General features: G+C 51.5%; 2 protein-coding genes across 3 annotated transcripts; both read left to right on the forward strand.

The window, feature by feature from the left end:
* EPHA10 (EPH receptor A10) lies at positions 1061–35529 on the forward strand. 2 transcript variants are annotated; one of them, XM_021375480.1, is made up of 17 exons: positions 1061–1172; positions 1595–1659; positions 2518–3187; positions 14556–14711; positions 15243–15581; positions 20564–20685; positions 22236–22398; positions 23365–23473; positions 23770–23825; positions 24470–24595; positions 26108–26293; positions 28192–28253; positions 28368–28571; positions 29616–29765; positions 29892–30070; positions 30152–30313; positions 30850–35529. In XM_021375480.1, the coding sequence occupies exons 1-17, from the start codon at positions 1061–1063 to the stop codon at positions 30962–30964; spliced, it is 2976 nt and encodes a 991-aa protein (XP_021231155.1). In that variant the 3' UTR covers positions 30965–35529. The 2 variants fall into 2 exon arrangements, with proteins under 2 accessions (XP_021231155.1, XP_021231156.1); XM_021375481.1 differs by having other exon boundaries at positions 28192–28571.
* Positions 54838–56712, forward strand: C22H1orf109 (chromosome 22 C1orf109 homolog). The gene is made up of 4 exons (XM_021375538.1): positions 54838–55147; positions 55215–55394; positions 55473–55591; positions 56195–56712. Exons 1-4 carry the CDS (start codon positions 54840–54842, stop codon positions 56248–56250), a joined length of 663 nt encoding a protein of 220 aa, XP_021231213.1. The 5' UTR covers positions 54838–54839; the 3' UTR covers positions 56251–56712.

The following is a 69563-nucleotide window of genomic DNA, read 5'->3' on the forward strand; positions in this document are numbered from 1 at the left end:
GATGGGAGGCTGACAGGTGTTCAGCCTGTTGAGATTTTGCAGGGACCTGCAACACCTACAGTTAGCAGGAACTGAAGCACGCCGCCTTCCTCCCCGGCGCGGGCAGCTGCAAGCTGCACACCCATGGCTGTGCTTTCTTGGTGCTTCTTTTTGACCAGTCTGAAATGTACGGCATCTTCAGGACCTTGCGCTGGGGCTGAGAATCTAATTCTAGCCTGGAGAGGCAGAGCAGGGGCTTGCTGGGAACATGGCCCTCCCAGGCATGGCTCACAGTTGGTGTAGTAACGAGACCTGCAGGTGTTTGTGCAGAGCACAGACCTTGCACATTCAGGAACAGCACGGGACTCTGGTGCTGGGGCTGGAGGTCAGCATGGAGGGACCTGCTGGACACCTCTCGTTTCTTCTGCAGGTTGCAGGGGGCAGAGGCTGTGCAGCCACCCCATCATGGCAGGACAGTGGCAATATTGAGATGTGGACCCTGTTTATTCCCAGTCTGTCTAGCTAGGCTGCAGGAGAGTGCATTGCTGCCCACTGAGGCCCTCTGCCTTCCCCTGCCCCCACGGTTGTACAGCTCTGGGGTTGCCCATTGTGCGGTGTAGAGCGAGGCTGACCCCACAGCCCTCCTGCACCACTGAGTAATGGGAACACAACAGTAGGGGGCAAACATCTTCTAGTGGGAAAGCCTGCAGCACAGTTCATTAGGACTGCGACCAGAGGCATCTCAGCTTCACCAACAGCCAAGCAGTCCTTTGGCTAACATTAGAGGACAATCCCTGCCCTTTCGCAGTGGGGCCAGGCAGCCCACAGCCCTTCCAAGCACCTTCGGCCGCCCCGGACCCATTCCGGCCCTCTGAACCCCTCGAGGCGCAGCCGCGCCGTCAGTCGGCTTCAGAGTGAACGCGGATCGCCCCGCCCCCTCTCTCCCCGCCCCTCCTCCCCATTGGCTGTGAGGAGCTCTCGGCCCCGCCCCCTCGGCGGGGGTTGGTGGAGGGGGGGAGCTGGGCGGGGCGCGGCGGTCGGAGCGCGGCGGCGGCGCGGGGCGCGCGGAGTCGGCGGCGCCATGGAGACGGCGCGCGGCGGCGGCGGCGGCTTCCCCCGGGCACTGCCGCTGCTGCTGCTCCCCTTGCTGCTGCCCGTGCTGCCGGGGCTGCCCCGCGCCGCCGCCGAGCAGGGTGAGCCCGTCCCCGGTAGCGGCTGTCGGGTTGAGCGCTTCGCCGCCGGTGCGGTGCCGGTCCGTGGGTTCTCCTTCCCTCCCGGTGCAGCCCGCGGGGATCCGCCGTGAGCCCGTTAGAAGAAGCGGGACGGGGCTGGAGGAGAAGCGGACTGGGATGGAGGGCACGGGGGGGAGCGGGTGCCGGTGCGGGGCACAGTGCGGGCAGGGCACGGCTCGCCGGGTTTCTGCTTGCTGCCGGCGAGCAACTCCTGCAACTGGGAACGTGGGGAGACGCGCCGTCCTGCCGCACGAAATGGGCTGTTCTGTGCGAAAAGAGTGACTTCAAAGCCGGGACGCGTTATTTAAAGGAAATTCGGGGTGGGAGCTTTGTGGGGTCCGTCGCGCGGCTGCGGGCTCGTTAACGTGTCGTCCTCCCCGCAGTCGTCCTGCTGGACTCGAAGGAATCCCAAGCGGAGCTGGGCTGGACCTCGCACCCGGCCAACGGGGTAAGGGCGGCCCCGGGTGCTGGGCACTGCGTGGGGCTTTGCATGGGAAGCCCCGGTTGTGTGGGGCTGTGAGAGCCAGGAGCCGTGCCCTGGTCCTGGGGGGTGGTGTGGCAAAGGGGGATGCCTCCCCAAAATGCACCTCGTGCTCCTATAAAGCAAATTGTCAGGAATCTGGGTGGCATAGGGGTGAGCTCCGGTCCCTTCCCTGCAGCAGGGGCTGCTTGCTGGCTGCTGTTGGCAGCAGCAAAGTCAAAGTTGTGTACCTCGCTGCTTCAGGTTTGTTTTCTGGAAGGGAAACAGAGTGTTTAGAGGGGAAAGCGAAGCATCCTGGAATTGCCTGCCTTCCCCAGCTGTCAGTCTGCAGGAGGAACACTGTTTTGGGTGCATTTGGCAATCTGATATAAATACACCTCCAGAAAGAATTTGCTTTGGGAAGCGTCAGGTCATCCTTAAGGCTTGAATCGTCAGCTTGCTCAGAACCTGTGCTGGTGGCTTTGGGGAAAACTATTGCACTTGCAGGCAAAGGACTCATCCTGTCCCAGCTCCAACTTCTCTGAGCAGAGAAGCTGCTGCTGGTTGAGATATTGTCACCGCACGGCAGCTCCGTGTGTCCTGAACCATCTGTGCCTTCTGTGGGTGGCTGGCACTGGGAGCTCCAGTATGGGGTGGTTCCACAGCCCTGTGACCACAGCGTGTGGTTTGGGTGGCTGAGGGATGCTCAGTGCCTGCGCTGTGATGCTCCGTAGGTGGAGAGGCAGCTGGGGGAGGCATTTATAGCAGTGGCCGCATTCTGCTCGGGCTCCGGCTCTTGCTGCCCACAGTTCCTGAGCTCTCCCAGCTTCTGTGTTCTTTCCACAGTGGGAGGAGATCAGCGGCGTGGACGAGGAGTACAAGCCCATCCGCACCTACCAGGTGTGCAACGTCATGGAGCCCAACCAGAACAACTGGCTGCAGACGGGCTGGATCGCCCGGCGCGACGGCCAGCGGATCTTCATCGAGCTGAAGTTCACCCTGCGGGACTGCAACAGCATCCCAGGTGTGACGGGCACCTGCAAGGAGACCTTCAACCTGTACTACGCTGAGTCCGACGCCGACCTGGGCCACAGCATCCGCGAGAGCAAGCACACCAAGATCGACACCATCGCCGCCGACGAGAGCTTCACGCAGGGGGACCTGGGCGAGAGGAAGATGAAGCTGAACACGGAGCTGCGGGAGATCGGGCATCTGAGCAAACGAGGCTTCCACCTGGGCTTCCAGGACGTGGGCGCCTGCGTGGCCCTGGTCTCCGTGCGGGTTTATTACAAGAAATGCCTCGCCACCGTGCAGAACCTGGCGGTTTTTCCGGACACGGTGGCGGAGACGGCTTTCGCCACGTTGGTGGAGGTGAAGGGCACGTGCGTCGAGCATGCCCGGGTGGACGTGGATAACCCCCCCCGGATGCACTGCAGTGCCGAGGGAGAGTGGCTGGTGCCCGTCGGGAAGTGCCTCTGCAGCCCCGGCTTCGAGGAGAGGGACGGGAGGTGCAGAGGTAACGGGGCCGCTCGCATCCTTTTGGCTGTGGGAGTGCTGGGCGGACGTGCCAGAGCTCCGAGTACCACCAGCGTTTTCCCCCCCCAGCTTTATTTGGAGCTGGAAAATTACTCCCTGCCGTTAATATCCCCATCGCCGTGCGTTAGACGCGAGTTAATGATTTGGTGACTTTACAGCTCTCAAGGTTGCTTTTAGTGACAGCTGTAAAAATGGATATAACCCCGACCTTCCCTGGGGTCTCCTTAATGAACCCAGTGCTGGGACTATTTTGGAGCAGGAGCGGTGATGGCTGTGGGAGTGGGGGATGCTTGGGAGCCTGCGGGAGGCAAACGCGGGCATCCGCCTGAGCATCCCTGATGTGTCCCTGGGGAGTGCCATGGGCTCGTGTGAGCGGAGCAGCTTGAGCTGTGCTGGTGGGAATGGGTTTTGGTGCGGAGGAAGCTCTTGTTTCGTGCCTTGGGTAGCATCGGAGCTGCTCTGGGCGGTGCTCGGTCTGCAGCGTGGAGCCTGCAGCTTTCACAGCAGCGTAGCCAGCGGTTGCTGGAAAGTGGGCAAAGAAGTGCCGAGGCCAGGGGCTGCCAGGGCCCAGGTGCTTCAGCTCTGCAAGAGGAGAGCGAGGCTTTCCAGGCGGAGCAGGTCTGCTTCTATGGGGTTGCTTGGGGCTTTACGGATGTGAATGGTTCTGACTCGTCCCCTGAACCCAGGGAGGTTTTTGCGGTGCCCCAGGGGTGACTCTTCGTGCACTTCCCTCCTCTAAAAGACCTTATTAAAACTATCAGGTTGAAATCTCGGCATTGTTCGCTGCTTCAGTGGCTGCGTGGCAGCTCACCATGCTTTCCCCATCTGTTTGGAGTGGGAATTTACATAGTGAATCCCAGAAGGCTTTTGCTAATGTTTCAGGTTTCTGTGTGTTGAGTTTAAATAATTCATATTCTCTAAGGAAAAATATCTGAAGTAATTTAATGGGCGTAATTAAGTTTTTCCCCCCTCTCACAGAAAGCAGGTCATTAGTCACTCTCAGCGGAGCAGCGTCTGATGTCTGGTCAAATATCAGAAAACAGTGTTAAGAGTTGAAAGTTTTCGTGTGTATGTGTCTTATTTTCTTCTTCTTTTTTTTTTAAGCTCTGCATTAACGTAGCACTGAGTGAATCCCTTTAGAAGATCTCTGATGAAAGCTTTTCCGGGCTGCAGAACTTGCTGCGCAAGGACAGGAGCCCTTGAGCTGGAAGTGGATAAAAGTGGGGGCTGTCTGGGGATGCTCCGTGCCCAAAGTGCAGCCAGGATGTCAGGCACCAGCCTGGTGCAGCCCCTCGTAGCCCGTCCCATGCTTGGCAATGGGATGGCAGAAGTGATGCTGGAGTTTCCCCCACCACCTCAGGACAGGTGCCCTGCTCTGCTCCTGCAGGGAAGTTCAGAGCTTTAGAGGTGAGGGGAAGGCAGGGCGTCCCTGCCAGGGAAATGAGCTTTATTTCCTGCTGAATGCGGGTTTGAGTTGAATCACAAAGCCTCCTTTGCGCTGGTGATTTAGGTGCTGAAATCACCCTGCTGCCGCGAGAACATTTGTATCCTCGCTCCGAAATTAGGGGAGATGAGAAAAGACTAATAGGATTTACGGCACCGCTAATTAGTCCTGTGATAAAGCCAAGCCTTTTTGCTGTCCATCTTCCCACATCGCACCGTTTCTCTGAAAGAAATCCCAGAGCACCCGACAGCTTTCCTGGGCTTGCACATTTCTGATGAATCATTTTGGTGATCATTGAAACGCAGCCATCTCTGGGGTGGAAGTGAGCAGCTTTAGCATCTGCTTAACATCTTCTTGCAAATAAGAGGAGAGGTTCTGTCACTGTAAATACATTTAAACTGCTTTTCGTGTCTGATATATACCTCCAGCCAGCTGCTGGCCTGCGCTTACCCTGATCTTAAAGCCCATTTCCAGCAGATGCACGGTGGGCGGGTGGAAGGTGCTGCAGCACTGTGGACCATCACCCGTCCATCCCTATCTTGTTCTCAGTTGATTTCTCAGCACTGATGTCTTTTTGCCCTTAATTTTGCCAGGTGTGAGCTGCAGCACCCCTCCCCCCCCCTTCCAACTCCATTCACTTTGCAGCGTAATGCAATAGCTTCTGTGCAAATGAAACTGCGATGCGGGGGATCTGCCTGACGTTTCCTGTGAAGTTGTCTTTTGTGCTTCATCTTCCCCATCCAATCCCTTGTCATATCTGCAAGGAGAGTTTCGACAAAGCCCAAGGTTAATATTTACCAGCCGGTTTTGTTGCAAATGAGACAACTTCAACCAGACGTTGAATTAATATGACGGAGATCCGTTTCCAAAAATAGCTGTCAGCCACTCTTCTTTGACAGAACCGTAAATTTGTGCTGTAGTTAAGTCTCATCCATTTGTTTCCCTCTGCTTTTGACAGGAGCTGTGGGAGCTGGCGCGGGGCTGCTGGGGCAGCAGTGCTGCTGTCACCTGCATGTGGCTCGGTGGCGGTGACGATCCGGTCGGGCGGTTGTGTCCCTTCTGTGCAGGGATGGTTTATTGCTGGCACCAATTTGAGGGAGAAAATGGTTTCTAGTGCTTTGCCTGGATTTTTAGAATAGATTCCCAAGTGAGTTTGGTGGGGGTGGAAGGGTTTGCCACCACCACCCCCCCCCACACACACCCACCGGTGCAGCACACAGGGGCTGTCTTGGTGTGTCCTTCCCTGGTGGTGTGCAGGGGGATGTGGGGGGCTTTACAAAGCGAGCAGCTGGCTCTGTGGTCTTGAAATGCAGGGGTGAGGCGAGGGGTCAGCAGCTGTTGGAAGAACACGGTCTTTGCTGATGGTAGCTGCTAGTGGTACAAAACCGAACTCACGCTGGATGCTGTGCAGTTTGGCAATAAGTGAGCTCTGCTCGGGTTCATCAGGATCTGCCCATCGGGGTGTCCTGGTGGGTCCACCAGCAGAGCAGTGCCTCTGCCCTAACACCAGGTCCTTCCAGAGCCAGTTTCAATGAGAATGGAACTTATTTTGAAAAAATCAAGGCTGCAGTAGAAGTCCTCGGTTTTTGTTTTCCAAAGGGGAGCGCTGCAATAGAGGAAGTGTTTGCTGGTCTAAAAAAGCAGCCTTTCCCCTCACGTCCCACCAGACCTCCCCTCTGCTCCTCGTGCTGCTGAGGGTGGAGGAGCACCAGCTCTGCCTTCGGCCCTGTTTGCTGTGCACACATCTCCTGGGACTGCCACAAATTGCTTTTCCAGCACTCCAGTCTCTCCCCTTCTTTGAGAGAAGGGATTGAAACCATCCAGTCCCAGTGCCCAATGCAGAATGGGGATGCTGGGAGAGGGGCTGCGCCGAAGGCAAAAATAAGAATCAATGACCCTGAGAGCCACTGCAGCATCTTTCTCGTGATGGCAGTGCACTGGAATATTGCTACTACTCAGCTGTTCACTGCCCTTCTCTGGAAGCTGCAGTGTCAGTGCATCCTTTTCCTGGTTGACATATGTGTTCTGCCCCCCAGATGTGGTGCATCTGTGTGCGTGACTGGTGGCTGTAGCAAGATCCCTTCCTCTGTGGCATGTGCCCCCATCAGAACATCATGTCTTTACAGCATCTTTAGTTGAGAAATAAATAGTGAGAGCGGGAATTAAGGAAATTTAGAATAAAAAGTGGCAACGTTCTCTGGGTTATTACAAAGATACCTCCTGAAGCCCAAGGTCTGCTTTTCCATTTAAGTACAAAGAAGATGGATCCAAATGCACAGCGCTTGGGGCTTCTGATTTGTTTCATCTTTTATACATTAGCTTACAAACCTGTATGCGCTCCTGGAGTTTATTTTATCTACTGACTGATGCCAGGGTATTATGCATAATAAATTTATTTTTTCTCCTGGGACTCTGCACCGAGCACTAGGCTTTCCTTTCATCCTCGGAGCATCCTGTGCTGCCTGTGGGATGCTCAGCTCTAGGGCTGGAGCCGGGCATGCCAGAGCGGTGTGAAATGAGGACAGCACATTGAGAGGGGCTGGGAGCGGGGGGAGTGAACCCACGCTGCTGCCGGAGGAGTAATTAGTGAGGAAATTTGGATTTGGGCTTCCTCTCTGAGTTATTGGCTTTCTCCTCCGGGGGATTGCGCTCTTGCAGTGTGTGGCTGGAGCACCTTTGTGACCTGAGCAAAGCGACCGTTTTTAAGGTGCCAGGAGCGTGGTGCTGAATGAATTCTGAGTTTCTGCCCATCAGCAGCCCCAGGGGAACCCGTGGTGCCTTCTGGTAGATGCTGCTCTCCCTAAGTCCTGCAGACAGACCACCCATCTAAAATATGCTTTCTCTTTGGTCTCTTTTTGGAGTGATGATCAAGCTCAGCGATATTTATTATTCTGGATTGCATGTTATATTGCTGTATTATAGTGTGTCTGAAATAATTATGGCTGTGGAAATTGTGGCAGAGCCAGACACAAATTACTCTATGACACTTAATTTTAGACCAAACTACTCAGAAAATTGCAAGCATCACAGTTGGCTTGCAGCATTCTCATCAGGCCTAAGGTTGTAGAGACCTGGCTGCTGGATGGACACGGTGGCTATTCTGCTGAAATACAAAGGGAAACCCACCTCACCCCCAGCTCAGGGGGCATTGCAGGGACTCATGCACTCAGCAGGAGTGGGGTGAGCTGGAGGTGCAGGTCGGCCAGCCCTAGGTATGGGAAGAATTGGCTGGCTGCACTGGGGAGCTGGAAGGGACAGCAGTAAGTGGCAGTTGGCTCCATGGATGTGCCCGTGTTAGCATGTCCTTGAGGAAAATTCCTGCATAAACAGCAATGAGTTTCTGTTCAGTTCTGTGGCACTGAATTCAAGTGAATGTATTCTTGGTACTGAATGAATTTTGATATTTCAGGGCTGCCTTGCTAAATATACTTGGGTATTTAATTTTCCTCCAGACTAAATCACCGAATTTAATTTCAGCTATTAAGAGCTCATTGTTGGAGATGCACAAAGATCTACCCTCTGGACACGGGTTTTCATTTCAGTACTTCTCCAGTTATTTAGCGAGGACTAAAATTATAGAGTAGCGTTGTCCTAAAGGTTTCAAGGATGCTGGAAACGACTGTAGGCTGTTCAAAAGTATTACTAAAAAAAATGGTTATTAAAAAAAAAAAAAGAGTTTTCAGGAGAAAAACTGCCTTTGAATTCTCCTTTGGCTGGCACGGCCTGAGATGCCCATCCTGGTGGGCAGGCATGGAGCCCAGAGGAGCAGAGACCCGATCCGGTGCCGCATTGATCTCTCCCTCTCGCTGACTTTGTCCCGTGGAGATTGCACAAGGTCTCTTTCCTTTCCTCACAGCAGGGCTCGGTAACGGCGTCGCTCGCTGCCTGCAAAGTATTGATTACAGCTTTTGCAATAAGACAAGGCAAGATTGCAAACCCAGCGTGCACGGGAAACCGGGAGCCTCTCTATTACCCGAGGACATTTGTTGACAAGGCTCTTTCACCAGCTCAATATACTCCCGAAACTTTACTCTGATGTTGTGTTTTGCACAAGGTGCCCTGTCTGGTTTGGGGCCGCTTGTCCTCGTCTGCCTGTGCTCGGTGGCAGCTGGCCTTCCAGGGCACCAGCACGGTGCTGAGCTTTCTGATGGGAAGAAAAAGCAATTGCGGAGCTCTGAGGAACGAGGCAGTGCTTGGAGAAAGCAGGTCTGAGCTAGGAGAAGTTCTGAAGTCTGTGTCTGGGGCTTAATTTAATTACATGCTATATGAAGAGAGTATTTTTTGTTTGTTTGCTTTAAGCCTGCTGCTTGATAATTTCATTAGCTGCACCCGCAGTCGTGTGTGTTGTGAAATGGCGAGTAACGACGCTCTCTTCTCCACGCTGTTAGTGATGGGATGGAGTTCCGCGCCGTGTCTTCTCGGGAACCTCTTCCAAGCTGAGCAGCCCTGCTCTTCTGGGGCCCCATTCCTTTCTTCTGGTGAAACATGAGGGTTTTAGGGTTCCCCGGTTGGAGATCTGCTGCCAGATGTCACAACAGGCAACAGGAGGCTCCCTGGGGCAGGCAGGGAGCAAGGTGCAGACAGGCATCATCCCGCATCTTGCACCCACCCTGCCCACACAGGCAGCTGACAGATCATCTGATAAAGAAAAGAGGAGAAATGATGTGCTTACCTGAGCAGAAAACCCAGCTCCATGGAGGCTGAACTCAGGCTGCTGCCTGCTGCCCCTTCACCCTCTTGGAGAAGGTTCCCTGTGTCCCTTCTTTGGAACTGGGCGGCCAATATGAGAGCCTGAGGTCAGCCCCAGGGATGGGAACTGTGCTAACACCAAGTGCATCTCCACCGCTGTTTCAATGAAATGTTTGGGGCGTAATAACCAGTGACTTGCTTCGCTTGATAATGACATTAAGATGAATGGAAGCTGGATGCGCATGCCTGGTCCGAGGGGTCAGCATTGCTGTAGCTGCTGTGGGAGGCGGCGGTGTGAGCACTTCTGTGCTTTATCCCACTGCTGATCACAGAAAGCAAGGCAGCAGGGACTGACATGGTGCAGACTGGGATTGTGCTGGGCTGGTGGCCCGTGCTGGAAGCAGAGGGCTCGTGGTGCTCGGAAGGGCTCCTTCATCCCTTGATGTGCATCAGTCACAGGGACAGACGTGTTTCTTCTCAGTGCTCCTGGAAACAATGTCTGCGTGCACCCTGGTGAAGGTGTGCAGGGAATGGGGGATGCAGAGGGGCTCTGGAGCCCGACGCTGTGATCCACACGCAGCCCCTCCGTTTGGCCGCCCGCCGGCTGCGTGTTCCAGCGGAGAAAATTAAGGCGCATTAAAAGAGAATGGACTTTGTCAAATACAATTTCATGACCAAAAAAAAAAAAAAATTGGAAAGGAATTGATTTTGGAAGACAACCGAGTTGTAGTGTTAATTACAAATGACTGTATAGGCGTTTTGGGTGAATCTGCAGGCGTTATTGATTCCTGCTGGCAAGCACACGGCTCTTCCGTTGTCTGCAGGAATTCAGCAGCATGGATAAGTTCAGTTGTGCCCGTGCACACAGCGTCCTCCCTGTTTTCCCTTTGTTCTTCGAGATCCATGAGGTGTGCGGATCACCAAGCTGGCGGGAGACAGTTGGGTTAGGAAAACCAAAAGGCAGAACTCACCAAAGATGGGGTGCTGGGAGGGAGGAAAGGGCAGAAGCACACTGCCAGACTGCAAAGGAACTTTTCTCATGGTCTGGCACAGCTCATTGTGACTGGAGGGGCAAAGCCACAGGCAGACAGGTGCCCACGTGTTTCCCAGTGATGGAGGCAGGCAGGAGGTGTTTGATGGGCTTTGATTTCGGCATCGATGCTACCTGGAAGCTGTGTGGGTTAAGTAGCTTTATTCCTAAATCTGTGATACAGTGCAATTTCCACCTCGTATTTAATCTTCCATCTGTGCTCATCCTCTCAATATTTTATGCTAAGCTTGAGTATTTGCTTAGGTCTCAGCCCCATCCTCTCTGCAAAATGATGAGCGCTGTTTAATTAGGCACCGATAAGCTGCAGGAAATGGATTTTTGGCTTCCTCGGGCCCTGCTGACTGGCTGGGGCAATGTCAGTGAACATCTCCTCGCTTGGATTTGTCTGTTCAAACCCCACCCGTCCCATCTTCCCTGCTTGAGTGTGGTCAGTGTTGCCGTGCTTCAGAAAGAAAACAAAGGTTAAGTGAATTGTTTGAGGTAATCAGCTGTTACAGCGATGGATGTCAACATCACACAGGCTGCTGGCCAGCTGGTAAATAGAGCTGGGGTGATTAATAACTTCGTTTTACTGCTGCATGCAAAATCCTGGCCGTGCTTCACTTGGAAAGAAATGCAATCAACTCCAAAGCTGCAGAGCTGCAGTGAGTTGTCCCGCTTGGTGCACTTAGCGGGTCGCCTCTAATCACTGCTCATCAATTAACAAGATAAAGCTGCTCAGACGCCGATGCCCCGCTGCCGATAAATCAGGGTTTCAGCCAGGGATCCCTTGCTATTTTTTAAGGTGAAAGCTCTATGCCCAGCTTGCTGCTGCCTGGGGAATGCTGAGGTCTGTGCTGGTGACAGAGTGGCTTTTGCAGACCCTGGGGCCGTGGGGCAGGATCTGGGCTGTAGCAGGAGGAGCAGCAGCAGCAGCGTGGGGCTGCAAGGTGGATGCTGCTGGGGAAGGGGGAATTAAAGCTGTCCTGTGACGGCTTAATCTGCAACCATGCCTTTTTTGTGCCTCTCTGCATCCTTAATTGCTCCTATCTCCCTATGGCTAAGGTTGGGTATGGGAGAGGATGCTGCTTTTTGCTTTCCGTAGAGTCACCTGTTTGTGCCTGACAGTGGTAGCAGATGTGCCTGCAGGAGAAACCCACGGGGCTAGTTCTGCTGCTAGCATGGTTGTGTGCGCATTGTGGTGACAAGGAGGGAGTGTGTCCTCTTGGAGAAGTGAATGAGGAGCACCTGGTGCACGGGGAGCATCTCACATGGGCAGCAACGATGGAAACGGAGAGAGGCAATGAATTTGTCTGACCCACCCAGCTTCTTCTCCTCCAGGATGAGGGGTTATTGGACTCTATCATTTAATAATTAAGTTGTGGTAGCACCTGAGAGGCAGTTGGGTACCGAGCAGAGAATTTCATTCTATAAATGGATGGCCTGATTGTTGGAGAGCTGTTATGTACCCTCTGCAAAGATGAGCGCTGCATAGTAGCAGAGGTACCTAAAAACCAGCTGGAGACCAAGGAAAACTCTTGTGGGACGAGGTGGAGGAGAAGGGGAGTTGGTCTGAGAAACTGAGGTGCAGCTCTGATGCATTAGATGTTGTGGGGTGCTCTCCTCCTGGAGCATGAGCATAGGGCAACCAAGGGACAAAATTAAAAATAACATGTAGAAAGCCACGAGGCTGCAGCACTCCTGCTACTGGCTGTGATCTCAGTGAAGAATTAGGCAACATCTAAACGTTGTTTTGTCAACTTCCTTCTCCTGGCTATTAGAGACGGGGAGGAGCTGCCTGAAAGATGCTTCTAATTGAAAACGCTCAATTTCCTACCACGAGATGTCAAATTTATGTGACTGCCGGGCTCGCCTTTAGCTCCGGGGGATGACAGCAGTATATTCCCTGGTTTTACTGCTCGAGTCCCATCAAGTTTGTAAACAAGATTGATTTTTCTGTTCTGCTTGACAGAGGCTACGAGCAGGAACCCGGTGCCAGCGTTAGGGCTTTGATGCTGTAATGAGAAGCTTCCCCCCGTGGAGTGGGATGTGCTGTGCTCTGGGCTGGGATGGCTGAGCAGGAGCAGAGCCTGCGGGAGCTCAGGGTATGCCTGCGAGCACTGTGTGCCAATGGCAGGACTTCTGCCCTGCACTGTGGGCAGTACTAAAGGAAATGCAAGCTAAATACGTGGCCACACGTGTGGGTGTAACAGTAGACTTGCTTTGGTTTCTCAAATACAAATGGGAAGCTGGAAGTTTTGGAAGGAATTTGTACACCCGCTAGTTTTTGTGTGTTATCTAGCACTCAAAGTAGGGCAAGACGTCTATTGTGCATTATGGCGCACTGCCTCAGTGTTGCTCTTTTGCCTGTTTGCCAAGCCCGTGCTTTTAAAGGTCATTGTTATCTGGACCTGGAGGTGTGCTGGGAACTGGGAGAGGCAAAGGCAAAGCTGCAGACTCTCCAGTCCCCCTGGTTTTTAAGACTTTTCTTTTTTGATTCTCCATTTTGACCACTATTCATCTTTACTATAGAAAAGCAACATTGAGTCCACATCTATTGCTCAGAGAGGCTGTGGATGCCCCATCCCTGGAGGCGTTCAAGACCAGGTTGGTTGGAGCCCTGGGCAACCTGGTCTAGCAGCAAATCTGGAGGTTGGTGGCCCTGCCTGTGACAGGGGGGTTGGAACTTGGTGATCCTTGGGGTCCCTTCCAACCCAAGCCATGCTATGATTCTAGGATTGGCAAATGCTGATTTTCATTCCAGATACCAGGAAGCCCCGTACTTGGGCACAACTGGAACAGGCTTTCTGCTCCGCTTGTAACTGCGTGACAGAGACCTTTTGTGGAAAGGAGCAAAGCTTTCAGGTGGCTCTTGAAAGGCTGCTTTTGTTACATAAGAAAAAGGAGAAATCTCCCTGTGCTGCTGCTCTGCCAGCAGCTGGCTGTCCGTGAAATAATGTCCCCTGTAAATGTTCACCCATTTTCAGCATCCCATGCGTGTCTTCTCCGCCCCGGTGCTGTGCCTGGTGCTTTGTCCCTCAGATCACAGCCGGAGCTGCCAGTTTTGTGTCATGCGAAGAACTAATGAACCGGAGTGCACTGGAATAATCTTCGTTAAAAGGAACAGTCTCAGCAGCCAACTCCTTAAAAGTGATGAGAGAGGGGACTGCGCTCAGGGAGCTGTTTGTGTGGGGACTTCACAAGGCTGCATGCTCAGGGAGCTGATGAAGGGGCAGCAGCCCCACATCAAGAGGACAAAGCCAAGCAGAATGCATTTGTTTGCAGGCTGCTGCTTTTTCAGAGATGCTGCTTTAGGGCCAAAGTGAAGCTATTGCAAACTGCTCTGTGGGGTTTTGCAGCCTGTTTTTTGTTGTTTTTTTTGTAAAGTAATTGTCTTTCATGCAGAACTCGCTCCTGGGTGTCCTGCTGGGGGTGGTAGGTTTGTATACTGTGCTGACTGTGGTCAGGATCAAGCAATTCTTCGACCAGCATGTGAACCACTTTCTTGTTTGAATATCAAAGATGCTTTCCAAAGGGTAAAGGCAGCCTGTGTGTGGCCTGTAAAAGCAAATTGCTGCTGCTGCTGTTTGACTTCAGTACATACCTCAGTGCCTGCAGTGACTGCCGTCAATCTGCACTGATGGAGTCACAGCTGCCAGCACATGGCCTCGTGCACAGCTTTGTGCAGGAGGCTCTGGTGGCCAACGAGTTCTTGAGCCTCTCGATGTGCAGCATCCCTCCCCTTCTTGGGTTTGGTGCTAAGTGTTGCTGTGGCTCCCACATCCTTTTGCTCTGCTCACCTGGCTCTGACCACTAAGCCATGTGCTTTCTGTATCCCACATCTTTCTGCACCTGCCTCCTCCTCCAAATCCCTCTGTAGCTTCTAGCATCTCTCCAGCTGATGTCCTGCCAACAGACATCATTCTTTCAGTGCCTCTGTAGGCCACTGAAAGGGTCCCACAGCCCTGGGGGCCAGCACCAAGTGACAGCATCAAAATGTCCATTCTGGATCAAACTCAATGGTCATCTCCCTTGGTGCCAGGATCCCAGCAAGGAGCTTGGAGGGTGATGTCCTCTGGCCAGCAGCAGGCAGAGGAAGCCCAGGGAACAGGATGGTGCAGTCACCAGCTGTGGCCCCGTTCAGTTTGCGCTGTTCTTTCAATAACTCCCTTTCTCTCTTTCCAGCATGCCTTCCAGGATTTTACAAGCTCTCCCTCCGCCTTCCTCTCTGCTCTCCTTGCCCTGAGCACAGCTTCACCCATGAGGAAGCCTCCACCTTCTGCTCCTGCCAGAAGAACTACTCCAGGTCCCCATCAGACCCTCTGTCTGCCTCCTGCACGCGTATGTCTTATGGAAACACTGGCTTTGTGGCACCACGGAGGGCTGGGCCCAGGGAGGACGATGGGCTCTCCTTGTTCCATGGGGGTGTGAGGTTCAATACACCCCACGTGTGGTCATGCATGCAGGCACTCACTGGTAAAACTAGGGCAGTTAGTTGTTCAATAGTTTGCAGATTTTAATTAGTTGGCCTCTAGTTAATTGGATTGGACCTCAGCTCCTCCAGTGATGGATGGGGTAGAAGTGCCTGCATGGCAGTGAGAAGTTCAGGCATGGGTGGGATGGCAGGGAGGGGTGCTGTGGGTGCCCCTCACACCTTGTGTGAGCTGTGGCTGGCTGCATATGGGAAGTTCCTCCAAAGAGGAGCCCACTGTGCAGTCCTGCATCCCGTGTCCCCATCCTGTGAGCTGCCATGGGGCTGCTGCCTGAGCGCGGGCCTTGTTCCACCACCACCAGCATCCCTACCAATGTCCCCAAGCCCTATCAGTGAAAACCCCAGGCACCTCAGGCACACGGCTACCCTTCTCCTCCTAGGCCCGCCATCTGCCCCGAGGGACCTGGTGTACAGCCTGCGGCGTTCCTCGCTGGTGCTGCGCTGGAGTGCTCCTGCCGACGCGGGCGGCCGCAATGACCTGACCTACAGCCTTTGGTGCGGCCGCTGCCCGGCACTGCGAGGTGACTGCGAGCAGTGTGGCAGCAGCGTGGGCTTCGTGCCGCAGCAGACGGGACTGGTGGAGCGCACCGTCACGCTGGTCAACCTGCTGCCCCACGCCAACTACACCATCCGCGTGGTGGCCCTCAATGGCGTCTCAGCCGTCAGCCCGCTGGCAGGACAGCCCTACGCTGAGGTCAACGTCTCCACTGGGCTCGCAGGTACGGGCGGAGTGGGGATGTGGTGTGTGCTGTGGGCTCTTGGCTCATCTGTGGCACCCGCTGCTCTCTCTGGTCCCAAAGCCACTCAGTGGCTGGGGACAACCTGGGCTGGGAGAGAGTCACAGCTTCTTTGAGCAGCTGTAGGTTGGGTTTGCAGCTCATGGAAAGTGCCTTCAAAGAGATGAGCTTATCAAGCCATTTATAAAAGGACTCCTCAAATACTGGTTACCCTTTAGAAACAAAAACTATTTTCTCTCTTTTCTATGCTGATCCACAGAACAGTTTTTGACTGGAAGTGTCTATTGTAGAGTAGAATCATAGAATACATTCACAGAATGGCGTGCATTGGGATGGACTTTAAAGCCCATCTCGTTCCAAGCCCTGTCCTGGGCTGGCTGTGCAGGGTCCCATCCATAACCTTGGGCACCCCCAGGGATGGGGCACCACAGCTCTCAGCCCTGTGAGCATCCTTGTGGCCTTCTCTGGACCCACTCCAACAGCACCACTCTAGGTTTGAGCTCCTTTAGCACGAGGGGAAGCTGCTGTCCGTGGTCCTGGGGCTGCTCTCTGTTCAGCTGTTGGCTGTGCAGTGCTGCCTTGTTGTGTCCTTGTCTGCTCCTCTGCGGCTACGTTATTAATTTGCATGAAAACCCTTTGCCAAGCCACGGTTAATGGAGACAGATGATCCTCACGTACCTCTTGGCAGGAATTGGCCAACAATTTCATCTGAAAGGATTAAACTTTGATCTTGTTATAAATAATTTTCCCACCACTTGATCAAATGGTTTTGCCCGCGTTGTTGCTCTCTCTCTCCTGTGCTAATTTCTGTGAATCCGCTCGGTGGATGCTGTGCCACAGACCACCCTCAGCAGAGGTGTCACTCCCTATTAGGGCTGTGGCTGTTTAAGGAGGGGTTTAGTGTTGGGAAGAGCCGTCCCAGAGCTCAGGTTGGTCCTGAGCCAGCAGCACATGTGCTGGGGAGGGTGGGAGCTTAATGACATCTGATAACAGGAGGTTCCTGCAGAGGTTCCCATGTGGGTGGTGGGGCAGAGCCTGAGGCAGGAGGTCCCTGTGCTCTATAGGGATCACAGCAACAAGTCCACAATGCCAGCCTGTGCCGAATCTGTAAGTCTGATCAATGCAACTTTTCATCTGGGTAAGTGGGAATCTCACCCCCTTACTCCACGCTGTGTACTCCTGAAGGAATTGAAGTACGCATAAAGAATATGGCATAATTAATCTTGTAATCTGCAAAAAATCAATGCCTCTTGTCGAGCTGTCAAGCCTCCGGATGCAGATGGTGGCTCAGATTTAGCTGAGCAGCTGAGGTTCAGGAAGCTGCCTGAAACCCTTGAGTGTTTTGCTTCTGAAGGTGTCCCTGCCCAGGCTGGAGCTGCTCCCTGTGTCCTGGAGCCCCTTTGTTCAAACCCATCGGGTGGGGCCAGAGATAAGCAGAGAGCAAGACCACAGGGATGCCTGGAGCAGAGGCAGCTCCTTTCATGGCTGCGATACGATGGTCTTGGGGATGTCTTTGGCAGCATCAGGAAAGCTCTGGCTGGAGATATGCAGATTCAGAGGAAAAATTAAACAAAGAAACAGGACCCTGTTTAGCTGTCAGATCCCAACTCCTCTAAATATAGCTCTAAGTTCATCTTTCACACTGCCCTTCCCCTTCAGCATTCACAAGAGGGAATTAGCAGTTGCTCATTGTATTTGTGAGGAAAAAGAGAAGATGCTATTTAGTCTGCAGGAGGCAAAATTAATACCGTGTTTTTTCTAATCTGGCCCCAGCATGGGACTAAACAAAAGTGTTTGAGGAGCAAACCGAGCTGTTTACCTGCAGGAACAGATCAACATCAGCTATGTAAATGTACAGTGTGGGACAATGTCATTTATATTCCTGGCAGGGATTGGCTCCTGTCTTAAAGGGCTTTTAAATCTGTTGCAGATTAATAATGCAGCCGGTGCCAGAATGCATTCTGCTCTCTGAGACTGGGAAGTGTTTCTTGCTGAATGAGGTGCTTTGAAGCAGCTGCTCTGTGCACATTGCTGCTGCTGCTCCCTTGGCTTTCCCCCACTTTGCTGCCTGCAGCAGTGGCATTGGAGCCATGCAGCAGCTTGAGCACGGGCTGCCTTGGAAGCTCTCTGCTCTGTGAGACTCTCTGTGCTTTGCCATGTGCTTGGGCTGTCCCAGCTGCCTGGGCATCTCAGATGCTGGGTCTGCAGCTCATGGTGCAGCCGGCAGCTCTCTGCTGCCAGTTCATAGGAATTAACAGGTGCGAATTGCTGCTTCTGCTCTGCTGGGTGACCCCATGGTCGGTTGGGCTTTGCCTTGGCTCTATCACAGCAGCTGATTGCGCTAATCAGGGCCCTGGTGTGACTGATTGCACCGTGGGGTGGAGGAGAAAAGTGGTTTGCAGCAGAGCAGAGCTGCTCCCCATCAGCTGTCTGTGGGGGCTGCAGCATCTTCCTGTGTCTCTGTGCTCCTTGAGCTCTGCCCAGGTGGAGATCTCCCACTCCTGTGCTTTGACTCCAACTCTCCTCACTGGTTCTGTCTCTGGGCATCACCTCCACTCGTGCTGCAGCTGTGGGTTTGGCAGCGCTCATTGCCTGAGCCCAATCTGCCTGCTCCTCACGGGGAGCAATGCTAAATTACTGAGTAATTAATGGGTACAGAATGGACACTTAAACCGAGGAATTCAAGCTCATTTCTTAGTACAAGGATCGGTCAATGGGCTGCAAACCCATTGTCCATCTGTCCTCGGAGCATCCATGTTCCCTCTGGATGCTTGCTTGGACGCCCGGGGCTGCCCAGGGCACAGCACCTTTGTGCCATCACCACTGCCCCACCAGTTAATGGAGAGAAGTACACCCACACGCAATGGAGTGGAGTTTATAAAACCAGGCAGAGTGCTGAATAATTTAAAGTTTGCTTTTTCAGAATAGAGACAATGTTAGGGAAGCTTAAAATATTGATGGGAAACAGAGTTGTGTTTTTTTTTCTTCTTCTTCTTTTCCCACAGTGTGAAATGCTTTATAGTCTGTGTGATTTCCTTTAATCCCTTTTAAGCATGGTGAAGGCTGGTGCTCGTTTTGCTGGCATGCTCCACGCATGCTGCTCTCCAGCGAGGCACTTGGTGGGTATGATTTCTCCTGATGGCTTTGTTAACAGTCAGGAGCGCTTGTTCAAGTTTTCTCAGTCTGTTTGCTAGATTCAGAGGTACAGGCAGACATCTGTGCAATATCTTATTGATGGGAATCATATAACACAGCAAGGAGCACTTGGCTCCGTTTACAGGAGCAAAGCCCAGGCTGGCCTTGGGAGCGTGCTCCTGCAGGGCTGCTGCCAACCTTCTTGTCTTGCTTTGTGCCCCGACTTCCTTATGCATGAGCAATTCGATGTGCCCTTAAAGGTCAGCTCTGGGGCTCCTGTGTATTTACTCAGAGGGTTATTTTTTAAAACATCAACCCACATTTAGGCAGTGGGGTTGAGCAGTGTGCAGGGGCTGAGCCCGGTGCCCTGGGAGTGCCCGGCTGCAAATTGCGTCCTCGTGCTCTCAGAAGAAGCCGAGAAGACTTGGAATCAAGGAGCAAATCATCATGCATAAAACATCAGCAGGACGTTTTTCTGCAGCAGAGATTAATGAGCTAAGTCATAAATACAAAATTTCACAGATACTTAAGTTTACTTTCCAGGGACTTGTTCCTCTCTGCAGGAGTCCTGGTGGAGCAGTCGGGGCTCAGCGCATGTCCTGGTTTGATGGAGAAGAAGCACGGGCTGGGAGCAGCCAATTCCCTGCACAGCTTTCCCTGTGCTGCCATGGGCTGCAGGTGCAGGTGCTGATTCAGTCGCTGCAGAACTTTTGCTGCGGCGTGTTGCTTGGCCCGGGGAGGTTGGGCTTTCTGATCAATCCAGTACGAGGAGCTCCAGCAGAAGCATTTTTCACATTGTTTTTTCCCTACTGAAACATTTAGTGTCTGTCTTGAAGAGCGTCAGAACCACCGCCATCGTAGCATCTCCCACCTCCTCCCTGCTGCTGCCCAGCGAGTGGTGGGTGCTGCCTGTGGGCTGAGCATCGCAGCAAAGCTGCTCCTGGCTCAGGGGGAGCATCGCTTCCTTGGTGAGCTCCTGTGATGCTGCAGATGCTCTGGCAGCTCCAGCTGCATGCTTGCTAGCTCGATCGTTGGGATGAGCTGCAGCCATAAGAAGGGAATCGGGGCAGGAGATGGCATGGTGAAGGTAGGACAGGCTGCCAAGTGCGTCCTGCACAGGGAGGTGAGCTAACCAGGAGCTGAAATGCCAAGGAGGACGATGCATCGTGCAGCGCGTGCTGACCAGAAACAACCAGGCAGCTTCTCGAGTGCTGGCAGCAGGCAGGACGGGCAGCTCTGCCCGATTCCCAGTATTCGGATGGGACAGGATGGTGACCGGGACTGGGGGCTCGGTGTATCCTGCAGCCCTGCTGTGCCAGCTGTGCTCCTGCACCTCCCACACACCATTAGCAGCAGGAGCAGAGCACCAAACCCCAGCTGCACCCTGACCTCTGCAGCACCACAGCAGAGTGTGCAATCAGGGCTTTCTGCTTCTTTTAGGACAGAGCCTTGCTAGCTGACCAGATCACAAAGCAGTTTTATTTTGGATGATCACCAGCTTGGAGTTTGCCCTGTTTCAGTCCTGATTCAGAGAGAGGAAACCACAAACTGCACAAGATGAATGTTCTTCAGCCATTCAGATTATTAAAAGCTTTTACTTTGGCATCAGGGGACAAAAGCAGAAACAAAGTGACCACGAATGTGAGGACAGTGGTAAATCATGCTCTCCTAGCTATTAATGTGGCTGTTGGTAACTGCAGTGCCCCAGGCTCACTGGCAGTGTTGCCGTGTCCCCATGCGGGCAGGCTCTGCTGTGGGGTGCCTGCTGGGGGCTTAAAGGGTTGCTCTGCCTCAGCCATCACCCTTTGCTTTCCCCTCTGCCCTTCCAGTGCCAACTCCTGTCACTGGCATCCGCACCGATAAAATTGAACAGAAGAGCATCTCCTTGTCGTGGCAGGAGCCGGGCTTCCCGACCAACAGCACCGAGTACGAGGTCAAGTACTACGAGAAGGTATGGCTCTGGGGGTGGGACCAGCACCCGTGTGGCTCTGCTCCTCAGTACCCCATGGCTCAACCAGTGGACGGATGGTGGCACAGTGAGGGTTTTACTGGCACCTGAGAGCGGCAGAAGCGCCTAAAGCAGGTGACAGTAAAGGCTTTTCCTCCCCAACAGCCTTATGAAATCTGCTTATGTAAGTTTTAGGGAATTTGGGTTATTTGGAGGGTTTATTTTAATTAGTGTTTTTTCTTTTTTTTTTTTGTTCCCATCTGTTCAGCAAAATTTCTTCCAGTCCTAACGTTGACATCTCCCTGGGAGAAGGAGTAAAGCCAATAATTTCCATTCATTCATTCTTTGGGTGGCTTTTTTTTCAAGAATAGTAGAAATCTGAGGTTTGGGTGCTTGCCATCACGCAGCTAGACAGGAACTATAAACCATGCAGTGCTTCCTGATCTGGGATGAGGTGATAGCTACGTTCATAGCCTGCTCTCTTGGGAAGTTTTGGGCCAGTGGTCTTTGCTGGTTTAGGACCAAGTGCCACAGGCCCCAGAACTCAGTGAGCTGTGAGTGGCCTCACGCACTGGAGGGCCCACCAGCAAACATTTCTATGACAGCCTCTTAATTCAAAAAATAGCTGTTATTTGACAGACACAGCGGGATGAGAATTTTGGAAGAGATACCAGTAGGCAGAGAGCAGAGACAAAGCTCTAAATCAAAATAAATGCATTTTATGACACAGTTCCGCAAATTACCTTATCTGCGTGTGCTCAGGCTCGTTATGAAACTGATTGCATGTCAAGCAAACCGTGCAGGTGACACGTTGGCATTCCGTATTTAGAAACAAGCTACCTTGAAGCTGATTCATATTAATGTGATTTTCAGCATCTGATAGATTTGAAAGGAGAAATCTGTGGGGGAGGGCGAATGCTGAGAGTAATACGGTAATTCCTTTGCAAATGGGCTGCAGCAACAAGATACTCAGGGTACGTGCAACAAGGAGACGTCTTGCTCGGGTGGAGAATTTAAACTATAGTTTAGCAATTACTCACTGGAATGAGGCTCTTGATGCTGACAGGAAAATCAGCTTGGTTCCTAATCTGCGCTTTTAAAACCATACTTTACCTATGGAGATTCAAGGGGAAGAGCGCATCCAACAGAAAATCCATTTGGCGGTGACGTCCCCAGCGACGAGTGTGTGCAGAGCTATGAGTGCTGTGCTTGGTGCCATGCTGTGGGGCTCTGCCCAGTGCCACCTCCCTTTGTCACACAGAGGAATCTGTGGGTCACCGGGCAGGCGGATAGGAACCCACGGAGCCATGCCATGGTCCTCCCCACCACCCTGCCCTCTGCCTGGGTGGTTCTGACTGCCATTTCATGTGACCTATCCATGTAATTTCAATGACCAAAAGATCAGGCAAATGTTTGATTTCTGGTGAGGGCTGCGTGTTTGCTGGGATGTGCTGGTGGGAGCTGGTGGCAGGGTGGGGGCTTGGCTGTGACAGTGGGACTCTGTGGTGCAGCTGTTGGTCCCGTTTGACCTCAGGCAACTCATTATTTCACAGGATCAAAGAGACCGAAGTTACTCAACTGTGAAAACCACATCAACAGCCGTGACGGTCAATAACCTGAAGCCTGGCACCCTCTATATCTTTCAAATCCGGGCATCTTCCTCGCAGGACTATGGCAACTACAGCCCCAGTATCGAAGTGGAGACGTTGGCAGAATGTAAGTCTTGAAAGCTGAATCTCAGAGCAGGTGCTTCCCAGGACTTATTCTTAATTGCATTGTCCTGTTTATAACACGATTGCTGCTGGGGCCAGAGTCATCGTTTTTTCTGAGATCACCCAAGAACATGCCCATGGAATGGCTGCAGTTTTGCTTTCTCTTGGGGTGACGTCAGTGCTGGGATAGATCCCTCCAGGGGTACCAAACAGGCACTGGAAGGGTATAGTGGCAGAGGAGACAATGCTGCAGGGCTGGAGGCATCTTCCCAAGGGGACAGGAGCAGCTCAGAGATTGCTCTGGCCCTGGATGCCTGCCCAACTCATGGGGCAGCTGCTTCCACCCACTGTCCCCTGGCTCTCAGGCACTCCTCTGTCCTGTGGCTGGATCGAGTCGGCCAGCATCGGTGTTATTGGCAGGGTTTTACTTTTCACAGTTTCCATTCATAACTATAGTCCAGAAGCATCTTATTTCACTGACTAAAAGAGGGCCTGGAGAGATGGTAGGGTTTCAGTTTAATAACCCACCCTGGCTGGAAATGAAAGCCCTGAGATGGCTGGCTCAGTACGACTCGCACAGATTGTGTTTAACAGGGCTTTAAATTGCATCCATTTACCACACAGAAGACATTTTTGGAATGAATTGAAGCCAATGAAAATTTTATATAGGATGTAGCTTTCTAATACCCCTGTTTGCAAAAGCGAGAAGGGGGAAGGATGAATGGAAAACTGTGGGTTAGCCGTCAATTTTAAATCGTCCCCCCCCACCAAGCTGGATCCTTTGCTCAGTACTAAGTGGTGTCACAAACTGACCCAGGGTGTGAATTGTTGGGAGGATGGGGAGCAGAAGCCTGGCACTACTGATGGGTCATCCCCAGCCTTACTGGAGGACACAGGCTGGCACAGAGAGGTGTGGGACATGGGACGTGCCCTAGGCGTGATGGTGACGTCTCTGCTTCCCTCCTGGCAGTGACAGTGGCCTCAAGCGAGCAGAATCCTGTCCTTATCATCATAGTGGTGGCCATCGCAGGGCTGACGGTGCTGGTGTCCATGGTGGTCGGCATGATGGTCTGGAGGAGGTGAGTGGGTTGGTGGCTGTCCAAAGCCGTTCCCGGTGCCACAGACTGATAGAATGGCTTAGGTTGGAAGGGATGTTAAAGATCATCCCGCTCCAACCCTCCTGCCATGGGCTGGCTGCCCCCCACCAGCTCAGGCTTCCCAGGGCCCCATCCATGGCCTTGGGCACCTCCAGGGATGGGGCACCACAGCTCTCTGGGCAGCACTGGCTCTAAGCGTGGGCACTGGGCTCCATTGACTTTAGTGCCCCATGGGAGGCTGCCGCAGGCAATGACACGTATCCTAATTCTCATCGCAGGCAGTGTGGGTACAGCAAAGCCAGCCAGGATGGAGACGAGGAGCTCTACTTCCACTGTAAGTGCAGTCTGGCCAGCTTGGTTAGTATGGCCGGTGGGGTCCCCGTATTTACTGCGATTAATTGCTATTGCTATTAACAGCCCAACTCTCCATCACGCAGCCCTGACCCTTTGCTGTTGAAGTGTTGCCACCCACGCTACTTGTGCAGGGCCGGGTTCAGTGATGCTCTCTGTGGGTGGTGGGAGCAGCAGCTCCGTACGCGCCGTCCGTCCTCCAGCAGGGCACTGGTGTGCCTGGGGGGTGGGGATGCTCTTGGCAATCTCTGAGCCACGTAAATTATTCCATCAGCTTTTTACAAACGGCTGTAGGAGAACACAGCATTGTTTGCTGGGGCTATTCCTGGTGACTGAGCAGCAGTAATTTTACAGACAACGGTTGTCAGAGGAAATTCCATTGTTGGAATGGATGAGCTTCTCCAGTGCCTGGCATACGTCTGCTCAGTGCACACAGGCTCCCCTGCTCCCTGGAGCGTTTCGGGTGCCCACATGCTGTTGGGATGCACTGGGGCTTCTTTCCTCTGATCTTGACACTGCCCTTGGGGGTGTTCTGTGCAGAGCAGAGCCAGGGGAGCGCGGTGTCACCCCATTTTGTGCAGGTGAGCCTCCCTCATGAGCTCTGTGTGTTTCCCTGCTTTGCTGCAGTTAAAATACCAACCAGGAGGACATACATTGACCCAGACACTTGTGAAGATCCCATGCAGGCTGTGCACCTCTTTGCCAAAGAGCTGGATAACGCCAGTATTAAAATCGAGAGGGTCATCGGGACAGGCAGGTTCCAGTATTGCGTCCCTGTGCATCATCCCCTGCTCGGCCACTGCCTGCCAGCGCCATCCTGGGCAGCTCCTCACCCTCCATCCCCATCCCCCCATCATCCCTTCTCACAGCTCTGGGCATGGGGTTGGTGTGTTGTCCTGCAGCTGGATTTCCCATTCTGGTTTGTTTTGCTGTGGCACTATGTACAGCCAACGGAGTGAGGCGCGCACCAGAGGCATCAGCAGTGATCTGCATCTGGGCAGGCTGACAGCAGCACAGGAGCTATTTATAAATATGTGAACTTAATGATTTATTGATTTTCATCAACCTCAGTGCCTAAAACTTAAAAGCAAATTAAAATCCCCACGCTGGGCCCTAGAGCTTTAATCGCTAGTGTGCGCCAGAACACGGGAAACACTATTATTCTTTGTCATTTTTTTTTTCTTTCCTAAAAAGAAATTCAGCTGCAGAAAAAGAAGAGGTGGAGGGTGGGCTGGGGTGGGGGGGGTTGCCCTCCAGCTCTGGGGGCAGCAGTGGAAGGAGCAGCAGAAGTCATCTGGGTGCTGCTGGGCCCACAGTCCCACATCGCTTCCAGAAACACATCGGTGTTTGAGAGATCAAGAAAGAAATTAGTCAGGGAGATGTTTAAATATAAAGAATTTAGGAGTGCATTAGTCTCGCTGCTGACCTAACAAGCACCTGGCTTTCAGATCAATAAAGCTTTTCAGATCTACACTTTTTTTTTTTTTTTTAGTGTAAAGCCAATATTGGCCTTTTACTTTTGCTATGAATTTGGTAGCTCCTGTTGCTTAGCACATGGCTGTGAGGAGCGGGGTGCTCAGCCCCAGGTGCTGCTCGAATGCTCCATGTCCTGCAGTGCTTTGTTGCTGTGCAAAGCAGAGCTGTGCTTGCTGTGCTTGGAAGAAGAAGGGGCTGGACCCAGGGAGCGTGAGCGCAGTGGCTGGGGGTTGATCTTTTCATGGAAAAGCATCCAGTATGCCCTTGAGCAGAGCATGGGGAGAATATAGCTTGGAGACCAAGAGGAGGAAGGAGAGGCATTGCATTTGTGTTTTTTAGCGTCACGTGCTGATGCAGAACTTGTGTGCAGGGTTGTGGGGTCAGGGAAGGCAGCACAGCGGACAGCAGGGGGAAAGCTGCATGCAGGCAGGGCTCTGTGCATGGCTGAGGTCTGACAAATCCTCCGGTTAATGATGAGGTCTGTCTTGTGCACACAGTGAGACGCATGGCTTGTGCTGGAGAGCTGCACTGTGTGTTCCCAAAGCAAAGGAGATAACTCCGACGGGGAAATCCTTCAGGACTGCTGCCCTCCGCTTTGCAGCGGGCGCTGTACCCGTCCTCAGAGCACTCTGTGACAGCATCGCCCTTGCACACCGCTGCTCCTCCCTTCACGGTCTGCAAATAACAGAGATCCGGTGCAGCGATGTGCAAGCGGTGCCGCGGGGCCCTCTGGGAATGCAGGGATGTCCCGGTGGGGATCCTACTCACCCCCTCTTTTGTGCCATGCAGGAGAGTTCGGCGAGATCTGCCGGGGCTGCCTGAAGCTGCCCAGCAAGCGGGAGCTGCCGGTGGCCATCCAGACGCTGCGGGCCGGCTGCTCCGCCAAGCAGCAGCGCTGCTTCCTGGCCAAGGCGTGCACCATGGGCCAGTTCGACCACGCCAACGTCATCCGGCTGGAGGGGGTCATCACCAGAGGTAAAGGGGCTGCACGGGGCAACAGCGGGGTTTGTGCTTCCCAGGGGACCCAGCAAAACCCACCCTCTACTCTGCGTTATTATCCCGTTTGTATCTGCTGGCAAGGGCTGGCTGTTGCAGTGCATTCACGAGGGATCTCTGTGTAGGATGGCTTTTTTAGTTTCAATTTTCACATACGTGTGTGTATGTCTATCTATGTATATCAATTTTTTTCAGTATGTTCAACCTGAGGTGGCTTTGCCATTTGCCCTCTCATTTTCAGCCCCCAAATCCCAGTTTGCTCGTTCCCCACTTTGGAGGGTGAGGCTGTGTGGTTGCAGAGCGTGGAAGCCCTGCCCTGCCTGCATGGCGTGCTGTGGTTCAGGGGGTGTGCAGTCACCCTGCGTGCAGTGCCCTTTGTGCAGGGCAGATCCAGCACCCTTGCACGGGGCACAACATCAGCACCGCGTGATAAAGGCGTGGTGTGCAAACCAGTCTGTGGTTTTACCATGCAAGGCATTTCTGCACCTTTCTTTCCTTTTTCCCAACAACTTTCCCACGTAGCAGGAGTGTCTCTGCACGGTGGTAGCCGTGCTGCTGACCCACAGAGCCCTGCACAGCGCTATGCTAGCAGGCTCCGGGACTCCATCAGCATGGAAATGATGGAGCCAGGTATTTTATACTCAAGAAATGTCTCGTGCTGCTGGAGAAGCACAGAAAAGAGTGCTGGAACCTTTCACAGCAGCACTGCGGTGTCAGGGGGCGATGGCATCCTGGTTGCCCTCTGAGAAAGTGCAAGGATGCTGATGTTGGTGATGCACCGCAGATTTTGGGCAGTGTGCTAAAGCTGATGCTTTGGAGAGCGATGCCCTGGTGCTGCGAGTGCAGTGCTGTTGTTCTCTGGAAATCAAGTGTTAACTATTTTAGCACTCTGATGGTTAATAAGATGCTTGCAGCTAGATTAATAAATCCGAGAAGTAGGACTGGCTTAGCAGCACAACAGCGTGCTTTTAATAAAAGCAAATTGGAGGGAGGTGGTGACGGTGAAACAGATGAGGCCAACTGCTCCCAGCCCTCGTGGGAGTGTGTGCTGAGCTGCTCTGCAGTGCTGCGTTAAATGGGTATTGGTGTAAATCCAAAGGCATGTGAGCACGTGCAGCGACTTGAAGCAGCCCTTCACTATGTGAGGAAGTATCTCTGCCCTGAGTTTGGGGCCGAGCTGGCTGCTTTTGTGTAATTCAGTAAGTGACATATTTATTTGAAATGATCTCGTCTTGTCAAGAGATGCAGACTCCCCAGGAGCACTTCATCCTGCTCTTGGATAAATCCGTGTTATGTGAGCCTGTGCCCATGTCACCGTCTTTGAAGAAAATGCTTGACTTTGTACCAGGCTTTCCAGAACAGCTGGAGAAATGAGAACAAACTCTTCACCTAATGAGAATTTCCTCTTGGCAATTGTGTTTCCATTCCTTTTAGCCAGATCTTCCCTTTGTTGCGCTTCATTAACGCCGGCAGAGCTCATTCTGTGGCCATGCTGTCAGGGTGCAGGAAGCCCAGCAATGCGCTGGAGCTCCGTGCGTCTCTTGGTTACGATAATTCAGAAGGAGAAAATCACGTCTTTGCTGTGAAGCACCTTCCAGCATGAGCTCCTCCCTTAGCAATGCTGCACAAGTCCTAGTGCACGTGCACAGCGGTGCCAAAGCACCATTGCTTCCCATCAGCAAGCCTTGCCATCCCTCCCTCACCCATCCCTACTGGTCACGTACATTGCCTCACCGGTGGAGTTAGTGACCGAAAATCCCACGTGGAAAATCTAGCAAACGTCCTGTATGTGCAGGCTGGGAGGTTGGAGGGCTGGGAGTTGTGCTTTGTGCAACCTGCAGCAGCACTCACACGGCGCTCCTTGTCTGTCTGTGCAGGGAACACCATGATGATAGTGATGGAGTACATGGGGAACGGAGTGCTGGACTCTTTCCTCAGGGTGAGTGCTAACTGCTGGGCTCCGTCACCTGCTCAGGCTTCAGCAGGCATCGCTCAGCTCCAGCTTTTTCCTCCTCCTCCTTTATTTCTTTTTTTTCTTGTTGTAATTTTGCAGAAACACGAGGGCCAGCTCACGGCCAGCCAGCTCCTCAGCATGTTGCAGGGCATCGCTGCTGGCATGAAGTACCTGGCGGAGATGGGTTACATACACAAAAGTCTGGCTGCCCACAAAGTCCTGGTGAACAGCAGCCTGGCTTGCAAAATCACGGGATTCAGACGGCCGCAGGAAGATAAGATGGAGACCATCTTCTCCACCATGGTAAGGCGCCTTTCGGAATAGTGTTTGGGCATGGAATGTGTTTGGCTGGGGACCTGCCCCCACTGCATGGCTCTGTGGGTGAGCAGCCTCGAGCTTCATTAGCTCTGATTTGTCATTCATAATGAAGTTCGTTGTTTCCAATTAAGAACGTAAGTTCCGCTCGCTTCGCGCTCGCTCCTCAGCAGCTCACCCTGTCGCAGCTGAACCTGTTAGCGCATCGCATTAACCAGGCGCAGAGGTTTCAAAAAGCCCCAATTCTGCACTCAGCTCAGCCCTTATTGTTTGCAGGGGGTGTGTGGGCAGTGCCGAGGAGGTGTGCCTGGCTGCAGGTACCTGCTGCTGTGTCTCAGTGCTGGGCACCACTGTCCCGGGGAGAAAGGCCTGGCCATGGGGTTCAGCCCACGCTCTGTCAGGAACTGCACTTTGCTGCCAGCTCTGAGCAGGCTGATAGCAGAAAGAATCTCAGAGAAGTATTTTTTCAGCCTTTATCATGAGCTCCAAGGAGACCTTGGGGAAAGCATCCCCATCCTAGAGAGATTGTGGTGAAAGGGGACCAAGCGCTGAGCAACCCACAGAGCTCGGGAGAAGCCTTTCCATGGCACAGGGAGCCCAGCTGGTAGCTTGGGGGTTGAGGTCTCTCTGCTGTTAATTACAATTAGCTGCGATGTCTGTCACCTGCTTCCCCCTGTGCATCCAGAGGGTTCTGCAGAGGTGGAGGACAGGGTTGCTAATTACAGGAGAGCAGCCGGGGTGGAGGAGCTGAATGTTTGTGCAGCTCTGAGATGGCTTTCGTTAAATATTAATGTATAAAATGCCATCAGCTCTTCCCAGAGCCTTTCTCCTTGCCATTAATATTTCAGGACTCGCCTTCCCGTGCAGCATGCCATTGCACGACCATTTTAGAATAAATGGAGGCACAAGTTATCAGTATTAAAGCTGCACGTGGTATACAGGGTGAGGATGCACAGGATGGGCACGGGCATCACATGTGTCACTTTCTGTCCTATGTGACAACCCCATTTCTCTCCTTTTTCTGCCCGGCAGCGTGGGAAGAGCCTGGTGCTGTGGTCAGCCCCTGAAGCCATCCAGTACCACCACTTCAGCCCAGCCAGCGACGTGTGGAGCTTTGGCATCGTCATGTGGGAAGTGATGTCCTATGGCGAGAGACCCTACTGGGACATGTCCCACCAGGATGTGAGTGCCCCGGCCGCGTGCCTGATGTCGCTGTATGGCCGGTGGGCAGCTTGCCTTCGCTTTGGCTCGCCGTGCTTGGTGCCATTTGTATTCACCATCCCTTCACCTCTCTGCCCCGCCGTGCAGGTGATGAAGGCGGTGGAGGACGGCTTCCGCCTGCCCGCCCCGGCACACTGCCAGCCACCACTGCACCAGCTGATGCTGGACTGCTGGCAGAAGGAGCGCAGCCAGCGCCCCAAGTTCTCCCACATCCACGACGTCCTCAGCAAGATGCTGCAGAGCCCGGAGCCACCTCCATGCACCAGGTTGCCCTCCTGTCCCCTGTGCCCATGGGGCTCAGTCCCTGCTATGGTCCCCGCTGCCCCTCACCTCCCTTCTTCCCGCAGGTCCCGCAGCACCGTGCCCCTCGCTGAGCACTCCTTTGCGGTTTTCCCGGCGTTCAGCTCTGTTGGAGAGTGGCTGGAAGCGATAGGGATGGGCAGGTACCGGGATAACTTCACTGCTGCGGGCTGCTGCTACCTGGAGTCCGTGGCCAGGATGACAGCGCAGTAAGTGAGAGGGTCAGGCTGCAGCTTGGTGTTGCTGGGTTCAGTTTAAGCGGAACTTTTTGGGGTTTCTAAATTACGGCCATTTGTGGCTTATGGAGAGGGCAGATCTTCCCAAAGTGTCTGCCAAGGGCTCATTGGTGTGGCTTTGGTTGCATGTGCTGTGCAGTTCAGCTGCTGCGTTTTGGAGCTGTGGTTTGGGATTTTAACCCCTAATTTCTGGCAGGAGTTGATTGTTACCTGGCCCATAGACAGAACAGGGTCAGATGGAGGAGCGATTTGCAGACAGATGGCACTGTGGGCAGCACAGGGCCTCCAGGTCCAGCGGCTGTGTTGGAAACTGTCATGTGCTGTGGGCTCATGTCACCCCCAGGCTCCTGCCAAGGTCCATACTGTTCAGCTGGGACAATGCACTGTGGGTTTTCTTACTCCTGCAGGTAGCCCAGTGGTCCAAAATTCACACTGCCCATTCCTGGAGAGTAGTCAGCACAGGAGGCTGAGGTTAGGGTTGTTCTCCTGACACGGGGTATATTTTTCAGAGACGTCTTGAGCCTGGGGATCACGCAGGCGGAGCACCAGAAGACCATCCTGAGTGGCATCCAGACCCTGCGGGCCCAGGTGATCCAGATGCATGGCCGGGGCGTGCAGGTGTGACACGGAGCACGGACCAGCAGAGCAGGAGGAGGTGCTGGCCCATGCTGGACCAAATCTCGGAAACCTCACTGTTTTGGGTGGGATGTGGGATCCTGTGGGCTGCTGCCAGATGAGTCGTTCCACGTGGTAAGAGGGCAGGGCGTCCCATCCCCTGTGCTGGGGAAGCTAAGCGTTCCCAAGGCACCATGCACAGTGTGCTTGGGCGGCTGTGGTTCTCCCCATCGCTGCTCTGTAAGATGAGTCAAACTGTAATGAAGCCATTTCACATGGTAACTAGGTGAACAGGGTGGATGAACATTTCTGCGCTGTCTTCATCCAGAACTGACAGCATTTTCCTATCTAGCATCCTACTGGTGAAATCCATGGGTATTTTTATACAGGCTGACATCTTCTACCAACCCCACCAGGAGCTTTTATTGCTTTTATTTTTAGAGGCTCACGCCCAGCGCCCAGCTTCAGGAAGGTGACTTTGCCCATCTGGCACACTGGAAGGAAGCTCTGTCCCAGCCACGTCCCTTCCGCTCCAAGAGTCACCTTGCTGAATCCTGACACCACTGTCAGTGAATGGAAACAAACGTTCCCCGCCAAAGCGCAGAGCTGAATGTTTGGAAGGTGCTCTTGACAAGATAGTTTCAGAGGGGGAAATGGAAAGCTTTGATCAAGACAGCCACAGCCAAGGGAGGGCGAGCAGAGGAGCCTTGGGCTGCCCCTCTGATGCTTTCAGCTTTTGCTGCTTTTTGTGCAGGTCCCAGTCTATCATTCCCACCAGGTGGGATGGGGACTTCCAAAGCAGAGTAGCAGTGGGCAGGAACTGGCTGCCCTTGCAGGGCTGATGCTAAAGCAGCTGATGCTCCTTCAGCCCCTTTTCTTCCCTGCTTCCTGCCTTGCAATGTCTTGCAGGCATCCTGTATCATGCCTCGCTGGTGGTGGGGAAGCACGATGGCACTGGGAGAGATGTGATGCAGGTGGGCAGGGGAAGAGAGGTGTGCCCATGGTGGCAAGCTGCTCCTTGCAGGCAGGAGATGTCTTTAGGAGTCTGAAAAAGTGGAGGGGTCTGGTCACCCCCAGCACTAACGCAGACCCCGTGAGGCCTGCTAGCAGCCTTGCTCGCTTTGCAGTCCCAGCACTGTACCATGGCTCAGGGCAGCGGTGTAGAAATAACCAGTGGGAAAGAGGATGGGTTTAGCTGGATTAGGTCGGTGCTGAAGGGCCCCGTCCTGCAGAGGGAAACAGAGCATTGCTGCATGGCCAAAGGATGGAGCTGGGGGTGCTGCTGGGCGCCAGGTGGGGACACAGCGCTTTGTTTTGTAGCAGCTCTGCACGGCGTGCCTCGTGCACTGGCATTTCTGCTACAGGCCCAATCCGTGACAGAAGGCATAAATAGCATCTGCTTAACAATACAAGGTTTCTTTGAAGTTAGTTAATTAAATGGGTCTTCGCAGCCTTGTGCAGAGCTTTGTAGGCCTTTTGTTCTCATCTGTACGTATTGCAAGTGAATTATTAATGACGAAAGACAAAGATTTACAAAAGGAATGAATGCCGTAGAAGGTGCTCACAGTGCAGTTGGAAATCCGTATGCGTAGGATTCAGATCTTCTGCAGCTAACCTGCGCCAAGGGGATGCATTTAAAAGGCAGTGAGCTGCAGGGCTCTGACACAGCCTGCCCAGAATGAGGTCACATCTGTATCATGGCCCCACAGCCTCCACAGTTGCTTTAGGGATCCAGCTTTTGTTCAGCAAAGCCCCGTTCCTGTTGGGTTCCTCCAAACCAGCACAATGTTGTGCCCTCGGAGCCCTCTGGCTTGGCTGCTCACACCAGGGCCGTGAGTGCTCAAGACAACACGGTTTAACTTTGCTCATCTATTTCAAGGTGATTGCATTGGAGATCAGGGCTCTTTGGCTGAACACCAGCAAGAGGTGTCAAGAAGGTGCTGGCTAAGTATACTTCTCCTTTTTCTGCCTTGTGTTGCCATTTGCAGGCAATGCCGCAGTGAGCTGCCGCCAGCTCTCGGTGCTCTCCTTCTGCAGTTTGGACAGCATTCCCCAATGCCATTTGGTCATTTTTTTTTGTTTGTTTACAGAAATAATTTGCCTTTAGGTTTTGCCGTTGTCGGGTCCGGGTCGTTGCCAGCATCCTGCCGTGTCACACCCAGAGGAGTAATAATTGTGAACTGAAACCTTCGTTTGGTAGAAATGCCAGATCCCAAGGATCAAGTGCAATTTGTATGCTCGTTATGTTTACATTTTATCTATAGAGAAAGTATATTAGAGTTCTCTAGGCAGGGAGCTGAACCAACGTGATTTCTGATCCCACATCTCCTGCCCCTGTCCCTCCTGCGTGGAGGTGGCTGCAGGATGGGCTGGGTGCAGGGTGGCATGGTGCCACAGTGCTCCAGGGGCTGGAGAGCAGCCGGCCATGAGCACACACAAGACCTTATCTGGGGTCTGCAATGTGCAGGGAGGTCGGACGAGATGATCTTAGTGGTCTCTTCGAACCTTAATGACTGTATGATTCTATGAAGGTGCTGAGGGCTCTGAGCATCTCAAGTCCAATGGTGAGGAAGTGAAGCTAGCAAAACAGAATGGAGCTTTGGGAATAGGAACAGCAATCAGCAACTGGGGAAATCACTGGGGAGGTGCCCCAATCTCTATAACACCCATCTGACCCATTGGGGGAGGCTGAGGAACTGCAGGCTGAAGCCTCTGGCCACAGATGTGCCGGGAGTCCATGGGTGCTGTCATCTCCTTGGAGCAGCTGGGAGGTGCTGGGTGCTCCTGCTTGAGCGTTCCCTGTGTCTGTGCAGTGACGGGGGCAGTGCAGGTCCCTGGGTGCCTGGTGAGCAAGGTCAGGTGTAGGGATGCGTGCACAGCTGCACAGAAGTGCCCGAGAGTAACAGATTCTTGGCAAAAAAGGTAGATGAGAGAGTGAAGTTGCCTTTCTAACAGATTAAATGTTATTCCTTGGGAATGCTCTCGGGTTTTATTTGTCATTTAAGAACCTACAACCAAAGGCAACGCTGACAAAGGCGACAGACCTGGCGAGCTCTGATGCGCTGTCTGCATTCCCTGCAGAGGGAAAGGGGAATGTTGGGGTGAGGAAGGGGAAGTCCTTGTCCTTGTCCTTCCTCAGCAGTGAGTTCACAAAGCTCCCTCATCCACATGGCTGAGCAATTGCATGCTGGCTCTGCACTGGAGCACTCCAATTAAAATGAGGCCATTTTTCAATCACTTCATGAGCGTTTCCCCTGCAGAATCCAGCTCCTGTACTGCATTCTCTAGCTGCTCCCCAAAGAAATCCCGTGTTTAATTACTTTCCTGACTTCCTGTGATGGGGGATGCAGTGTTTCAGGGCTGTTTCTCCCCAGCAGCATCATTCTGGGGCCAGGGTAGGAGCAATGCATGGTGGCTGTCCTGGTTCCTCCTTCATGCAATGGGAGTGTGCTTCATGGCCTCGCAGGTGGCACCAGTGCACACCTGTAAGCGAGCCCTCTCAGCCCTGAAGATAATCAGCCAAGCAGATTAAGTTACAAATTGTTGCTACGATTTTAAAATTAACTCGTGCCCTCTCAGCACCTCCTCTTTGGGGAAGTATTCAATGCCTTATAATTAAATTAATTAGCAGCGCTGTTGTGCAGCTGCTCGACCAAGGGAAATGCCTCAGAAGGAGATGCTCTCAGCCCATCCATGCAAGGTGGGCAGAGCTCCCCCAGCACATCACACCGGTGCTCAGGAGGGCACAGGGCAGAGCTCAGCCCACCTGCACCAGGTGACTGGGTTGGAGAAGAGCGAGGGAGGAGCACTTGGTGAGGTGCTTGAGCTGGCAGGTGGCTTGGGTTTGCATCTTTAGGTTTCTGCTGAACTCTTGCAGGAAATCACTAGGGTTGGCGTCCCTGGACCCCCATCCCACCCCGAGCAGCATCAGCCCCACATGCACACATGGTCCCTGGGGCCTTGTTCCCCTCTGTCTGCATTCAGCCCAGCGCTCTCTGTTCTCGTGCAGCCTCCTGTTGCTGGGCTGCTCCTTGTATTCCTAAGGATGTCTCCACTAGATGTTCCTCTTGGCCAGGGAGAAGAGGCACAGCGCGGCTTCTCCTCGGGAGTTCTCTGCACATCCTGGAAAAATTCCTCTTTGCAAATCCTCCCCCCTCATGCTGAGCCCTGCTTTCCCCGTGGGCAGAAGGGCGTCTCCTCTCCGGGACAGTTTCCTGCAGCCAGGAGTAGAGGCAGAGTCAGCCCAGATCACGTTGGTTCACCTCCAGCTGCTTTTTGATAGTCATTAACCACGTGTTATATACTGTAAATACATACTTGAGAAGTCAATATATATTTTTATAAGCTTGAAACCAATGTAATATAAGATCATAAGGGACACTGTGTACATTCAATGTTTGAGCTATAGTCAGACATCTCCAGGGAATCACTGTTGGTTTGGAATAATAATAATAATAATAGATGGTAATAAAGATCTATTGACATTTTTGTTAATTTTGTATTTATTGAACTATGTTTGAAGACTGCAATAACGAGATGCCTAAATACCGAAGTAAAAACAACACTAATTCTGCCCTGGCTTGTCTGTGTGGGTTATTTCAGGTATCCTGATACAAAGTGCAGTGTCAGCAGGGGTGCCAGGTGCCAGGTCATGCAAAGCTTAAGCAGTAGCCAGGTGTAAAATGATGCCTTGTTTAATTAAATAGCAAGTGAGCTCCTGCTCCTTCTGCCGAGGATGCAGTGGTGCTTTTTTGCTTCTGATATTTCCATAAGGGAAGAAAAAAATAAAGTTGTTTAATGAGTGCAGCTGGTGTGTTTTGAGGAGGGAGAGGCTTGGCCCTGCAGGACCATAGGGATGGCAGGGATCAACCCCCTCCCCAGGGAGCTCACATGGAGCAGAGGGAAAGCATTGGTGAGTTCCTGCACTCAAGGCACGCAATAAACTGTTTAACTGGGGAAAGGCAAGCAGTGTATGGCTAGCATGTTAAATGCAAACACTGCACAAACGGTAATATTTAGAAATAATTCAGCCTCTAATTCAGCAGTTCCCATTCCTTCTCTTTTTCTTAGGCTGCTTAGTGCCAAGGAGCGTGCACAAAGCCTCGTTGCAGCGCGCTGACAACAGTGACAGCTGCTCCGAAAAGGGAACTGAATGGGTGCTTAAACCGGGTGAAGTCTATTTGCCTTCTGTCGATCAATTAATTCAGCCAATCTTCACTAGGAGCCCGGCCAGGGCTATATTGGCACTATAAAGAAACAATTAGAGCTCTGAAGCAGGGCTGTGAATAGCGGGTTGCAGCCATCAGAGGTGCTTGTTGCTCAGGCTTTACCTGTGCTGCTGTCTCCTGGGGCTCTGTGGGTGATGTTTTCCCTTTTTTTTTTGGTGACTTTCCTGGTAGGGATGGGGTTTGGCTACCATCATGCTGCTGGGCTGGGAGTGGGATGCTTCCAGCATGGGGTAGGGGCATGCAGTGGGGCCAGGGGACTCCATCACCCCCTGTGGCACGCCCAGGTCCATGCATTATCTATGAGGGAGGCAGATTTTTGGGGCTTATTGGGTCACGCAGTTGCACTGCGCGGTGTCAGCGTGTCCTGCTCTGAGCTGGAAGCTTTGTCTGCATGACTTATTGCTCCCTGCTTTACGCCTGCCCTACTGCAGTGATGGATTGCACGGGCTGACATTGAAGCTTCTGCTCCTTTCTTCCCCCCTCCCCCCATCCTCTGCTGGTGGAGCTGAGTGGGCTGAATATTTTCTGCACAACAGACCCAAGCAAACGTCTCATGATCTAATCCCAGTCCTTGCAGGTATGAGGGGGAGTTTCCAGCCTGGGCTGCAGCTGTGCATGTGTCTGTGTATCCAGCAGTGCATGTATCAGCCTCTGACACGTGCAGTGTCTTTGAGGAAGCTCTGGAAAACATCTGGAATATCATGTCCTGGCTCTCCAAGGACAGCAGCATCTGTCACCTTGCTGTTTGCCTTGTCCCACCTCCCTTTGGGCCACTGTGGCCATTGAGGCACGGACTCCGTTGTTAGTGCAGGACAAAGACCCTTTACTGTACGTGCTTACAACCTTTTATACCTGCATAACAATCCCTTGGTCACATATCCTAAGGTCTTTTATTGGTCAAAGTGGGGCGTTAGTCTTTGTTTTCCCACAGACCACTGTTGCCTTCTGCTCCCCTCTGAGGTCTGTGGGCAGGCGGGTGGCAAAGCAGCCTGAGAAAGGGGCTGGGGGGGGGGGGCAAGGGAGAGCCATGCCCAGGGAACATTTCAAAAAACCTGGCTCTGGAGGGAGGGTTCCATTTAAAGAAGAACGACTGCTAATTATCAGGATGAACCGATGCCATCTATCATCATAATCAGTGATCTGCCACTTCAAGTGTCACAGGAACGGATGCACCATCCCTCCTCTTGTCAGTGTCCCCCTATTCCCCCCACCTCTGCCCTCCCTGGTGCCATGGCACATCTGGGGCTGTTGCATGGCCGGAGCCTGGGCCCTGCAAACAGGGTAGCAGCTCTGGGCATTGCCTGCACATGGGGTGCACGTCCCACAGCTCCGGGGTTTGCCTTCAGCAGGAGCTCCCCATGCCCACCTCCTCCCTGCGGCGCTTCCAGCTCCTGTGCTCTGTTTTGCTAATTGCAAACGTAGAAAATGCGTGGTTAATGGATTAACCTCGCAGTCAGTGGGGTCGTGATAAGAAAGTCTAAGAGAGAGTAGTTAGGGTTCTGTTCAGCTGTTTAGAACTTTGTATAGCATCAGCCCAGGCCTTTCCCTCCCCGTTTCCCAGCAAAACCCACTTACATGACACTGACTGAAGCCATGGGACATGAGTGCAATGCTTGAGCTGCTCAGCGCAGAGCAGAGCCTGCAGGGACCCGCAGCTCCTCACCCTCGTGCTGGGGCTGGGACAGGGACACAGCGAAGGGACGTGGCCCCATGGGGACAGCGGGGCCACCTGGTGGGACCCCTGGCCAAGGAGCAGCAGGAACTGGCCATGCATCCCAGTGCAGTGCCATCAGCATGTCACTGCTGGTGCTAAACCATCTGCCCAGCTGCGAGAGACGCCTGGAAGGCACAGGAGCCATTTAATTACACGATTATAAATGTGTTTGGCCTTTTTATCTCGCTGGGGTTGACAAGCACCTTCAGCATCAGACAAAGCGAAGCCGTTATCGCTCGGCGCAGGGGCTGCCGTCCCACGGCTGATGGGCGCAAACAAAAGCAGCGGAACGGGGTCGGGGGGTGCAGCTCCATCCCTGGGCTCTGCTGCACGGCCGCACCTTGGGGATCAGCGCTGGCCCTTCGCCTGCCTTGCTCTTGGATGCATTCCAACAATCTGCCATGCAATGAGCCCCGACAGCGGGAGCCCGCGGGCTGCCAGCAGCCGTGCCCCCAGCGTGGCTTTTCAGCTCGGTGCATTGTTTGGAAGCACAGCACACCTGCGGTGGGGGACACGCATCCTCCTCCAGCTGCTTGCTGCAAGCTGGGGGCACACATCAGGTGGCAAAGGGAGAAAGAAGAAGAGCAAAACGTGGGGTAAGGGGAGCTTGGTTGCTCCTGTGACCATGAAATGCCATCACAGGGGGTGTCCCCGGGTGCTCTGCATGGGCTCACTGTGCAGGGGCTGGTGGGCTGCTGCAGCAGGTGGGCAGCTGGGGGCGAGGGACCAGCTAGGACCGCCCAGAGCACCAGTGCTGGCACCTCCTGGGACAGCCCAGGGGTTTCCTGTTTCGAACGGAGCTGCAGAAGCAGTGAGCCATCCTGGAGGGACCCCGTGGGCGCATGCATGTGTGTATCACACCGAATCAAATGTTCATTAGATGAGAGAAACTGCACGAAGTGCAGGGAATTGGCGACAGCTGAGCAAAGGCATTCATTAGCGATGCTTCCACCCCAGGCTTGGGGGTGCTGCTAAGCACGGATGGTCATTAAGTCACACTTTGCAAATGGTCAATTTAATATTTCCCTCCAGACACGGGGCTGTGCAAGGAGAGGCCCCCCCGGTGCCTGGGGCTGCGTGGCACCGCTCCCCCCCCTGAACCTGGCAGCAGGGAGCAAGCTGCTGTCGCTGCACAGCGGGATGGAGCACAGCTCGCTGCTTTATGTGCAGGCATAAACATCTCCATTAACTTGCACAGTATTTAAATTCCATAATGGAGCTGAAATAAAGCAGCAGCATCTTATCCCCTCTAGAGCCCTAGATCATCTGTTACAAAGACCTGCTTCGGAGAAGCCTTGCGCATTTGGGTAAGGATTTAGAACTGTGCAATTCAGGTTATTCTGTGAGCATGTTCTCTGTAATGAGGCCTGTTCTGGTTGATGCTCTCCCTGGGGGAAATGCTGTGTCTGTTGGCCGGGTGCTCAGGGCAGCGCTGGGGCAGCACTGGGGCTTTTGCATTTGCTGCTGCAAGATGCGAAGCACGGGATGGTCTCGTAAGGGCCAGATGAGCAGCAGAGGAAGGGCACTGTGAAACCAACTCAGTGCCATGATGCAGGGCATGAGCACCTCCCCAGGGCACCGCTGACGTGTGACAAAGCAAAAGTGTGCAGCCAGGAGCTGGTGCAGAGCCCTGGGAACACACACCGGGGACACAGCCGCCGCAGGAACGGCACTCAGCTGCGGGGGTTTACGCTGTTAAATACTTTCAAGTGAATTCTATTAACCAACAGGAGAGGAAGAGACGAATAGGGCAATGAAAATGCTTTTGGTGAGATTTAGGTGCTCTGGGGTGATGGCAATTGGCGTGCTGGATAAATAGCGGTTTGCGACTGTAAATATGAGCTCCCCGGGTGAGTGGTATGTAAATGGGCGACGTTGTGCGTCTCTGGGGAGGAGCAGGCTCGGGGGCTCAGACTGCTTCTGCTGTGGCTGCTTCGAGGCGCAGTCAAATTAAGCGAAGATGTAACGCAGCTTTGCAGGAGGACCGGAATTATTACAGAGGTTCTTGTGAGAAACAGCACCAGGGTTATTCCCTCTCCGTCATTTCATAAGCAGGGATCCGGACGCAATCGTTCTGGCCTTGCTCTCTTCGGGCTCCTTGCATGTAGCTGCGGAGGGGTGGTTCCTCGTGGTGCACCCAGGGGTGCTCATGCCCACGTGCAGCACAGCACTCGTGGTGCTGCTGGGACAGAGGGACCTGTGCATCAGCTCATCCATGATTTCCTCCTGGTTAAGCGCACAACACCCGCAGCTGGGGCAGGTCCAGGTTCCCACTTGAATTATTTCACAAGGAAGCTGACCTCTGCCATGTTTCTCCACAAAACGATGAGTTTCCCTGAGTCTGTCCACATTAGAGCCATGTGCAGAGCAGAGCAGTTCATCCTGCAGGGAGCACCTGCGTCAGGGCGCACTGCACCGCAGCCAGGGGTGGTGTGGCACAGTGAAGCAAGCTCCCAAAAGTACGGCTTTGCTCTCGAAATAAACTCGTCGCTGTCAGTTAAAACTCTTGCCAAAGGATCGTGATTTGACGCGAGTTACTTTTGCCAGCAGTTTACAGAAGTGGGTGTTTTTAATGACTATTTATAACAGGGGTAGGAGTCTAGAGAGGAAGGTGTCTCTATCTAAGTGCGCGATAGCAGTACAACAGGAAAACCCACATCCTTGACACAGCTCCAATATAGCAGAGAGGGAGAGAGAGAGCAAAACACAATCTGTGTTGAATAATAAGGGAAAGGAAGGTTTCCTCCCTTCCCATTTATTGAAACACGCGGGGAGGTGACAGCGGCACCCCCTGCGCTTCTGCAGGCACCGAGCATCGTCCCCTGCATGGGGGACCTGCAGCTCCAAAGCTCTGCAGCAGGGAGCAGCAGGGCCGGGGTTAGGGTGCGAGCAGGGAGCGGGCAGGGCGCCGGATGGTGGGATTAGGAGGCAGCAGCAGATGGCCCTTCCGCAGTCCACTCCTGCACAATGCCTGGAATCCTGTTGTGGAAGTGCTGCAAAGCCTGGCAGTCTCTGCTCCTGCTTTCTGCCCATTTTTTTTTGCCCAAAGGACGACCCAGGTGATGAGAAAAGGAGAAAGGTGGAAAGTAATGTGGGGCAGGACTGTCAGTGCATGGACAATGCCCCACACGTCAACCACTGCAGCTCACCGAGCCACAGGCATGCAATGCAGCCAGCTCACACTCAGCAACCTGGGCAGCTTGGGGAGGGTTTCTTTTCTTTTATTCTGTTGGAAGTATTTTGGTTGATAGATGTGAATGATTGAGCTGCTTACTTTGGCCCAGCTGCAACGGGAAGGTGAACTGTCACAGCCCTCACTCAGAGCCCCGGTTGATGGAGGGGTGCAGGATCACAGCGGGTGTGGGGCACTGCTGGGCCCTGCCGGCAGCAGACACCATAGTGGAGGCTGCAGCAGATGCACAGCGTCTTTACACCAGCATGGAGACAGACAGTGAGATGGATGGGCTCGCATCAAAGTGCTGTCAGGGTTCCCCTGTCAGTGAAGAGCTGGGGCTGAAAGGAAATCGGTCAGAGGCAGTCTGGGAGCCTGAAATACAAAACACAACAAGAAGTTGATACTACTGATGGTGGAACTAAAACGTGGCTCGGTGCATGGATGTCTGCACTGGGAGATGGCTGTGTGCTCCTCTCTGGTTTAGTCCTTGAGGAAGGATCCTGCAGGCAGAGCTGGGAAACAAACAGGAGTTCTGATGGAAGGGCTCAGGTGGGGAGAGGTGGGGAGCAGGGGAGCAGGGGAGCCTTGTGCTGCTGTCCCCAGCCCGACCTCATCCAGTGCAGGCATCACCAGAGGGGAAGGGGTGACAGCCCTGGGACCGGGGCGGAGAGGCAGTGCCTCGGGCTCCATTATTGATTTGAGGAATGCTTCAAACAGATCATTTATTTTCATTAGACTTCTGCCGACGTCTTCATATCAGTGTCCCCTACGTAGGTCGACATCTGTCCTCAGGAATGCTTTAATTGCATTTTCTTCGCTTTACGCAGCTCTTAGCTAATGCATTCTGGCTTCATTAGATTAGACACCTATTGTCCCAAGGATGTTGTCATGTTTTCAAATGGCTTCAATCAGCACCTCCCAGGCACCGGCTATTTCAGGAGATAATAAAACCGAAACCTCATTCAACCTGGGTGAGTAATGGAGGTGCGTTTCCCACCCCCATCCCGCCTCGCTTTAAATTCGACGGGCTGACATCCCCCTGGATACCGACAGAACGCAATTAAGTCTCTTGTCTTGCAGGCATCGTCTGCGTGGTTACACACTGCTCGGGAGGAAGAGCTCTGCAACATTAACTCGGTTTCTAATGATCTTGTCATAGTGAACACCGCAGCGAGATTAAATGAAAGACCGGGAAGAGTCGAGAGCAAAACTCAGCCCTTCGGATGGATGGAGCCGCAGGTTGGTGCTGCTCACCAGGGCATGAGCCCCCACCATGGGGTCTGCTGGACGGCCCTGACCACAGGGATCCGGTGGGAAAGCTCAGCAGGCAGCTGCAGGGCTGGCAAAGGGCTGTGCCGGGACTGCCAGACCCGCTCAGCTGTTGGTGAAGGAGCGACGTGTTACCTGTTGGAACCTCTCGTAACTTGTTATGTACTCCACAAAGTTGCCATTTATGCATTTATGAAGATGGAAGTGAATTGCAGGTGTCGTGTGCTTTTTGCACAGCAGCCCTCAGTGGGGACTGGGCACAAATCTCACCAAGAGGGGCATGGCACAGATTCAGCCGAGCACCAAGGAGTGCCTAAGGCGAAGTCACAAGGCTCTTCGTACAGCAACAGCCACTCTTCCCGTTGTCTGCAGTGCATCAGCTAAATCCTGTCATGTGTAACTGTTATCTCAGCAATGAATTGCCCATGTGCCGCTTGTGCTTTGTATGTTGGCTTCTCCGAACCCTTCCAGTGATGTACACACACATGCACGTCCATTCTGGAGATTTCTGCTGGGGAAAGTCCCACCTGGGCAGCACTCAGGGCACTGCATCCACCCATCAGCAGCAGGGCTGGGCTCTGTTCCCCAGTACCTCTATCAGAAGTGCTGCTTACATACCCCTCCCTTTGCAGGAGCTTCCTTCCCCGAAGGGAACGATGTTTGCAACACCTCACATCTGCTTTGCTCAGCCACAAAACGTTCCGAGATTCAGGATGGGAACAGAGGGACACTGAGGTCAGTGCAGGGCAGGCTGGCAGTGGGCACGGTCCCATAGGCAGCGCCAGGACCCTCTGGGGCCGCTCAGCCCCGTCCTCTTATCACAGGCTGCACCATGCCCACAGCCATCCTTTACACCCCACAGGCAGTATTTCACTTCACACCTACTGAGGGACTCTAAATATAACCTAGACAATTTCCTCTCCTCATTTTTAATAATCTCTTTCAGCCTCAAATTAGTTTTTGAAAATATGTATTGGGGATGATGGGCTTTTTATCACAGCTGATAGACAATATTCATCACACCCTCGTCCTAATCCTCACAACACGCGTCCGTTCATTACAGCAGCCCCGCATCCATTTCCCCAACCTTGAATTCACTACATCACTATCGCTGTGTGTGCACGTTCCCTGCAACATCCTCATGTGCCATTTGTCATCTGCCCTGGGGAGGCGGAGAGCTCTGAGCCCTCAGCTCGGGGCAGGGACCGCAGGGGGGGCTGTGCCAGCAGAGCCCATTGGTGCTGAGCCTCCTGCACAGCAGCAACCCCAGTGCTGCAGGAAGACTCGCTGGAAGCAGAGGATGATGCATCAGAGCACGTGAGGGGCCATGATGCTCTTGTTAGGCCTGAGCTGAGAGGAAAAGGAAGCTACGTAACCTGGAGAATGGTGACAAAGTGGAAAATCACCAAAGCCGGAGAAGCTCAGCATTAAAATGAGCGTTGCAGGGAGAATGAAGCTCGCAACATCTGTCACGTCCCAGGAGCGTGGAGTTGTCTGCTGGGCTAAAATAAATCCAGGCAAGCTGGCTGGGAGAGCCCAAGGACACGAAGACACAGTGCCCCAGCTCCTGGTGTCAGCTCGATGGCTCCGCACGTTGCCGTGCCGTTAGGCAGCACACAAAGGAGCCGGAGCAGGATTTACGCTCCCAGCCTACGTGCTGGGAGGTTTATTGCACCGTAAAATGGCTGGGCTCTAAACAAACAAAGCTGAACACTTCTGCACGGCTCTGTGGTTTTCAAAGCTGTTTTACGATTCTCCTTTAACGTGACTGATTTCCTTTTACTGCGCGGGCTGATTAAAACCATCAAGAGGAGCTTCTCTGCTTGTTGGGGCTCGGAAGGCTCCCACGGAGGGGCAGGGATGGATGGCAGGGCTGGGTCCGTCCCTGCTGTTTGCATTCACATCCCTTCCCTTCTGCGTGTGGCCGCATCCCAAGCCCCAGTGGTTCTTCACTGAGCATCTCATTGCTGCTGAGCTGCAGAGCTGCAACCTCAGGCACTGCTTTAAGCCACGGAGTGGGAGCACTGCCACAGCCCACGGTCACGCAGGAGTTGGCCCAGAATGGATTGTAGCCGCTCCACCAGGAAAGGAAACACCTCACAGCTCTGCTGAAAGCTCCGCTGTGGTCAGGGGAGCGTTGCTACTGAATACCCACAGAGAAATACTCATGTGTAATCTCCGGAGCTGAAAGGAAATTATGACTGTAGCAAATAATTTCAGCCTCCAAAGAGGGAGAGAATATTGTCTGCACGAGGAGGTTTTGGGAAGCAGGAAAAGCAGTGCCGTGGTTCTGTATTTAAAATAGTGTTTCTACTCCGAACGGAAAGAAAATTTAGGACAATAATATATACAAAGAGCAGGAACATTCTGACTGCAGCATCAAGGTTCAGCCAGAAAAAGGGGTGAGAAGGTAAAGCCAGGTCATTAGCGAATGGAGCTGGAGGAGAAAAGCAGAGACCTTCCCTGCAACCTTGCACCAATCAGTTAATGAAATCCTCAGCTCTGGCCACAGCAAGGCCTGCACTGATTGCAGCGCTTGTCCTGCCCGCATTGCCTGCACTCCCCTACTGCTGCAGCCAGCAGTGCCCTGCCTGGGGCTCCAGCATTCTGCACAGAGAAACTTCCTGCAGCAAGGCTCCAGTAAGGCAGGGAGTGTTGTGGAGAGCAGATGGCAGGTGCCAGATGGGTGAGGACGAAGGAGGGAGATGTTATTATGTGGAGCGAGCTGTAGGCTCCAATGAGCCCGGCTCCAAAGAATCGGCAATTAACTTGGGCTATTAGCATCGCACTTTGTCTCCAAAGTTTCCTCCCTTTGCCAGTGGGCCTCCTTGATTCTAGGTGAGCTGGATATTTGATGAGAAAGTGAACCTGTAATTCATTCTCAGCAAGACGCCTGCTTCCTCAAACATGCAAGAAACCGCCAGGGGTGTTATTTGCCAAAAATAATGGGATTGCTATCAGTTGGCTTTGTCCCAAGAGGAAAAGGAAATTGGTTCTATCTTGCAAGGGCTTTTATTTATAGCGAGCAAGCAGAGCCTTGTTGCTGCTTTGTAATGTGCTGGTGTGGGACTGAGACGTGTCCTTCCAGGGGCATGAGGTAGCCCCAGTGGGAAGCATCCTCCATCCTCCATCCTCCATCCTCCATCCTCCATCCTCCATCCTCCATCCTCCATCCTCCATCCTCCATCCTCCATCCTCCATCCTCCATCCTCCATCCTCCATCCTCCATCCTCCATCCTCCATCCTCCATCCTCCATCCTCCATCCTCTCTTCTCCTGCCTTGCTCTTGCTGCTCCTGAACAGGGCTGCAGACACATGGGGCATTCCCAGCACTGGCGGGCGCTGTGTTCCCGTTAATCACACCATTTCCTAATCACACCACTTAACAGCTGTGATTACCACACAGCAGAACCCCTCTTTCTGCTTCTCAGCATTAATTCCACCCAACAAGGGGTTTGCTGCCTGACCAGAGCTTGGGCTCATTGGTGCGAGCAGACCCTGTGACTGTCAGCGCTGCCCTGCACGGGCTTGAGCTGCCTCTGCCCCTGGGACTGAATTAATCCACATGCTGGGAAAGGAAATTCACATATACCAAAGCAATTTATGGTTCAGCTCTCCCGATGATGAAATGCTGAGCTGGAAGAAGCCAGCTGCAGCCAAATGGCTCCGCGCATCTATGGGAAAATCCGCCTGCAGCCCCATTCTGCCGCCTCTTCTTGGCTGCTCCTTGCTAGCTGACTTTCTCTTTGTGTATATTTTGGCTTTAGCATGCGCTGGCCATGAGGGATGGGGCGTGCTCCTGTTATCCTGCAGGTTTTCGTTCTCTGAAGGCTTCTCACATCCTTGCCATGCAAAGGGCTCTCTATTGCTGGTGAGGGATCTACAGGGCTGGAGAAACACTGCTCCTGACAGCCCCAGCTCCCGTCCCATCAGGCGCTTCTAATGCATTTCATGGCACAGACGCTCTCTGATGGCCTTTTCCATCAGCAGAACTCCAGGAGCTAATGCATTTGAATGTGCCCGAGGCAATTCCCTATAACAAACTAATGCGGGCCTTTAATTTTAACAAGCGTTTCAAATGCAGTGCTTGAATAGCATCACTTACAGCACTATTTTTCTGCTGACACACGCTACACCCCTGTCGCTTTCTCTCCGAGACAAGTTAAATCACTACATTCCTCTTTAAAAAGCCCTTGTTTCCCTAGGAAACACAGCTTTCTATGGGTTTCCTTAAGAAGCACAGCTTTCTATGGGTTTCCCCCCATATCTGAAGCCCTGGTCCCAGAAAGAAGCACAATCCCACACCATACGGGGGTGATGCTCCGTTGCAATACAACACACAGAAATCCCTTCTGCTGTCCAGGCCCCTTGGGTTGCACAGCACTCAAATGCTTTCCTGGGCAGCTCTGCTCCCGTGGGCACACACTGCTCCTCGGAAGGCTTCTCTCTGTGCTCTGCAAAGTGCAAAGCTATTGCTTTTCAGCCCCGTGCTGCCTGGTGGGATAACAGCATCTCCTTCCTTATCTGCAAGAGCTGCTCGGAGCTGGTAGGACTCGGAGCTGGCAGCGCTCGGCAAGTTGTTTCTTCATCCAGTGGGTTCCTATGGAAATGCATCTCCTGTCATCTCCGCGTGTGATAATTGAACATCATAAAGGGAAAGGGAAAGCAGGAGAGTTTGTGAGTGCGCACGAGCTGAGCGCTCAGCGCTGCCCCAGCCGAGCTCTCCTCCAGGGCCACGCGCTCCAGACAGAAGGCATTTTCAATTGCACTTTCCATCTGGCATTGATTACTGTCCAATTTCTCGTGCCTTCATTTGCAGTCAGCAGAGGCAGGCTGACTGACATTGAGGGAGAACGACTCCTCAGATCCCATCAATCAAGTGCCATCAGGATTCGGCTTCCCAGGCTCCTGGGCCACAAGGTCACCCTCAGTGGGAAATAAGCTTTCCGTCTGAAGCTGAGCTCTCCCCGTGCCTTTCTCCCACCGTTCCCTGGCTGCGGTGCGCGGCGGCGGAGGGAGGCTGATCTGTACACCAGCAGTCATCAGTCACTGTCCCCCGCATCCCACTGCTGGGTTCTCACACAGACCATTTCATGGGGAACTGGGAAGAAAACTCACGATGTTTTCTTTTCAGGATATCGCGCAGTAACGCACAGGGACATCCACCAGCTCTTCCTACACATATAGAGGGAAATAACCAAGTCCTGCTCAGTGCCCAACAGCTTCTCCTCTCCTGCTCCAGCCCTCTTCCCCTTCCATTTCCCATAAGCCATGTGCCTGCTCAGAGAGCCCCAGCGCTCGGGAAGCAGGAACCCTACTCGTGCTCCAGCTCCAGCCTTCACTGCACAGATGAGTCAAAGCCACCTGACAGGAGGGAGAGGCAAAAAGGGATGGTGCAAACCAGCTCTTCCCTGGTCGTTTGCACTTTGAGGATGATGGAACGGAATGAGCTACGCCTCCAGCTTTAATGTGTGCTGCAGCAACGGGAAGAAATCCACTCACTGCTCGCAGAGGGTATCATTAGCTGATGTTCATCACACCAAAACGCTCCGCTCCTAGCATTCTTCCTGAAGGTGAATTGAGCCCCCTTGCAGAAAGGGACAGCCCTGCAGTGGCTGAACACCACAGGAGCTGGATGCGGAGGACAGGCAGAGATAACAGAGGGAGGGTGGGCAGGAGAGGCACAAACCCCCTGATGCTATTTACAGGAGTGACGCGTGACAAGGATAAATCGTCCTTTTCCATCATCTTTGTGCCTGGACACCACTCCATCCCCTCTGCCAATGCTGGGACACAGCTGTGTTCAAAGCACTGAGCCCACGGGCAGAGCAGGGCCGCAACAGCAGCTGAGATCTTATTAACGTTTCCACTTGCTACTTCACAGCAAAGGAATTAAGTTCAAATTGTGTACGAAAAGCGCTGGCTTCCCAGCTCAGTGCAGCCCAGAACTGTGCAAAATCAGCAGGCTTTGTACTTTATAAGGAAGATTGACCCATAACTAGTAAATATTGATTTTTCCCTGGAAAGCTGCTCTCAGCCAGTTGCTGCGAGGCGGCGCGACATGGGCAATACAGCAGACGACAACGCTGTGAGAGCATCTTCCCCATCCATGCAGATGGGCTCTGCCCTGGCTGCGCTCCTGGGCCCAGCCCGGCTTACAGGCGGCAACCAACTTTGAGGACATGACTTTCCTATTAACTGTCTCATTCTTATTAATGGAAATTAGATTAATGGCACTGTTGCAGGCAGTAAATCTTTCCCCGGAGAGACAGGGAGGGTGTCTGGGATTTTGGTCTCTGTGTGTGATGTTCAAATTAGTGATTCTGCCCAATCCCATTTTTCAGTGTAATAATGCTTCTGGGCGAGGGATGGGTAAAGCTGCATGGCTTACGGGCACTGACTTTCTGGGATAAAGAGAATTTCATCCCCACTCTCATCAGAGCCAGGAACAAAATTGCTCTGAAGTCCGCAGCCCGTAAGCTCTGTTTCCCACCACTGTATTTTAAGAGGACATTTATGCTTTCCCCCAGCTCAGATGTGACAGCAGAGCAGTGGCACCCTGCAATTCCACAGTGAGGTCCAGGCACATCAGTTTTCGTATTATCTTACAGTAAATGAGATTCACTGGACAATGTGGATCTGATTTGCAGCACAGCTGTGAAAGAAGTCCTGCCTTTAAGAAAGCTACCATCTATGAATAAATTGGATATACTTATTTGGAACTCTTGACAGCTCAAACTTGCTGTTGTGAGGTTATAAAAGCAGAAACCCAGCCTGTCTCATGATTGCCTCTCTTCTTACACAGAAGGAAATACTTGATTTATGTTCCAAGAAACGGTTTGCAATATAGCATCGCAAGCGCATGTCTTGCTGGAGGGGGCTCAGCACACCCAGCTTGAGCACCCAGCTCTCTCCCTGCCCCACAAGGACAGTTTTTCAGCTGGAGAGAAGCTATGCTCACAATTCCCTTTTCAGAGAACTTGTCTATTTGGGCAGTTGGCCTCTCCCTTTCTCCTTTGAAGTGTTTTGACACTTCAGAGCCAGGCAGGGTGAAGCCCTTGTTGTTCTGCCAGCCGGCTGCTGGCAGCACGGCCCAGAGAGATGGGCTGCGACCAGCTGCCACCCTCCTTGTGTGGGAGTAGCAGTGATGGGACAGAGAGCAGCACACCTCAGGACCTCGCACAGAGCAATGCAGCTTTCCAGAAGTGCATCTGGACCATCAGGCTGTTGGCTTCCATAGCCCCAGGTGGAGAGAAGCACCCACCGAGTTGCCTTTGGTCACCCACAGCAGGAACACAGCTTTGCCATCAGGTAAGGGGGAAGAATACATCTCTCCTGAACACACTCCTGCAAAGGGGCCAGGTACGTGTGAGAAGAGAGCAACCGCCCTGCACCTGAGCACACAGGAGATGATCAGGCATTACAGCAAGGCTCTTCTCTGCAGACACCTCCAGCATCCATCCAGAACCCTGTGGTACAATCAATTAGAGAAAAGCAAGCTGCAGCTAGATCCATGGCAAACAACATTGTTTGATCTGTTTTCTGGAGTGCCTGTGGCACATGACACAGGATCAGATAAAGGGCTGCAAGGTCCCACCAGGAACGTTGTGTTGCAGCAGATGCTGTCCAGAGTTGAGGGGACGCTGCTCATCGCTGCACAGCGCAGCTTCCATGCAGCTAGATGCCAGCCCAGGAAAGCCGCCCTCGGTTAAGTCTTCTAATTAATATATTTTACCTAATTGAGTGCCCAACTGCTAAATGATATCAGTCAGGTTAATTAAATGTTAAATCTATCTCGGTTAGGGGAAAAAAAAAGAAAAAAAAGGAAAAAAGAGCAAAGTTACAGAAGCTTAAATTGCAAAATACTTACAAGCTTGTTAATTTGAGTAATTGTTTTCACCTCCCACCCTCCACCACCCACATCTAAACATTAAATGCCAAACTTAAGACTCAGCAGCCAGCCCCCTTATCAAGCCGGAACATCTGGATTAATGCTTTATCCTTGGACTACCACCACTTTGCACTGTAAAGCAGTCCAACACAAGATCTGGGCTGAATTTAATATGTAAGCATTTCAGTAGTCCCAACGAGCTGCTGGAAGCTGACCCTGGACACCAGCTGGGTGCTTCCAGGAGGGCTCTGCCCAAAGTGAACAGAGCCTTGGCTGGAAGCAGGCAGAAAGTGAATACAATGAGCAGACAAGCGGTGCCGGCTGGAGCCTGCTGCAGCAGGGTTGCAGCAGAGGGCCTGGGATCCAGGAAGAACTGTCAGTACAGCCCACGGACCAGACGTCTTAATGGAAAAGATCTTTTTGCCTCATTAAAAACTGCTGTGAACTCTGCTGGAAGTTAGATCAGAGCCGGTGTAACAGCCTCGCTGCAAGGAGCACAGGTCAGCTGCATGGAAAAGCGTGCAGGGATGGGAGAGGAAAGCAGACCCCTCACCTCACTGCACAGACACCCTGACAAGGACAGTTTGTGCTGTTGGTTAAACAATTAACGTTTGTTTGGAAAACACCTTTGCCTTGTTATTTCCTGACTCCCAAGGCTGTCATCTGCGCGCCGATGTTCCCAAAGGACTCACAAATTCCAGAAATGGATGAAATCTTGGTTTGCGGAAGAACTTAATTGCTGGCGGCAGATGCTGCAATTGAATGTGAAATTTGGAGACGCGGTTGGTTCAACGAAACCCACCGAAATTGCAGGCATCTCCAGTTATTCATTTCACCTTTGAGTTTGCAGTTCTCCCAGTCACCAATTTAGAAAAGAGAAATGAGTTACAGCTCCTCCGTGCTTTTAGAGACGCTAAGAAACACTTCCCCTTCGTAAGCTTTCAGATGGCCAAAGAAAACATGGGATTTTGGTGGAATCGTACAGGTCACCTGGAGGAGCTGCACGTGCTGTCCAGCACCTTCAAATCAAAAACTCCTCCATGAAAAAATTGCCTAGAGACAACTCTAATTTGTTCTAAACTATTATCTCTTCCATCAGCAAGCAGGGAATTGTTATCTATTTATTTCTTACAATGTCATTGAATCAGTGACCACCTGCAAGGTGTCCATGATGATAAACGCTTGCTTTGTATACGGAGCTATTTCTGACAATGCTTGATAGTGCACATCTATCAAATTGCCTGCAAGAGCCACCTATTAGGATCATTATCTAACACAGTCCCATTGAACAGGGAGTTCAATGTCAGCACATCCTGGGGAAGGTACCTCACTGGGTACCTATTCTGCTCATTATTTCTCTAGATTAATAGTTTCACATTTTCATTATGAATTTGGGCTCAACTTTGGAGTTCTCATGCCCAGAGCAGAGCTGCAGTGCAAGCAGAGACTCACGGGCAGACTCTCACACACAGCTTGCTGCTGCACCCACTTGGTGCATGCAGGAACTCCTGGCTGGAGGACTGCCTGAGCTCAGACAGCCAGGGAAAATAAATGTTATTTCCCCTGCAGGACTGTAGTTATTCACTACTTTAGCCTGGTGAAACAGGCACACCCTGCTACTTGCTTGCTCCCTGCGGGGTCTGTGCTGCTGGAAGTACCACAAGCTCATCCTTCTTCAGCTTGCTTTGTCACAGAGACTTACTTTTGAAAGAACTCCAGTTCATGCCAGTGGTCTTGATCTAAAGGACATCAGTGTTCAGCAGTCTTACAGCAAATCATGGCCGTTACTCCTCAAATCATCCTTCCTACAAGAAAGTCACAGCTCTCAGTCCTGGGCAGTATTCATCGTAACTGAAATTACAGCCAGGAAAACCACTTTTTCTTATGAAGCAAATTCCTTCTGCAGAGCCTCGCCTACTAAAAGACAAAGACACTCAAAGGTCACACAGCTTGGTTCTTTGGAGGAATATATGTAAAAGTGATATTCTGAGAAGGCACCTCCATGCCCTCTAGCTCTCCCCTCAGAAGACTGGCTCGCCTCCAAGGACAGCCCCTGAAGTCGTGCCCATAGCATCAGGCCTAGCAGCAGCTCAGATGACAAGCTAATTCCCATCTCCTTCTGTAAGATGAAACGCTCCTGCTGGTGAGGGACGTAGCCTCTTTTAAGCTGACAATAGTTATTTTGCTACGTTGCTATGCCTGGAATCTGAGATATATTCATATAGAAGCTTGTATACAGATTCTCCTTCGTCCAGGTTTTTTGGGGGACTAAAAGTTACTTTCTAAGAATTCAATGCTGTAGGAATAACTCGTGTATTACCCCCAGTAATAGCACAAATACGTCTTTCACCTACAGAAGAATCATGCATGTTTAGCATGCAAATCTGGAAGTAGAATTAAAGGTATGCATCTGCTGGCGGAGAGCTGGGCAGGCAGCTTGCAGAGGCATAAGGCCTCTACATCTGCGCTGGAAAAAATCTCAGGAAGCAATTAAGCCTCCTTACTGTTCAGAACAAATCCTACATTAATCCAGGGGAGTACTACCACTCTTATGAGGAAAAATGTTAATGCCTGGATTTACTTAGTAACTATACCATATCTCGGTGTTAAATAGGAGAATGAAATGGCTGACAAGCATATAAATTCTTGGCCATAAAGATTATAATTGGAGCTTTTAAAAGACAACAGTATTAACAGAAGAATTCTCTCAGCAAGCTAAGCATTTTAGCTCCAACCCCAGCAGATGTTTAAAGCAGAATCTAGACTTACAGATCTGTACCCAAGTGCTTTATAGCTCTATTTACAGTTTAACTGCTTGGGTTTTTTAAAATGAATGCTCACAGAATTCAGCAAAGATAGCAAACCAGGTGTCCTTGCAGCTTAGTAGTTCGCAATATTGCCACCTGCAGTTAAGACTCAGAAGCTGCCAAGACCTGATCAAACCTGGTGCTCAACAGAGAGCTCTGCTTTTCCATGCTGTTAAAAAGTAAGGCTGTGGTGGTTGCAGGAAAAGCAAATACAAGACTTCTCTCTCCTGCCTCATTTCAGGAAAAACAGATGAGAGTTCCTGTTTAAGTTTTGATATAAATCTAATATCTTAGGAGAGGGCTAAAGATGAGTTTTCCTGAATTTGAGATGACGAATATGTCTCTAATTCCTATAAGCAATGAGGAAGAAAAAAAATTATTAATGACTGAAGACTTTTTTTTATTCTGTTTAAACAGCATTTGCTGGATTTGTTCCTTTGTCAAGGAACTGCAGTGACGCAATTCTATTTTAATGAGTACAAAGGGGGAAAAAATGTTTGTCTAGTCCAAATTTTCTTCTTCCCTGTCTTATATTCAGTTTCAGGATAATAACCTCTGCTAAAAATTTTGAGAAGTATATAGGAATAGGAAATTTCTCTTGCATTCCAGACATCAGTAAGTAATCTCCCAGTTACTGGAGTCCAGTCAGCCAGACGGCTTGCTGATAGACTCTGTCAAACCACCTCTGATTTTCATTTCTTCAAACCCAGTAAAATTACGTGTTCACTATAAAACCTCAAAAGCAAAAAGACTACAATTCGTGGCAGCACCATGAACTCCAAGAAGATTTCCATTTAATCCCAGGCACCAGTAACTTGCCTTTAGGTATGTCAGATAGTGTACTGAGATAGTCATCACCTCTTAAGTCCCTCTGCAGAGAAATTGCTACAACAGATCTGATCTGTTGCTTTCTTTTCCCAGACAGAAGTGAACTCCAGCCACTTGTGTCCACTGCTAATGCCTTTTGCAAGACACCAGAATTGCCTTTCTACCCAGCTTGCTAGTCTGCAAGCCCAAGGTAAGTGTATATTGGTCTCTACCTTTGAGTAAACAGGAAATAAAGTCGTTGCCTTTTAATTATTATCCAGGGGAAAAAGAATATTCTAATGAAGGGAAGATAAAAGGCGACCATGAACCAAATCACAGTCAAGATGGACACCTTTGACTTTCACTTGTTGCACAGCAAAATAATAGCCTGCTTTCTGCTTAGACCAGCTTGAAGAACTCCCACTTCTGACTAATTTTTTTTAAGGTTCATTTTAAGCCACGTTTATCTCCTGGTAAACTGCGGTGGCACAAGTAAACAGACACAAATGGAAGAACAAGATTCTGGCAGAGACGCTGAAAACGGGTTCATTTGCTTAAAGCACTTTTAGTCAAACTCTTTTAATGGAGGTTCAAAGAGCTGCTGTGGAATACTCTGCATATAGGGGAGTGACATGTAAAGTCAGCAGCAAGGTGCTCCTCTGCGTAAGAAATGAACATAGAAGTTTAACAGAATTCAAACAGCACCAAACTTGGGTGCGACAACAAAGGTGTCTCCTTGAGCACGGAGATGACCGTTTCTACCAGCGATAAAGATGCTTTTGCTCGATCTGCTTAAAAAAAACCAAATAAGCAAAACCCTACTCCTCAGACCAATCATTCCAGCACGCACAGAACCACTCCCTTGTCACACACGCCCCCACAGTGCCGCCAAGCACCAACAGCCGCCTGCCCGCTGCCCAATCAGAACTCAGCGAGACTCAGCGCAGCCAATCACAACCGAAGGCGGTGCTGCCAATCGGGGGCCGGCGCGATATGATGACGCACAACTCAGCGACTGCTTCCGGGTCGGCGGCCGTCATGGCGGCGATGGTGGCAATGGGGGCGGCCCTGCAGGAGTGGTCGGCGGCGGCGGAGCGGCAGGCCGCGGTCTGGCGGGCGGCTGTGGCCGCTTGTGCGCCGCTGTTGGCCTCGCTGGCCGGGTTGGCGGCGCAAATGCGGGCGGCGCAGCGGTTAGCGTGGGGCGGAACGCCGCTGGGCGCCTTCAGCGAGCTGAGGGAGAGGCTGTGGCGGAAACAGCGCGGCGCGGCCGAGGCGCTGCTGGAGGAGCTCTGCGGGCGGCGGTGAGGGGGAGGCGGCGGGGCCGGGCCGGGCGCGGGGTTTGGGGCGACGCTGAGCTCTGCCGCGCAGGGAGGAGCTGCGCGCCGTGAAGGACGCGGTGGGGGCCGGAGCGGCCGCTGTGCTGCGGCTGTACGAGGAGCGTGCGGTGGAGCTGGGCCTGGCCGAGGTGCTGCGGCGCGGGCCGCGCTGCCCGTCGTTGGCTGACGCTCTGGAGGGACTGCAGGACGTGGAGCGCTACTACCGGCACCTGTATCCTTCCGTGGTGGCGCCCTCTGGGCTGGGCTGCTGGGTGTTGCTTTCTTTATGTTGTCCTTATGCGGTCTGAAGGTACCTGGAGATCGAGCTGTTCCTGTTGCTCATCACCTGTGACAGTCTGGCAGATATGGAAGCCCTCCCACAGGCCTGGGAGAGGATTTTGGAGCGCTATGGGGAAGACACTGTTCAAGGTAGTATCCATGTGATGGACCTAAAGGATTTTCTTCCCAGTAAGGGTGACTGAATGCTGGAACAGGCTGCGCAGAGAGGTTCTGGACTCTCCTTCTCTGGAGATGTTCAAGACCCTCCTGGAAGCCTACATGTGCAACCTGGTCTAGGGAGCCTGCTTTGGCAGAGGGGTTGGACTAGATGATCTCTAGAGATCCTTTGCAGCCCCTACAGTTCTGTGATTCTATGATGTTTCTTTGAGCCCTGGGCTGGTGTCTCTTTCCTGGAGGCAGAAGGCCTGCATATCACCTACATCCTGTGTCGCTTGTTCTGTTGGGCTCAGTAGTAGTGGCTGAGCACGCTCTCTGCGCTTGCTCTTTGCAGCCTGCTCACAGATCTTGTATGCAATTTAGTGGTAAATGCCAGCCATGGCACTCCAGGATCAGCTGGGAGCAGCTTTCTTACTGTTTTATAAGGAACTTGGTTATCCATTTCACTCGGTCTACAAAGTTACTTTTATTTAAGTTTATATATATGTGTGTGTTTTTAGAAATCATTTTCTGCCCATACAGAACACAGAAAAAGTGTATTAATTAATGGCTCTTTTTTTTTTTCTCCCAACTCAGATGCTTTTCTTAAGATCTCTCTCTTTTTGGACAACCAGTGGCAGCTGCACTGCTAGCAAGGCTCCGGGTGGAGAACAGGCAGGACTGATAATGACCTGATAATGACTGATAATAAGCTTCTGTGAACATGTGGTATATCCTGAGATAACCCCTAAGAGGAATATGACTTGAGGCAATATTTAGAAGCTGGATGAGTTGACCTCTGTAGGAAGTGCTTGGACTGTTCCGTTTTCAAGTGGAGATGTATTGTGTTTGAGGAAGAGGTTGAGCTGAACAAGTCATGACAATAGAAAGAAATTATCTTCGGCTGTGGATGTTGTCCTTTTTCCTGCCACTGATATTTTGTATGCTGAAAGAACTGTTGGAACTGAGTAACTTGCAAACAAATGGTGAAGAGCACTGCGAATACACGTAACATGAGGCACAGCAGCTTGATAAGACGTATTTTTAGATAGCATCCTTTAAATAGAAAAAGATGGCAAATCAGGAATTAAAACCAGTTTGTACATTGTCCTTTTGAGCAGTGTGTTTGCTTTCATCCTTCATGGGACAAGGAACAAATTTGGCTTGCAAGTGTTAGTTATGAAGGTACACATACCCAATATAAACACTTGAGTTCTGATATGGGCAGTTTTCAAGTGTATTATAATGACTCTCTGAGAAAGACACGTCTCTACGAGTTAAAATTGCTTGCTGGGAACAAAGATCTTTACAAAGGCATGTTTAACACACAACAACCAATCTTAAAACCTCCTGCTCTGTGCCAGCAGCTGCTGTTTGTTTTAGATTCATCTTTTGTTGGCAGTGAAAATGATACTCAGTAATGTTCTGAGGAAGTGATGGGATATGTGTCTCTAGCAGTAAGTTACAGCTGCAGTTTGCTGTCTTTGTCTCTCTCTCTTTCACTCCCTCTTTATTTTTTTCTTTTTTATTTGTTTTTTTTTTTTTTGGAAGGGGGGTTGCACAAAATAAGCCTCAAACCCAGGGAATCCATTTGACCACCTGAGGGCACTGCTCGACCTGCAGAGAGCTCTGTTCAGGGTACCTTTGAAGACTGCTGATTTATGGAGGGCTGGTGCTGCCTGTGCTTCCCCATCAGCTGACAGCTCTTTGTGAAATGATACTTAATGTGCAGTTTTAATTGCAAAGAAAAATAACGTCACCTGTTTGGCTTTGGTATGGCTTCAGGGTGTCATGACTGATGAGATCAGCGTTTGTCAAAGGAAGGGCGTCAAGCACATGGAAAGCGAGGCAGTTTCTGTTCTGAGCACATACAGGGCAGGTGTTCCAGGCATCTGCTGGCCATGGGGGCTGGGAGGCAATTCCTCTTTGTGTGTGCGTGCCCAACGTTGCTTCAGGGCCCTGGGATGCTTGCTGGTGCTGATTCTGTCCTCCAACCTGCCCTGAGAGGGGCTCTTGTGGCGTCTGCTCTGTGCATTCCCTATACACCTTGTGCAAGAGTGCAGCTTAACTGCTGAGTCAAATTTCTGCTGCTGGGGAGCTTTTCACTTGGCCATCGTTCCCAGGAGAGTGAGAAATGGGCTCCTCCTGTGACTGCTTCTGCTTAAGATAGAGCAGATGATGCAGTGAAGATACTGGTTTGGCAGATTAGCCAAGAATGACGTTTATTTAGCTAATGGTTGTGCAGCAGTCTCAATGCAGATGCTTCTGTGTGCAAAGTATTTCCTATCCTCGAGTGGCTCTGTCTCACAATGACCTGTCACTGACTCATTTTGTCAGCGTGCTTCTGATGCAGTAGGTTGCATCGCAGTATTGGTTCAGCATAAGGCATCTATTTTCCTGTGCACAGCACAGTGCACAATTTCATCTTATTTCCAGAACTTTGCTTCTAGCCTGCAAACTCCTCTCTCACCTCCAGATATTCACCTTCTACCTTTGGGTTTTTTAAATTCAAACATCCCCTATATTTAGGTTCCAGCCAGTGAAGTACCCTAGGTGAACTTCATTAGTTATTGCCTGCTCTGAGTGTTCATGCAGCTTCCCTAGGGGCACAACTGACTTCTGATTTTTAGGATGAGTGTCTGCTGTGAGATGACAGAAGCTGCAGTAGATTTATTTGCATTATCTCTTAGCTCTTTTGTGACAGCTGACTGGTGTCTGGAGAGACTGTCGCTCTAAATCCATCTAACAAACAAGGTTGTATGTTGGGATACAACGAAGAGCAAAGATAACAGCAAGCTCTTTCATCCATCTACCTGTCTATTTTCTGATAGCTAAGAGCCTGTGGCAGAAGTGAAGATGTACTGCCTGTGTTGGGAGTGTGCTGCCAAGCTGTTTGATTTGCAGCTTTATAGGAAGCATTTTGATGGGAGGGAAGAGACTTCAGTTTTCATGTCTGTTGACATTCCTTCAGTGTGAGCTGCTGCATTTTTATGCTTGCTTCTGCTTGCTGCCTGACTCCACACACAGCTGGCTGGTGAGTACTGCTGCAGTAATTGTCACCACTCTTGATAGTCTGTCTTTGGTTTGCTGTCTGAGGCTGCCTCCCATAAACATCTTGAGTCTCTCAAACCCACAAGAATGGGCCAGAGTGATCTGACCTCTCGACAAGATTGTGCTGCATCGCCAGATAACAAAACAAGTGCTATTAAGATGAAGGTTACCTGAGTCTTTTTTTCTGTTGCTTCTGAAGCACAGTGACGTACTCTGAACTTAGTCCCTTTGCCACAGCTTGAGCTAAATCCTGAGCTGTTATACCTTAGTGTAGAGAGGGTACAAAAAGCCTCTTTACTATAAAATGGCAGTGTAAAGCCAGAGGGGAGGGCAGACAACCTGATAGGGAACAGCTGTATGATCTTATACTCAACACATACAGCACAAAGTGGGTAAAGGCAGATGACTGTAGCATGTTTCATGGGGCATCATCTTTGCCTGGGCCCTGAGGCTTCATCTTACCATTACAAAACAGTAAATCATGGTGTTTGTGGATGCAAAATTGTGTTTGCATGTGCACACACTGCAGAGCCCTTCAGTACTCCTCTGGCAGCCTGTTTTACAGCTGTATAAGGAACAAACGGATTTAGATTTTGGAAGGTCTTCAGAACAGTTCAGTGGTGGCCTTTCTGCTTCTCCTGGAAGTCTGGCTCTCTATTATCTGTCTTCTGAGTTAATGACAGTGCTGCGAGAGTGCTGAGAGGGGTTTCTGAACTGAAGGAAGCCATGATCCAACTCTGACTCTTACTGAAATAGGGTGAAGGAAACACTTGTTGACGCTTTGGTGCAATTAATTACAAAGGAGGGTTTATGGCTGATAGGCCATGTCATTGGTTGCATTTGTCTGCAGTCTTCTGGAAGGGCACAAACGAACCTCTGCATCAGAGTGCTCTAATTGGATACAACTGTGGGTTTTGTTCAGCTTCAAGATCTGTACATTGCAGCTCAGGAAAGCTGCCAAGATCCCCAGTTGTTAACAAGAATGTCATTCCTTGTATGTGTGAGTCTCCCTTCAGCCTGTGTTTGCTGGAGAATCTGCAGGTTCAAAGCATCCCACCATGAAGACAGTCAGGGTGGGCATTTGGCCTCCAAGTGCTTAACCTCAGAGCACTCAGGTGAGAAGGCCACTCCTCCTCTTTCCATCCCCAAGAGTCTGCACTGCTGAGCCAGATACCTGCAGGCAGGCAGATTGGATGCTGCTGTTTCAGTGCCTCCCCAGCGTGCAGCTCCAGGAAGCAAGGACACCAGGTAGGTTTGTGGGGACAGAGGGACTCCAGCCCAGTGAGGTCAGGGGGTAACAGATACACCAAGGGCATCGCTTGCTCTGAGGCTAACTGATATAACACACCTAGCCATAAAAATAACTCAGAGTGCCTTTATTTTTGGAACAGAGCTCTTAAAGTGTTCTTGCATGAAGGCCTGTCTCTTAGGAATGCAATAAAACAAAGTTAGCAGCTGGAGCTACCTTGTTAAAGTGAAGTTTTCAGGAAACACAAAGCTCATGCTTTGATTTTTCAGCTTTACCTCCTACTAACTTAATTTGAAAATAGTTATTCTTCACTTACAGGGAAAGCACAAACTGAAATCAGTTACTAAATTTAAATACCCACAAACATTTATAGGAAGCATCTGACTTCTATCTGGTTGGTTTATTTTTTCATGTAGGGTGAAAGTTAACTTCTGTACCCAATTCTGCTTTGGAAATGAGACCGTCTGTGGGTAATTTTATTTTTGACACACTTAGATCACTCCATTTTCCCATTCCACAGTAGGGTATAGTTGTGCTTTCTGACCCTCTTGCCATCGTATTGAAAACATACACGTTCTCATTCATCATATCCCTCCCAACTCTCCAGACAGTGGTAGCATCTCATGCATGTGGATATGTACCATGGTCCCTACACCTTTGCCCAGTGTTGATCTGGAACTAAAATTCATGGATTTGGAGTGTCAGATTCAGAACTCCAGGCTTCCACAGGAAACACAAAAGCTTTCCTTTAGCATAAGCTCGTGGGTTATCAGGCAGATTTCAAAACTGAATTTCCGTAACAAGGCGAAAAGGTAAAGAATTTGGCACCTGGATTTAAGTTTGATTTTAGTTGGAGGCAGAAATATGTGACAAAAAAAGCCTTGTGAGTCATTTAATAAACCAAGCATGAGTTTCACAAGCCCCTGTGGTTTCCATGCTTATTCTTTGAGACTTTCATCTTGGCCTGGAGCAGCACTCCTTTGTGATTTTGCAGGGCCCCAGAGCCTTCTCGAGTGCTTATCCACTCAGAAATAAAACAAACACTCTCCCATCTACATTAATTGAATGTGCAGCTCTCATTCCTAGCGCTCGGCTGTCTACGCTTTAATGTTTCTCTAGTGCTCTTGACTTTATCACAGCATTTGCCCTGTTGAGCTGCTGGTGAGCTCCGAGGGGAACAGAATCTGCTAATCCTATAGACGTGAGTTGAATGGGAACGCATCTGGCTACAAAGCAGGGAAGTGCTTTCCTGCGGTGAGGAAGTGCTCAGCTCAGGGTCCATTGTCTGGCCTTGCAAAGATGGGCACAAAAATCTCTTTGGTCGGTTCTTTGCCTCTGTCCCCTGTTGCCTCACCCTGCCCTCTCTGTTCAGCCGGCCCTCGGCGGCAGTCAGCAGAGTGCAGGCTGCTCTCATCTCTCCCACCTTATCTGCCATTCCCGTGTAGGTTTTATTTCAATCCTCCCTTCCTGCTTTTCCCCTCAACCCTTTCCCTCCTCCTCCTTCTTTCTGTGGAAACAAATCTACAGTAGGTGTCTCTTGAACTTGCCTGAACTCCTTGTCCCAAGCACCTTCCTGACTAATCCTTTCCAGATGTCCAGGAACTTTTATGTTTAGCAGTTCTGCTCGAGTTCCTCATTCATTCTCAGATGGAGCAAACATTACATTTCCTAATATTATTTCAAAAACAAGGCTGATCTCGGCCTTCTGCAAAACAACTCCCACCTCAAAATACTGCGTTACAAGCACCACTGCAGCCCCCTGCACCCAAACTGGAGCACAGTGCACATTCATAAATAGCCATGTGAGTTTAATTTTCCATGTATGACTCTGCTCTATGGCTTTCTATGAAGTTCTGAAAGCACTCAGTACTGCACTTGCACCCAGCCAAAAGACAGGACTGTTGGCTTGCCACTTCCCAGTTGCAGCAGCATGGAGAAATTAGGAGATCTATCTGATATCTTTGGACAACCGTGAGCCAACAGTGGCAACCGTGTTTCCTGGCCTATCCTCTCATCCCATTCCCTGAATAAGTTTGGTTTCAGGGTGGGCTATTCCTTCAGAGAGGGGAATAGGCCTGGGGGCTCCTTTTGCTCGCATCTCTTGTCTTCAAACTGCATGCAGCCTCATTGCCTGTACTGTTGAGTGTGAGTTTCTGAGGGGAAAGGGCAGATCTGTTGTCCCAGGGCCCAAGAGATGATGAGGTCTGTGAAGCTGGAAGTAATAAATCAATCAGTTCACAATCCTGGAGAATGGCTCTTCAGCACAACCCCTGGCTCCCCTTGGAGCCACCTCCTGTGCTTCCCCGTGGATATCCTGTGGCTTCCCCTCCCTTTCCCACTCTGTGCTTTTCATCTGTTTTTCACGCTCGCTGTTCAGCAAGGCTTGCCTTGTGTTGGGGGATATCAGAAAGCTTTGGGCTGTTCAGCGGCCTTGGGAAATTCCTGCCTTTTTCCTTCTGTTTGTCTGTACTTTGGGGCTCACCTCAGCAGGTTACGAGTTGATTGCAGAATACTGGTGACAGGGAGAGAATTTCCATAAACCCAGAGTCTTGCTATGAGGTGGTTGGTGCCGCTGGCGGTCCAGCAATGGGGAAGAGCAGGTAGGATGAACCTGTTTTGTTCTGTGCTCCCTGCCAGCCCCACATTCGCCATCACCTTTCTACACAACCAGAGCTTACAGAACCATACGTAGATCTTTAATCTCACGGCAAAGCGAGCTCTGTGGGGCTTGGTGCTCCTCCTCCTGCTGCACCACTGCTCCTTCCTCACTGGGAGCTGACACCAGACGGCTCCCGGTCCTTTTTCCTGCAGCCCAGACAGTCTCTGGGCCACCTGGGGAAGGAGAATGAAGAATATCAAGCCGGTAAGTCTCCTAACCATTCTGCTATGTGAGGAATGAATCCAAGAGCCTTTGCAGACGATTAATCTTTTCAATCCTAAGAAAGCAAATGATCTCCTCCCTCTCCCATAAATTCAACCTCTCTCTCCTGCTCCCCCCCTCCAGTGTTTGAACTGTTCGCCAAGAGCTTTATTAAAAACTACAAGATGCAGTTTTGTTTCTGACCGAAGCCCAAACAACTGTATTAGGTGGAGAAGAAACATTTGGTGCAGTCAGCTTTAGAGCATTTTTGTGTATAGTCCATAGCCACTTGTCAGCCAGAGACCAGAGTCGGCTTCACACCAAGCTTAATAGGACCTTTTCTCTCCTGAGGTTAGGAGATGAATTCAAGCTGGTCAGACCTTATGGTCTCATTTCAAAGAGTGCCTGGCGGTAGCTGCTGGGAGTAACCCACATGGCAGTCATGGCACAGCACAAAGGATGCAGTCTGCGGGACCTCGGCGTGCTCCGATAATGCCCCATTCTTTCCTGACTCCGAGCTCCAAAAGCAGTGCTGCTCTGCGAAGTGCAGCCAGCTCCGGGAACAAACTGTGCTGCGCAGCAGCGAGGTCCCAGCCGTCTTCCTGTTGATTTCTCTTTCTTGTCTTTCAACAGGGAGGTCGCTGAAGATGCCGCAAACCCTGCTGTAGCCTTCCTGATGGAGCCCCGGGTCCCGGCGTGTCTGCAGGAGGTGTGAAGCAGTGTGTGGCCGTCATGCTGGTGCTGTGTCCCAGGAGCTGTGTCCAGGGGTGGCTCGGGGCAGCGCTGGGTCCCGGGGCGAGGTGCACACCGAGCCGCCAGCTGCCGTGCGTCACCGCCATTCCTTGGCACCGCGCGCAGCGTGTCACAGCCTTCTCCATTTCATTTCTTAATGTTCCCTGGGTCTGAAATCCATCAACCAGCGCTGAGAAAAAACATACGAAGAGGAAGCCAAAGCAGAAGTAAGCAAAGCTGTTCCGTTGGCTGAATTCCTCCGGCTCGTTGTGTCCCGCTATTCGGATTGAGTCACAACAGGCACTTCTGCTTTGTGCACCTGAATGTGGGGAGAAGGCAGAGGTGGCAACAGTGCTCTTCCTTGCTGCCATTGGCAAAGAACACTGCATCCCTGTTTTGGGAATGGAAGGGTCTCCATTGCAGTGCGGGAGGGATTGGAATTCTGGAATAAATCCTATGAGTTTTGTTCTTTTGGGTGCCTGAGAGATGACATACCACTGTTCGTTTCCTTTCCTTATACGTTACTCTTCTTCCTATTCTCATGGAGAAACTGAAATGATGAAGAAATTTAGGCAGAGCTGAAAACAAAACAGAAACTCGGGGTCTGGCCCATCCAGATTTGTTCAGGCCTCATTGATTCTGAAGATAAAAACGGTCATTAGACCAACTGGTCCAACTATCCCTCTTCCATACCAAAACAGGCCCAATTTGCTACATCTGGCCTTTTTCTTTTTGCAGTGAGATGTAGTTGGCTCTTCTGTGATTTTTCATGTTCAAGGAATGTTGGGATTTTCAGTAATTTTGGGGCACTTTAGATTAGCCTCTGCTTAACAGTGATTCTCAAAGGTCCTGGGAGTAGGGATGGAAGGGTTTCATTGAGAAAAAGGAGTGCAGGTGTGGGGGTTGAAGGATGTGTGACTGCAGGTATGGCACACAGGGAACATGGGAAAGTGCAGGAACCTGCTGAGAAAGGGGAAAGTGGTTGAAAGAGGAATCCTGAGTTTTCCAGGCCAGGACTCAGAGCTCTCCTCCCTCAAGAAATCACCGTGTTGTTATGCAAAAGAAAGGGGAGATCGCCTGGTGTGGCTTTGCTGGGGTAATTCTGCTTCATGGCTCGATTTTGATACCTCTCCACCAAAACCCTGGGGAAGAGGGTCAGAGCAGGTTGTGCAAGTGGAAAAGAGGCGTCTGAGGCTGTGGAGTGGGGAACATGGTCTTGAGGCTTGTACAAGGAGTGCTTTTAAACTTAATAAATCTATCCGTGAGTCAAATGTCAGAGGCAGGGGAGGAGAGAAGTAAGGGATGGAAAAACTGTGCACAGCGGATGAGGAATCTGGAGCAGCTCTGGAACTGAGGAACCTGTGGCTGCTCTGCCTGGAGCCGGAGGCTGGGAAACCATCGTAGATGGAGATGGATCAGCTCTGCTAACGAAGATCCCCAACGTGCTGCCATGAGCATCCATCGCTCTGCATCAGGCACAGCCTCAGGTGGGCAGAGCCCCCCAGGTTCAAGTGCCCATTTCCCATGTGCTATGTGGGCACTGGGGGTCCTGCATCCCCCACCTCAGTTTGGGGAGCCAACAGCTAGCACAAAGCCCTGAGGCGCCGGAGGAATAATCCAGACCAGCTTTTGCTGGACACTGCTCCCCCAACTCTAAAAGGCTTTTTGGTCGAGTTTAATAAGATTAGGCTGTAAGCTCTGGAGATGTCAGCTCGCTGGCGGGTTTGCGTTCAGTAGTTTCTCGAGTGCCAGAGAATGTTATTGCTCATTTCATTGGCTTGCCTTGATTTCACTGGATCAGCCTGCTGCTTTGCTTCCCAATTAGCCGCATCTGCACAACAGTAACATGCTGGAGAGCAGAAAGCCTGGAGAGGGGGTGCAAAATAGTTCCGCCACTTGGAAGGGAGTTCCCTGCATCAACCCCCCTTGGGAAGGTTCGGGCTCTGCACCCAACCTGACAGCTGTCACTATCTGAAGCCCCACGGGGGTCCCAGCCTTTCCTTATCGCTGCAGCACGCAGCAGTGACATTGCACAGCTTGGTCTGTTCCTGGGGAGCGTGTGCTCTCCAAGGCTCCAGTTTAGGTTTGTGCTGACATTGTTGAAGCTACTGGTAATAAAACATGTCAATACGGGGGCCAGGGCCACATCTGATCCTGTAAAAGGAAAATAAAACAAAAGGATCCAACCAAAAATGGAAACCAAACACGTATTGACAAGCAGACTGGGTTTCCAGGGATGCGGGGTGGCAGCTCCCCAGCCTGCTGCAGTCGCTGCATTGAAGGGACAAGTGGAGCAGAGGAGAGGCAGTGTTCCAGTGCCACATCATCGTGCAAGTGCGGAATGCTCCCAGCGCAGCAAACTACAAATAAATGCTGTTGATGCCTCTGCCATCCCGTCAGGGATTAGTACATGCTGGAGCAATTTGCATGGGGATGAAACTTGGAAGAAAGGGCAATGTTGAGGGAATACGGTATTATTTATTATTGCCAGTTGCAAGGGAACAGCAGCAGCCTCCAAGCTTGTATAACTCTGGAACATGACTATTATTAGAACGGAAAGTTAGCAAGCAATTAGCTAATTGCAATTCACATTGTCTGTTGACAATTATAAGGAGAACAGTTATAAACCCCAACAGATGGAACTCAAATGGGTCAGTCTTTTTTTTTTTTTTTTCCATCCCCAAAGGGCATTCGCTATGAACTTGTAAACTATAGGTTCCAATCACAGCTCTGTGAAACAAGCCAGTCCTGTGAGTAAACACGTCGGAGCGGTCACTTCAAACAACTTTCCCTGCTGAGGAAATGCAGAGTAGCACCTTCACCTGCTGGCAGCAGCTGTGCCCAGTGCCCGGGGCCGCCGTGGGGCTACGAGACCAGCACTGAGGGCTCAGCACAGCGGGGTCGGCCCCACAGCCACCAGTCTGCTGCTGAACTGGAAGTCTGGTTACAACTGGCCTGAGCCCAAGCTGGACATCTTCCGGGCTGGAAAATTCAGCTAATGGCTCTGTGGTTTCATTCATTTGCTCTGCTGTGGTGACACTTGTCTATATAACCCTGGAAAAAGGGAAGCAAATAAATCCAGCTTCAATATATGCCTCTTCTCATTCATTTGTTGATGGCTCTGTACAGCTTCAGGTAATACCTTCTCTTCTTTCTCCAGAAGTGACACAGATCTGCAGCAGCTCCTGAACCTCATTTCTCAGCCTTTGAGGTTATTTGAGGGATCTTTAGTCCCTTGTGAGACTGAGTCAGAAAAGCCATCTCTGCACAGACAAGCAGGGGATTAAGTCGAGTCCTGCTTCCCCTTTTAAGCTGCAGGAGATACCAGCCAGCCAGTTCTCATGGGACAGAGATTATCTCATTGCTTTTGTTAGAAATATCTGAGGGATGCAGGGCAGGGACATGACGGATGGCTGTGAAACATGAAGCGTGGATCCGCGGGATAGCTCTGCGCACACTTTGCATTTGTTTAAGCCAGAGAAGGACACGGATATGCTGACTACCTGATAAAGGTCTTTAATCCTGCAGTTGGACTTTCTGTGGGGTTGCAGGGAGCTTTGCTCCTTATCTCGGAATGTTACTGTTGTTGTGGACTCCAGCAAAGGTGAACATCCCAATTTCAGGTCAAGCTGATGCTGATACTGATGCAGCTGTGGGATCTGAACCACATTGAGCCCAGCGATATGGATTTCATAAATAGTAATACTAAACCAGTGCACACCTTAGCCTGATATTAAACAGAGGATGAGTTGGTATTCATCCCTAATAGTGAATGCATTATAATGAAATGGAAACATCAGGTTTTACTTACAAAGCCCAGGTTTCCCAGAGGAGGCGGTTTATGGAGTGACCATTTATTAAAGACAAATGCTATCATTCGAAACATAGCTCATGTAGGGCTGGGGACTGGCTGATTCGGAGGAGCAGTAACGAGAGCCGGAGCTTTGCGTTTACAAGGCACTGGTGGAAGCAGGCTCAGCGTTAAGGCAATGTGCACTGAGAGCTGCTGGTTGGCCATGGGTCCCCTCGAACCCCAGCAGCACCACATCCCAGCCCCCAAAAAAGCCAAACAGTAACATGTACTGAGCAGCAGGCAGAAAGCAAAGCTGGTTATCACAAGTCAGAGCAGTCATGTGCTTAAAGTAAGTCCATCTTGGAGAGGAGCCATCACCCCAGCGGGGCTCCAGGGGCTGAGCAGGGCTGGGGTGCTAAGCTCTGCTCTCCACACTGGAAATCCCCAGAAATACGAGCTGGCTGCTGCTGAGCTGCTCCAGGTCTGTGTGATGCTGTCTGAAGGAGAGGGCGAGAGGTTGTGCTCCGTCCTGTCTTTGCCACGTGGATGAATGACAGCGTCCTCAGGTTTTCCTTGTTTGATCTTTGTGGTTTTGTCATTTATTGGGAATTTCCAGCTCACACCTGCCCTACGAACACATCTCGAAAATGAATAAAGAGGTTTCTCTGACCCGGGGAACGTACACAAAAAGGAAGGGAGATCCCCCATGTTTTAATCTGCTCCTGCTGATGGATGCCAATGTCAGCACCCACGGCCACAGCCCTTCCAAACCCGCACGGCTTCCCTTTCACATCACGAGTTAGCGATTCTGAGCTGCGGGGCAAATGTTAAATGTTAACAACTGCCAGTAAAGTCACATCTGCAGATCGTTTTGCTATTCACCTGGAAAGAAACAGCGTTCAGTCAATTAATCGAAGAAGTATTTGGTGGCTTTCTGGATAGATCCTGGCACCGTGGCAGGATGGTGCTGTTTGTTCTTTGGTTTTGAATTAGAAATCCAGGATGAGGACGTCATTTGGAGGAAGTGGCAGGTAAAATTGCACGCTTTCTAGAAGCATAGATTTGGTTTGTTGCGTGTAGGAAGGCTTTCTGGCTCAATGTAGTATGACATTTGCAACCATTTAATTTGAATAAATTCCATTTTTATGTTCCATCCGGCTTTTAGTATGTTAGCCAAACCATTCGTAAGGGACAGAATGTAAATCCTGCCTGCTCAACCTTCTGGGCTATCATCAGGGATCGATCATGTTAGCACCGCTTGTTCCTTGTGCTTCCAGAGCTCCCAGAGGTCAGCAGTTCCATTCAGAAAGGCCTAGGAGAAGCTGCAGGTTCCTTAGGGATGGAGAGGTTGGGAACTCTGTCTCTGTTCATCATGCTGTTTACAGGGAGGGTAACCATGGACCAGGGATGCAAAGTGCAGAATGAGCATGGCTTGTGGCTGCAAAGGGAGAAACTTGGGCTGCAGCAAGAGAAGTGGCTGCTACTGGGACAATGGGCAAGAGGAAGGGCAGTCCTGAGCAGGGCCTGACTCCTGAAGAAGGAAACAACCAACAAATTATGTACCTCCTGCCAGCCCTGGGGAAGCAGCTGTGCCAGCAGCTGGCTGCTGTTGTGCATCTGTCTCATTTGCAGATCTGTACCATCAGGAGGGGAGGTGCAGGCCAGCAACAGCGAGGGGCTGGCTTTGCTTGCAGCGCCACAAAGCAACTGCAAACAGCTCCAGTGCACGGAGTCCCACTGCCCAGCTGCATGGCTAAAATTAGAAATCCAATTGAGATCAGGCTAGAAAATGGATTGCTTTTTTCATGAAGCAAAACAGGTGTCAAACACCTGTGTAGAATTGCGTGGCCACAGAGAACTTTGCCATCTGCCTCCTTCAGCCAGTGCTGGAGAGACAGTAGAGGAGGTCCTGGGGGCAAGGAGTTGAGGGGGGGGGGGCATGGGATGTAGCCACTTTTTAGCTCTTATAAGAGGGTTTAAAGACCCTCGTGTCACCCCCACTTCCACCCTCTGCTCTTTTTCATTATGCATTAGATATTAATCTTATTTTGCTCAGCACCCTCTCTCATCAGCTGGCACTTCTGTCACTCTGGTAAATCAGGAAAGCAGACTTACATTGCATGCAGGTGGGAGTTACCCAGTGAGCATGCACTGCCATGCAGGGATCTTCTATCAAGGCACAGACCTCAGCAAGTTTCTGCTATGCTCAGCAGCCGTGGCCTGGCATCCCTTAGCAAGAACATGGAATTCTCTGCTGTTACGGATGACACGTCCATGGGAA

Source organism: Numida meleagris, chromosome 22, assembly GCF_002078875.1.
Source record: "Numida meleagris isolate 19003 breed g44 Domestic line chromosome 22, NumMel1.0, whole genome shotgun sequence".
Taxonomy (NCBI): domain Eukaryota; kingdom Metazoa; phylum Chordata; class Aves; order Galliformes; family Numididae; genus Numida; species Numida meleagris.

What these genes read in the sequence shown, in the direction of transcription:
- EPHA10 (XM_021375481.1), top strand. Translation starts at nt 1,061, where the DNA reads ATGGAGACGGCGCGCGGCGGCGGCGGCGGCTTCCCCCGGGCACTGCCG. An exon ending in CCTCGCACCCGGCCAACGGG is followed by an intron (nt 1,660 to 2,517) that starts GTAAGGGCGGCC and finishes TTCTTTCCACAG; the next exon opens with TGGGAGGAGATCAGCGGCGT. An exon ending in CGAGAGGGTCATCGGGACAG is followed by an intron (nt 24,596 to 26,107) that starts GCAGGTTCCAGT and finishes TGTGCCATGCAG; the next exon opens with GAGAGTTCGGCGAGATCTGC.
- C22H1orf109 (XM_021375538.1), top strand. Translation starts at nt 54,840, where the DNA reads ATGATGACGCACAACTCAGCGACTGCTTCCGGGTCGGCGGCCGTCATG. An exon ending in GAGGAGCTCTGCGGGCGGCG is followed by an intron (nt 55,148 to 55,214) that starts GTGAGGGGGAGG and finishes TCTGCCGCGCAG; the next exon opens with GGAGGAGCTGCGCGCCGTGA. An exon ending in TGGGGAAGACACTGTTCAAG is followed by an intron (nt 55,592 to 56,194) that starts GTAGTATCCATG and finishes CTCCCAACTCAG; the next exon opens with ATGCTTTTCTTAAGATCTCT.